The sequence below is a fragment of the Salvelinus sp. IW2-2015 genome, unplaced genomic scaffold, assembly GCF_002910315.2.
Source record: "Salvelinus sp. IW2-2015 unplaced genomic scaffold, ASM291031v2 Un_scaffold3686, whole genome shotgun sequence".
NCBI lineage: Eukaryota > Metazoa > Chordata > Actinopteri > Salmoniformes > Salmonidae > Salvelinus > Salvelinus sp. IW2-2015.
In genome coordinates, this window is record NW_019944963.1 from 1 (window position 1) to 56389 (window position 56389).

Sequence of the window (56389 nt, forward strand, 5' to 3'; positions counted from 1 at the left end):
TGGGTAAAGACATGTAATCGAGTATCTAATACAATTATTGAGAAATTAGTGCTGCGATACATTTCTTGCACTTTCACTGTGAGTGATTGTTTCTAATACTCTCTATATGCTTGTATTTGCGGTGATGTGAGTTTGTGGCATGCGTTTTGAGGAAGACAGAGTGCACCAGCATGATAGTATTGTGACTCTCGCACATGATGTATGTCAGACAGGCGTTTTTGTTCGCTTGCTCTGCACTGCCACCATGTGGTACAGGAGAACTTGCAGCGCGATAGACCGCTGTTGCTGTGAGGTGCCCTCATAATCAGGGAGAATGAATTATCAAAAACAAGTGTGTTCCAAAGAAAGTGGAATCTTCCTCTAATGATAGACCAACAAAAAAACTGAAATGCCGGTGCCAAAACCAGTAGGCATAACTTATCCTCATAATAGCTTAATAGTCTTGACCAGTTTCTCTGATCTTGGAGCTCTCTGAATGCTGTCTCTTGCTGTGAATTCCAGAGAATTACATGGCGTCACAAAGGGATTATTGTTCTCCATTCGTTACTTCACAACAAGAACCCAAGTGAATAATTGGATTGTATTTTAAAATAGCAGGATCACAATGAAAACTCCATGAAGTTGATAGATGTGTTTGGAATGGTAGAAGCACTAACAGTAAATCATTAGTCTGAACGCTGGATGTTATATTTGTTTAATTAATCCTATCACACTTTGTTTATAACCATTTTGCATAACATGTTTTTACTAGAAATCCACAGAGCTGTTCATTATGGAGCAGGATAGAAGGTATCATAGGATTGAACCTTAACATATTACATTCTTAGAGAAAATGGCAGACACAAGAGAACCATTTACGCGTTTGTTTCTTTTCCTGGTCTACGCCATGTGTCAGTCAGGCTTAAAATGTTGTTGGTCCCAGTGATCTTTTGCCATTTACTGGCTAACTTGTTCTGAAAGAAATACTCATATGTATGTTGGCTTTTTTAGGAAATGTTTGCTCTCTTTTGGGCAGACACACGAAAATATGTTATATTATCCATAATAATAAATCTGACTTCCAGGATCTATTTTTTCAGACGACTTCCCTCCATCAATCAAATCCCATATCCATCCCCAACAAAATGACAGTGGATCACATGTTCAATAAAGCAAATGCTCCAAGTTCCTTGTCTATGGAAACACCACCTACACAGGCAGCTGAGGCAACAGAGATGTGTTCATTAAACTGTAACTCTGTTGCTTTGAATGCCCTTGGTCCCACCTGTCTCTGCACTAAACTGTGTTTACCAACACCGCCAACCTATAGTGCTAATTAAAAAAGGAGCACTTACAGTAGATGATTATCACCATAGGCAATAATAACAGACTATTACCCTGATTGGATTTCAGTTGAATTACTGGGGCAGCTCTGTGTCAAAGACATTCATAACTGCACTCCACCTTTTGGTCTGCATATTTGTGAATTCTCTCTTTCCTTAGGAGGCAGAACCAGGGGATGTGATCTCTGTGTCTGCTCATGCTCATTAAACAACCTAGCAAAACTAGGACAGGCCTATTGTATAACATTTGTTCCAACACCATAAAATGATCAAGTAACTTTGTGTCATCTTTCTTAATAGAGATGTTACTCTTCATAAAAAATATATATTATGGAGTTATCAAAATGTTAGTTTATTGGTTTATTCAGATCCGATTATCTTTTGCCAAAGCAGCAGCTATTCTTCCTGGGGTCCACACCTAGTTACTTAGAGCTGTGGTGTATCTGCTTTCAGAGCTAAATTAACTAGTAAAATGGGTTTAACCTGAAAAAGGCCTATTCTGGCTTCTGGCACGGCCTTGTTTGCATTACCTGAAATTAATCCACTGACACCTGGACAATCAAGAAGTGCAACTCCCAACACAGCAGCCATTACCCTCCTAAAATAATGGGTCACATTTGATAAGACACAACATTCACAGGTTAGTGAAATGCAGTTTGTCCTCTTTTTCATTGAATTATCAGTGACCTTTAAGGTTATGAGTCCCAAAAAAGGACCAAATCCGACTTGTTTTGTTCTCTCTGAGCTCTCAGTAGAGTATGTATACAAAAGTGAAGTTTAGCGTCACAAGGACATATCTAAGCTCGTTGTTTTCTTTTCATTTCATGAGGTCGTTAGTTTGTAAACAGCATCTGTTAACACTGCCTACTAAATTACAAGCGTTACAGGTGAGGAAACACTGCGGTCCCAGCAGCCTAAACGATCAGTCATATTCTTTTTTTTTTTTTTTACAGCAATGAGTGCTTTTACCAGTTGGTAGTATGTACATGAAGCCCATATCTTCATGCTGTTTTGACCACGGTATCTTCAAGACAAACCACTTTTTTTGAGACAGCTAATCATTTGAGATTAGTAGTGCTATTTGTGTGAAAACGTGAGTAGCTAGAGGTTCACTCACATCGCTGAACCAACTATTCCTTTGTGTGTTTCACCATAAATAAGTTCAGTAGTGTTAGMCTGAGTGCCAGTCGGTTTGTGCTCTTACCAACTACATTGCAAAGCCAAAGTTTGGCATGACAATTATTGACAAGGAGTTGGCATGATAGCACAAAAAGACTGGCACTCAGGCTATAGTTGTGTAATGTAAACAGTAACAGTTGATAGCAGAATTTGTATGTTTAAGATAATGACTAAAGTACTCCACCCTGAAACCATATAATTTTTTAMAATTTTATTTTACCTTTATTTAACTAGGCAAGTCAGTTAAGAACAAATTCTTATTTTCAATGACGGCCTAGGAACAGTGGGTTAACTGCCTGTTCAGGGGCAGAACGACAGATTTGTACCTTGTCAGCTCAGGGATTTGAACTTGCAACCTTTCGGTTACTAGTCCAACGCTCTAACCACTAGGCTACCCTGCCACCCCACATTGTATGAAATGTGTTAGAATCATAATCCAATAATGTGTGTGACTAGGCCATTGTGTTACTATTTCGCAATATGAGCTGGGTATAGTTGAGACATTCAAGGACAACTGAACTGTCGACTTGTGATAACGGTGAAACGAATAACTGGAAAGAGGCCTCCCCACCCTAAGGAGGACTGTTAGAAATGGCTAGGCTTGCAGAAGATAATGAAACATGTTGCAGAAGGGTGATAAACAATTTGTGAACTTTGGAAAAATACAGCCCACCTAGAGAGGTGGAGTTTCTACTGATGTGAGTTCATTTGTGTGTGTGTGTGTGTGTGTGTGTGTGTGATATAAAAAGATTGTGTTCTCATTTTGAAGACAGCGCTATCTGAAAAAAAGTATTGATCTATTGCAGAATCTGAGACTTTGTCTAATTATTCATTAACCAGAGCCTTACAACCTCTGGGAATTGGTCAAAGCTATGAAATAGTTCAGTTAGAACATTGGGATAGAAATTCTCATGACAACAGTCTTCTAGAATCCCTGTGGTGTTCTATGTGGAATCATCCATATATTCATCTCCATTTGTCTCTGTTTCATCATGCAAATCAGTCTTATGAGGTCAGTAATAAGTACAATTTTGACATAGTACCTGTGCTGGGATGGGGTGTTGCAGGCAGAGGGGTGCACTAGACCAAAATCAGGCACAAACAGAGAACATCTCATCTCAAGTCATGACGAACATCAAGTCATGACGTCCGATCTGTGGGAATGCCACTTACAGTGCATTCAGAAAGTATTCATACCCCTTGACTTTTTCTACATTATGTTACGTTACATCCTTATTTTAAAATTAATTAAATAGTTTTTTCCCTAGTTAATCTACACAAAATACCCATAGTGACAAAGCAAAAACAGGTTTGACATTTTTGCAAATCTATTACCAAAAAAMCCCTGAAATATTACATTTACATAAGTATTCAGACTCTTTACTCAGTACTTTGTTAAAGCACCTTTGGCAGCGATTACAGCCTCGAGTCTTCTTGAGTATGATCCTACAAACTTCGCACACCTGTATTTGGGGAGTTTATCCCATTCTTCTCTACAGATCCTCTCAAGCTTTGTCAGGTTGGATAGGGAGTGTCGCTGCACAGCTATTTTCAGGTCTCTCTAGAGATGTTCGATCGGGTTCAAGTCCAGGCTCTGGCTGGGCCACTCAAGGATATTCAGAGACTTGTCCCGAAGCCACTCCTGTGTTGTCCTGGTGAACCTTCGCCCCCAGTCTGAGGTCCTGAGTGCTCTGGAGCAGTTTTTCATCAAGAATCTCTCTGTACTTCCCTCCTTTCATCTTCCTCTCGATCCTGACTAGTCTCCCAGTCCCTGCCGCTGAAAAACATCCCCACAGCATGATGCTGCCACCACCATGATTCACCGTAGGGATGGTGCCAGGTTTCCTCCAGACGTGATGCTTGGCATTCAGGCCAAAGAGTTCAATCTTGGTTTCATCAGATGAGAGAATCTTGTTTCTCATTGTCTGAGAGTCCTTTAGGTTCTTTTGGCAAAATCCAAGTGGGCTGTCATGTGCCTTTTACTGAGGAGTGGCTTCCGTCTTGCCACTCTACCATAAAGACCTGATTGGTGGAGTGCTGCAGAGATGGTCGTCCTTCTGGAAGGTTCTCCCATCTCCACAGAGGAACTCTGGAGCTCTGTCAGTGACCATCGGGTGACTAAGGCCCTTCTCCCTTGATTGCTAAGTTTTTCTTCCATCTAAGAATGATGGAGGCCACTGTGTTCTTGAACAACTTCAATGCTGCAGTCATTTTTTGCTACCCTTCCCCAGCTCTGTACCTGGACACAATCCTGTCTCGAACCTCTATGGACAATTCCTTCGACCTCTTGGCTTGGTTTTTGCTCTGACATGGACTTTCAACTGTGGGACCTTATATAGACAGGTGTGTGTCTTTCCAATTAATGTCCTATCAATTGAATTTACTGCAGGTGGACTCCAGTCAAGTCGTAGAAACATCAAGGACTATCAACAGAAACAGTATACACCTGAGCTCAAKTTAAATTGTCATWGCAAAGGGTCTGAATACTTATGTAAATAAGGTATTTCTGAARAAAAAAWAATTGYTTTGTCATTATGGGGTATTGTGTGTAGATTGATGAGGGGGAAAAAATTATTTAATCAATTTTAGAATAAGGCTGTAACGTAACAAATGTGGAAAAAGTCAAGGTCTGAAAACATTCCGAATGCACTCACTGTATGTACGTAAATATATTCATCAATTCTCTTATAGATTCACTAAAATGTCTAAAAACAAGAAAAAAAACGAACTATTCCATTTTGAATGGACTCAAAATGTGGACTAAGTCAAGGGGCATGAACACTTTGAAGGCACGGTATCTAGAACCTGCTTGATAACCTACATTTCCAACTTATACTCCTGTTTGAGTTGGCTTTGCTATTAGAATGAAAGACAAGCATCGAGTTTCATTTAGCATGCGTGTCATGACTGCATTAATCGTTGCTTGTGAAGTCATACACATCTGACAGGAGCATTCTAGGGGCATATGGCCGGAAAGAAAGTAAAGCTAAATTGAATCACACCACACACACACACACACACACACACACCTAATACCAAACTGGAATTCTAACAAACCCCGGCTATGACAATGCAACAATGTCATGCCAAATGGAGTATGACAGAATCATACTAATGAGTGAAACATTTCTTAGTCCAGCATGCAAATRTTGCTTGTTTTACATGTTTGGCGCCAGGTCACAGGTGATGATATACACGGAGCGTACATATCATTAGGAACATCTGCTCTTTCCATTACAGACTGACCAGGTGAATCCAGCTGAAAGCTACAATTCCTTAATTGAGGTCACTCGTCTACTTCAAATCAGTGTAGATGAAGGAGGTGACAGGTTAAAGAATATTTTTTAAGCCTCGAGTCAATTGTGACACAGATTGTGTATGTGTGCCATTGAGGGTGAATGGGCAAGACAAAATAATGAGTGCCTTTGAACAGGTTATGGTAGTAAGTGCTAGGTGCACCGGTTTGTCAAGAACTGCAACGCTGCTGGGTTTGTCACGCTCAATTTCCCATGTGTATCAAGAATAGTCCACCACCAAAAGGACCTCCAGTCAACTTGACACAACTGTGGGAAGCATTGGAGTCAACATGTGCCAAATCAAATCGTATTGGTCACATGCACATTTAGCAGATGTTATTGCGGGTGTAGCGAAATGCTTGTGGAACCCCTGTGGAACGCTTGACACCTTGTAGAGTCCATGCCCCGACGAATTGAGTCTGTTCTGAGGGCAAAGTGCTGGGTGGGGGTTCCGCAACTCAGTATTAGGAAGGTGATCTTATGTTTTGTGCACAGTGTGTGATGTGAAGGCAGGTTTGGCTTACCATGCCAATACTGCCCCTCTGTGGTCAATTGGGGCACTGTCAAAATCCTAATTCACACAATGACCAATACAATAAAAGGGGTTTAAAAGAAAGCATGTCTAATTTTGCAGATCTTGAATTTCCCTACGGAAGCTGTCAAAAGGCAACGAAATAACTCTTCAATCACAAGTGAATGTCTTGTGTGCTAAATGGCAAATCCTCAGYAAAAGAGGCTATGGTGTGTCATTCTCTAGTTGTATTGTTAGGGGGGGAAACTCAGAAAGATGAACGGCTAAAAGGAACGGGTGGCCGTGGGCTGTTAGCAATCACCTGCTGGGTGTTGATGAACGGCAGCGATTCAACATGTATAACTGAAGGACGATAATCTGGTCAGAGACAATAGAATGGCCACGCGCTGCTTCTAAGTAAAGTCTGCCATCAGCTGCTCTGGCGTGTTGAAACATCTGTGAATTAAATGCGTACTGAGAGCAGAAGATCTGATCACTGTTGTGGTGAAACCTTTGGACAAGTAAAATAGAGWGTGAAAGGTTTTAAATTAATTTATATAAAATAAAAAAAAGCATTTATCCACTGAAGCGGAACAAATATCCATCACTTGTATCTTCTTAAGTTTGTATATGTTCCAATCTGAAAACAGACTCGTCAGGTTGTCGGATCAGAATAAAATAATCAAGCAAAGGGTCTGTCCACACCGAAGTCACCACAGCCAAGGATAACAAGAGAAAAAAAATTACATTTTACCAAGTGCAGATCTGGTCTGGTTTTAAGCAGCTCTTTTCTTCTGTTAAATGTACAGTTAAAGCTAGAATCCTTAGTTGCTACATCCATTTTCTGACTTWAATGAATGATATATACCCATCGATTCTTGAATAATAACTTAAACGCCTAATGAGCTTAGTTCAACTCTCGTACCCCATCAGAATCGAGAATATAAACTTGTTCTACTCCAATGTTTGTAAACAATGTAAATGTAAAGCACGGTATAGTCTCAAAACATGGTTAAAACCACAATTTTGATATCATGGATAGTCAGTCCTTGCATCCATAGCCCCGTCTGTCAATTTGAGAGTGGTTACATTTCTCCAGGCCCATCCCTYAGCTTTTTACCAAAAACAGAGGCGGAGTGACCACTTTGGTATTGTTTCAACTAAGGATTCAAGCGATAACGGCTCAGGTACTTTTCTGTAGTCTGTTACATGAAAGCTCGATGAGGAGGCATCTGATCAACTACACATGGAATTAATATGTTTATATCTTACTGGTTATCTGTGCAAGTATGAAAATATGTAAGTGTAACAAAGCAAATTGATTTGGATATGACAGAACGTAGATTTGACAGGGGGAAAAAACACTCCATTGATAGAATTGTAAAAAGAAACTACACTGAACAGAAAAAAAATCCACATACAAACTAACAGCGAGAATTTTGAAGTTCAGGTGGAGTGATTGAAATGTCATTGACCCCACTGCTGTATGCTTTCTTTATTTAAATTGTTATTACTTTTTTTACCTATATAAATGAAAATACATCCAAAACAGATCCTATGGTCCACATACGAACAACAAAATACTGCATTTCTACTTRCAGCTGCAATAAGGCTAGGTCAGTATATGAAAGGCTAGCTGCCAAAGGTCCAGGAATTGGCTCCGACTGTTTTGATCCCTTTTTCTGAATGCACTCATTGACATTTCATGTCTGCGTCAAATGCTTGTCATGCTGCTAGTTGGTCACTTCATCCAGTCATCCCATGGGTCCGTTGAGTGGTGCCCTTGGCCGTGGCCCCAATCTGCACTGAGGTAGTTGAGACAGAGGTGCCGCGCGACCGCCGGGCTAACATGGGCCTCAGTCAAACTGCTCGCTGCAGGTGGTCAAAGTTCAGCTCATCATGTTAAAGGTTAATTKTTGTTAAGGCTTCCTGTGGTCTTGGAGTAGTCGTCATCCTCCTCCTCGGCGATGTCTCACAGGGGTACCTTCAAATTAGAGTTCTTCTTTGTCCTAGTTGTCCWTTTTTCAAATCTCAACTAAATGTTCTCTTCAGTCTTTTTTTTTTTTTTAAAGGGGTGGTCATATTTTCCAATCCTCTACAATGGTTAAACCCAACTGAAAATCTTCTCCTTTTGGCACCTTGGGAGTCAATGGAAGAAGGGGGAAATAAATGGTAGGAAAGGAGAAAAAAAMYCAAGAYGGTGGTGTWGTTGCAGAAGACTAGTTGTGGTGGCTGGCTTGGTCATTGGCTGCCGMCGAGTCCGTGTCTGCTGCGCGTGWTGCKGTGGGGGTGGCGCTGTCCCCTTCCTCTGTTTTGATGCGCTTAGCGCCGGRCTGATCGCTGGCCGCCTGGGCTCCGTTCTGTCGTTTGGTCGGGAGGGAGGCTGAAGCGGAGGCGTGAGTGGCCAGCAAGTGGAGAGGACTCGCAACAGCTGTGGCTGAACATAGGGAGGAAGATGAGCGGAAAAAATAGAAATATTTCAGAGGCGGAATTGATGGAATACTCTGCTAAGTAATCTAACGTCTTAGAACATATGCCAATAAAAAGTGTACTTTTCCAAACAGTGTAGGAAACTCCAGCCAGACAGGGATTCATATGGCCCTTCGAGATACAAACACACTGCGAGCAGCACTGACAAGTATGCTGTATGAATTCTAGTTAATTAAACAAACTACTAGGGACTACTCACAACAGTGGTAGACTACAGATGGGGTCAGAGCAGTGGTAGACTACAGATGGGTCAGAGCAGTGGTAGACTACAGATGGGGTCAGAGCAGTGGTAGACTACAGATGGGGTCAGAGCAGTGGTAGACTAAGATGGGGTCAGAGAGTGGTAGACTACAGATGGGGTCAGAGCAGTGGTAGACTACAGATGGGTCAGAGCAGTGGTAGACTACAGATGGGGTCAGAGCAGTGGTAGACTAAGGCGGATAAGCGCTTTGACAGGATCCATTCTAAGTCAGTGTCTCACCTGCAGCGGCCTGCATTGGCATCAGGTGGGTGCCGTTCTGTGTGATGGTCTTTATGGGGAGCTGGTGCTGGCCCAGGGGCGGCTGCTGCTGCACTAAGGTCAGCGTCTGTAAGGGCGTGGTCGACTGGGTTGTCTGGATGATGCGACTGCCACCGCCTATAGAGGCGTGGGAGATGGTTGGAACAGATTCTACTTTTACTAGAGACACAAAGGAAAAAAAAGAAGAGATGTCAATGACCTCAAATTACATAACACCAAACAAGCACTACAATAACTGATCAACATGATACATTTCACATTTACTAACAACGCATATATACACAGACACAGGTGCCTTGGTCAAGGGTAAAACAGACCTATGTAAACCTGGCTGAAACCACTATTACCTTGAGTCAACACAATCTGTCCATCTACACACACTACACCATCCTCCTTCCCTGCCCTCACCTTTGGCCTCTGAATAGTCTCCGTTCTCCTGGGGCTCAGTCTGGAGGGTGACCATGGCGGGGGTGGCCACTGTGTAGGTGTTGGCGGTGCTGAACCCGGCCACGCTGGTGACAGACATGGCAGGGATCTGGTGGACGACGTGCACCGTCTGCATGACGGGCTGCTGGTTCTGGTTGGTGCTGGTAGTCACAGGCGTGGCCACGGCATAGGTCACCGGCTTTATGGTCTGAGGCAACTGCCGCTGAACCGTGATGAGCACTGGCTGGCTGTTGAGAGGGGAGCCTGGACAAACAATAGCTTTCGTTAACGGAGGATCCACATGTGACGACTGCACATTTGTACATAGGATTGGAGAAGACTCCAACAATGTGATTGGACAAAAATGGGCGTCTCTCACCTGGTGTACTCTGTGCAAAGCGGGCCTCCTGGACGACAGCTAGTTTGGGCTGGACTGCTGTGGCAGGGGGCGGGGCCGGAGCGGGCTCTGGTTCCATGGGGACAGGGGAACCCTCTCGGGATAGGCTGTCAGGGGTCTGCACCCCACTCGAGTGGGCCGAGAGCACCCCAGAGTGATTAGGGGAGACTGGGGCACTCCTGTGAAAGGGAAAAGCAGATAGGGCTCTGAGCATTTTTAAAGCCTAGATTTACATATGCATTGAAATTTACCACGATAGGTCACACTCCACCATAGGTCACACTTCCAATGGGAATATATTGTAGTGACCACACATGGCCACAAGGCGATGGCACAAACATATCAATCTAACAGTAAAGCAGGTGTCCAACTTTTTCTAGCATGAGAGCTACTTTAAAATTATGAAACATATTGCAAAATACTACAAATTTTCCTAGCTTCAAATACACAGCATTTTCCCAAATTCAGTTCTGTTTTTCACTCAAAATTACAATTATTCTTAGAGAAACAATGAAATATGATGTTCTGTGTCCACGCCAATGCTTAAAATCACATTTGAAGACCATTTTTTGGGGGCTGGAAAAAAATACATTTCGATTTGCATGCAATACCACGTTAATTTAGAATTTTGCGAGAGAGGACTGTGCTGGTCTAGCAATGTTTTTGCTGCTGCATGTCATGACAGAGTTTGCTAAACAAAGCCCACCCGATTGATCAAATAACCATGATAGAATTCTGAACGACAGATTTTTACTTTGGCAGCTCAGGGATTCGATCTAGCAACCTTTCGGTTACTGGCCCAAATCTAACCACCTACCTGCCGCCCCACATGACTGGCTCAACTGTTCTGGGAACTATGCTTCATAATGTGACAGGTGAAATGAAGAACGCGATATGCTTCATCTCCTAACAAATTACACAAGCTGACTGCAGGTATTTACTTCAAAAGTAACAAAATATTTTAACAAATATTGAAAAACTTAAAATAGTTTCAATGGTATTGACGTTATTGAAAAACCATGCCTTGGCTGTTTCAAAATACTCCGGTATACGGTATGCCGCACAAGGCTACTGTCTACCCAGAAGACAATTATCATTCTGTCTTACTGGCTACACAAAGTGAATGGAAGAGAAATGTGTGCACTACACAGACATACAGGGGAACTATTGCTGGAAATTAATTGGCAGATATTGTGTTACATTTGACATTTTTTGGGCCAACTGGAGCTAACTAGGGATGGGATAATGTCACTGTGGATTTGTGGATAGATGGGCTGCGAGCGACCGGATGGAGACCCCTGCAGTAAAGCATACAGCAAGCTCATCGTGTGACTGAAACCTGAGAGAGTGAGTAGGTCCATACCTGGAGGAGAGGGGTCCGAGGGGTGTCCTGAAGCAGGGCACACCTCGCGGCCTTCGTTTCCTGAAAGCCTGCTCCGTGAGCTTGCCCTCTGAGGACGGGTCTATCCTCCAGAACGAGCCCTTACCCGGTTCCTCCTGCGATCTGGCTACTTTAATAAAGTAGCGGTTCAGTGACAGATTGTGACGGATCGAGTTCTACAACAGAATACGCCGTCGTGTTAGTACGAACACACTGCAGCCAAGGCTGTTATTCACGTCACAGTTCATCAATGGCACATGCTCAAAAACAACATGGAAACAGATGGGATAAGCCATGTACCGCCCTTCAGTTTGAAGCCAAAGTGAATGTGTACTTTTACAAGGTTGTATATTAGTCAAAGCACATCTTAATATACAGTGCCTTCAGAAAGTATTCATACCCCTTGACTTATTCCACATTGTTGTGTTACAGCCTGAATTCAAAATGTATTTAAAAAGTCTCACTCATCTACACAATAAACCTGTTTTTAGAAATCTTTGCTAACCGATTGAAAATTAAATAGTAATCTAATTTACATAATTATTCAGAAGCGAGTCAATACTTTGTAGAAACACCTTTGGCAGCAATTAGGGCTGTGAGTCTTTCTGGGTACGTATCTAAGAGCTTTCCACACCTGGATTGTGCAACACTTGCCCATTATTATTTTCAAAATTCTTCAAGCTCTGTCAAAATTGGTTGTTGATCATTGCTAGACAACCATTTTTCAGGTCTTGCCATAGATTTTCAAGCAGATTTAAGTCAAAACTGTAACTCCGCCACATTCACGGACTACTTGGTAAGCAACTCCAGTGAAGATTTGGCCTTGTGTTTTAGATACTATCCTGCTGAAAGGTTAATTAATCTCCCAGCGTCAGAGAGAAACAGGATTTCCTCTAGGACCCTCGACCTCAAAACCAGTCCCACTGCATTTTTCCCCCCATTGTTCCCCTCTAAATCAGGGACTGATTTAGACCTGGGACACCAGGTGTGTGCAATTAATTATCAGGTAGAACTGTAAACCAGCAGGCTCTGGACCTCATACGGTAAGAGTAGAGTACCCCTGCTCTAGGATTACGCCTGTGTTTAGCTCCATTCCATTTATTCCCCAGTTCTTAACAATTACAAGCATATCCATAACATGATGCAGCCACCACTATGCTTGAAAATATGGAGTGTGGTACTCAGTAATATGTTGTATTGGATTTGCCCCAAACACTTTGTATTCAGGACAAAAAGTGAATTGCTTTGCCAAGTATTACTTTAGTGCCTAGTTGCAAACAGGATGCATGTTTTGGTATATTTKTATTSTGTACAGACTTCYTTTCCCTCTGTMAATYAAGTTAGTATTGTGGAGTAACTACAATGTTGATCCATGTTGAAACAAGAAAATGTGGGAAAAAATCAAGGGKCTATGCTCTGGTTTTTGAGATATTTCAAATATAACCATGTGGTGGTATCCTAATGCTATTCAAAACAGGTTCAGATCTTTTCCCTCACATGCACCATTTTCACTGAAATTATTTGTATTGAAAGACRCCATTTCTCACCTGCCAGCCTTTGTCTGCAGTCCTGTAGTAGGGGTAGTTTTTGGTGATGTGAGTGTATATTCCGTTTAGTGTGAGCTGCTTGTCCTGTGCCATTGTAATGGCTTGGACTATCAGTTGTGCATATGAGTATGGCGGTTTGGAATCATCCTAAAGGGAAGAAGAAGAGGAAGGAAGAAAGGGTGTCATTTACTAGGTAGCAAAATTACATATTGTGAGCAATGGCACTGGAGGTAATAGCAGCCGTTTCACGGGCTCCTGGCCAATTGAACTATTGTGTGTTTTTGGGCGTTGATCTTAACTTTTTTTGTACATAATGTTTACATCAATGTTTACACCATCTTTTCCTATGACCGAAAAGAGCTTCTGGAAACCAGAAAAGCCATCGCCAACCTCGATTTGAATGAGGACTTTCACTGCAATGAGTCAAAGGACATATTGATTATCCCAGACCAGGCCCAAATCCCTGACACTGAGAAGTAGGCGGCGCTAATGGCTAACGTGCAATCACTGGACGAGCTCGGTTTGAGACTATCCCATCAACGTGATCTGAAGAACTGTAATATCCTATGTTTCTCTGAGTCGTGGTGGAACAAGGAAAATATTAATCTAGCTGGTTTTTCTATACATCGGCCTGACAGAACGGCAGCATCTCGGGAAAGCTCAGGGGAGGGGGTGTGCGTCTCGTCGAGGTTCTGCTCACGTTAGAATACCTTATGATAAGCTGTAGACCATACTATTTACCAAGAGAGTTATCATTGTATTTTTCTATCACCATAAACCGATGCTGGCAATAAGACTGGACTCAATGAGCTGTATAAGACCCTAAGCAAACAATAAAATGCTCACCCAGAGGTGGCATTCCTAGTGGCCGTGATTTTAATGCAGGAAACTGAAATACGTTTTACCTCATTTCTACCAGCATGTCACCTGTACAACTAGAGGTGAAAAAAACTCGAGATCACCTTTACTCCACACACAGAAATGCATACACATCTCTCTCTCCATTTAGCAAATCTGACCATAACTCTATCCTCTTGATTCCTGCTTACAAGCAAAAACTCAAAACAGGAAGTACCAGTGACTCACTCAAGTGACCGGAAGTGGTCCGGTGAAGCGGATGCTAAGCTACAGGACTGTTTTGAAGGCACAGACTGGAATATGTAGAGGGATTCATCCGATGGCGTCAGTCACTGGCTTCATTAATAAGTGCATTGACAACCTGCCCAGGGACTGCGGTTGAAAATTAGCCGGCTGGCTAAAACCGGCACCCAAATGCTTGTAAGAAATTTCACTACACCCTCCGACGAACCATCAAACAAGCAAAGCGTCAATACAGAACTAAGATCAAATCGTACTAGACCAGCTCTAACACACATCGGATGTGGCAGGGCTTACAAACTTTCACAGGTTACGAAGGGAAACCCAGCCATGAGCTGCCCAGTGATATGAGCCTACCAGACGAGCTAAATGCCTTCTATGATCACTGAGGCAAGATACACGGAACCATGCGTGAGAGCTCCAGCTGTTCCAAATGACTGTGTGATCACGCTCTCCATAGCCAATGTGAGTAAGACCTTTAAACAGGTAAACATTCACAAGGCCAGACATATTACCAGGACATGTCCTCAGAGCATGAGCTGCCAAGCAGGAAAGGGTCTTCACTGATATTTTCAACCTCTCCCTGTAATACATACATGTTTCAAGCAGACCACAATTCTGCCCTACCAATCAGAAAGGCAGTAACTGCTCATTTGGTCAAAAATGAGTACGTCATTTTTTGCTACATTAAATACATGCTTAATCATGTGGACAAGTATCCTGCCTCTATTGTATTGCGTTTTGGAGAAAATGGGGGTCATGTTAGCAGTAACTGCATAAAGTTACTGTGAACCAACGTAAATAAAAGCCATATTTCTCAGTTCCACGCTATGAGCAGTTACTGCCTTTTTGCTTGGTAGGGCCGCATAGTCCCTGTGCCCAAGAACACCAAGGTAACATGTCTAAATGACGATCGCCCCGTAGCACTCACATCTGTAGCCATCAAATGCTTTGAAAGGCTGGTCATGACTCACATCAACACCATCATCTCAGAAACCCTGGACCCACTCCAATTCACAGGACAACAACCTTTCCCTCAACGTCTAAGACAAGTGAGTTGATCGTGGACTAGAGGAAAGGTAGGGGTGAGCACACCCCCATTCACATCGACAGGGCTGTAGTGGATCGAGAGGTTCAAGTTCCTCGGTGTCCACATCATGAAGGATCTATCATGGTCCAAACACACCAACAGCTGTAAAGAGGGCACGACAACGCCTCCTCCCCCTCAGGAGGCTGAAAAGATTTGGCATGGGCCCTCAGATCCTCTAAAAGTTCTACAGCTGCACCATTGACAGCATCTTGACTCACTTGTGGCCTCTATACCAGGCGGTGTCAGAGGAAGGCCCAAAACATTCTCAGACAGCCACTCACCCAAGCCAGACTTGTTCGCTCTGCTACTGCACGGCAAGCAGTACCAATGCACCAAGTTTGAAATCAACAGGACCCTGAACAGCTTCTATCCCCAAGACATCTAAACAAGACTGCTAAATAGCTAATCAAATGGCTACCAGGACTAGCTGCATTTACCCTTTTTTGAACTTAGTCACTAACTTTTTTTTGCACATCTGCTGCTGCCCATTATCTATCCTGTTGCCTAGTCACTTTACCCCTACCTGTATGTACATTACATAGCTACCTCAATTACCTCGTACCCTTGCACATCGACTCGGTACGGGTACTCCCTATATGTATAGCCATGCTATTTCTATTTGTTATACACTGTGTTTTTATTCTTCGTGTCACTCTCTCAATTTTGTATATTATTTTTCATCTCATCTATAACTCCGCATTGTTGGAAAATAATCCATAAGTAAGCATTTCACTGTTAGTCTACGAAGCATGTGACAAATAAAATTTGATGACAACAAATCATGGGTTTGTTTTGTCACATGCATCCGTTAAAATGCCAAAACAGGCAGACACATGACTACCTTTCCTCTCCAATTAATTAAAGTGTGCACTTATTTAAAAAGGGCAATCTGCAGTTGCAGTACCCATTGATTCTTGAAGAATATAACTTAGAAATGCCCTGAGCTTAGTTCAACTGTCATACCCCATCCAAACAAACTTGTTTTACTCCAATCTTTGTAAACAAAGTAGTGTTGAGCAATTAACCAAAACATCAGATATGTTTTGTTTTTTTACCAATAGAGATAAATCAGATCAAGTCCAAACTGTGTGATATAGTAGAGTTGTAGTTTCCAACAGGCCAATATTCTACATAGATTAGCGMAGTAATTAACCAACATGACCATAAATAATGTCACGCCTACTTGTCCAGTCTGTGTGGGGGCACACAGAGGGAGAGAAGAGACAGAAGACACGGGAGCGAGAGGCATAGGGAGCAGTTGCTTTGAGAGGTATCTCTACCTGAAAATACATGACCTAAGTGATTGATAGTTGATATTCAGCAGTTGTAAAAGTATGCATTATTTACTCAAGAACTATTAAAATACTGATTTTGTCAGACAGCAGCTCTATAGAGAGGAGACGATGACTTGGAATTAAATAATAAAAAGTCATCAAATAAAACTAAATGTAATATACCCAACAACTGAAATATTTTTTATATTTAGAAAGTAAATAGTAATGATGTAAATAAATTACGGTTAATAAGTGCAGTAATGGGCAGTCACTACCATCATGGGACTTTTGTTAAATGTTTTATTCTGTGTTACATCATTCAATCCACATATAACAATTGTCATTAAATGCACTATGCATTATCAAAACCGTGATAATTTTTTAAATAATAGAACCAAAACAAAAAGCACTAATCACTCAGCACTAGAGTTGCAAAGCGGTGGAAACTTTCCATACATTTTCCATTGGTAGTTATGCCCAGGAATTTTACTTTATATAAACATTTTTTTTTTTTTTAAGTTAGCTTAAACAGTGAACCTTTTTTGTGGGATACACATAAGGCAATTCTAGGTCTTGTGGCATATTTTGGTTAAACTATCCCCAATTCAATGGAGTTGCAACCCTCTGCATGCACAGTGCATTCTTCCATCACATGTACAGCTGATTCTCAAGATCTTGCACACTAATGAGATGCTATAGAGCCCACACTACTACACTGTCTGAGCCAAGGACTACATTCTTTCTGGTAAGTTTTGATTATAATACTGGGTGGRGTGAATATATTGTATATGACATGATTTTTTGTTAACTAGTAAATGGTAGCCTACAGCAAAGTGTTTAACTAATTTCTAACAGTTTCTGCTAGTTATTTTTTGCTACCATGTGGGTTTTAGCTTGCTTGAGCCTGCTAACTGAGTGTTAATTCACCTGTTTCCATGTACGTTTCATCAAAAAATATTAATCTTACAAAGGAGTTGTTTAATCTAACTGCTTAACTATTTATCTGTACATGGGGGTTTTTCACTAATTTTTTCCTCATCTTTACAGGAAAATGTCACGGGCACTATCTGATGTATGGAGACATTTCACTGCAGCTAATGTAGAAGGAAAAACTGTGTACATTTGCAAATACTGTGCCAAATCGTATGTGAAGAATGTACCAAAGAAGCAGAATGATCTGGCCAAGTGCATACAATTTCCTCAGCGCTCACAAGCAACCTCTGACAAAAGTCCCTCTACTTCTATTCGAGGTGAAAATGATGAATCAGACACCTTAACACAATTCCTCCTGGAGTCAGAAGTTTTTTTTTACTCAATTGAGGAACGTAGTCAGAGAAATGCTGATTAATGTCTTGCTCGAGCTGTGTATGCAACTTGTGCTCACGGGCAATGTGTATTGGAAGAGATTTCTGAATGTTTTTTGCCCAGCATACACCCCTCCAACCAGACATGCTTTATCTACTAATTTGCTGGATGCAGAGATCAGAGTTCAAGTGAAGGTCAAGCAAATCAGAGAACGCAGACTATCGCAATCATCTCTGATGGGTGGTCGAATGTTCGTGGGCAAGGAATAATTAACTACATCTCCACCCCTCAACCAGTATTCTACAAGAGCACAGACACAAGGGACGACAGACACACCGGTCTCTACATTGCAGATGAGGCAGTCATCAATGACCTTGGACCACAGAAGGTATTTGCACTGGTGACAGACAATGCTGCGAACATGAAGGCTGCTTGGTCTAAAGTGGAGTCCTACCCTCACGTGACACCCATTGGCTGTGCTGCTCATGCATTGAATCTGCTCCTCAAGGACATCATAGCACTGAAAACAATGGATACACATTACAAGAGAGCCAAGGAAATGGTTAGGTATGTGAAGGGTCATCAAGTTATAGCAGCAATCTACCTCACCAAGCAAAGTGAGAAGAATAAGAGCACCACATTGAAGCTTCCCAGCAACACCCGTTGGGGTGGTGTTGTCATCATGTTTGACAGTCTCCTGGAGGGGAAGGAGTCTCTCCAAGAATATATCACAGTCTGCCGACATGGACAACCACATCAAGAGGATCCTCCTGGGTAATGTATTTTGGGAGAGAGTGGTAAGCAGCCTGAAACCTAAAACAGTAGCCATTGCACAGATTGAGGGAGACAATGCCATCCTGTCTGATGTTCAGACTCTGCTTGCAGATGTAAGGGAAGAAATCCGTACTGCCCTGCCCACTTCACTGTTGCTCCAAGCAGGGGAAACTGCAGTTCTGAAATACATCAGAAAGCGTGAAGACTTCTGCCTGAAGCCCATACACACCACAGCATACGTTGGACTCAAAGTATGCTGGCAAAAGCATCCTGTCGGGTGCAGAGATCAACAAGGCCTATGGTGTCATCACTACCGTGTCTCGCCACCATGGCCTTGATGAGGGCAAGGTTATTTGCAGTCTGGCAAAGTAAACTTCCAAGCAAGGGCTTTGGGATGGAGATGCAATATGGCAGTCATGCCAACATATCTCATCAGCCACCTGGTGGAAGGGACTTTGTGGATATGAGGCTCTTTTCCCTGTTGCCTCCATCATCCTTCAAATCCCACCAACATCAGCCATCTCAGATCGCAACTGGTCCTTGTTTGGGAACACACACACACACACACCAAAGCACGCAACAGGCTGACCAATACAAGGGTTGAAAAAATTGGTGACCATTCGGGCAAATTTGAGGCTTTTTGAGCCTGACAAGTCATCCTCAACAAGGTTGGAAAGTGACAGTGAAGATGAGGCCTCAGATTCTGATGTTCAAGAGGTGGACATTGAGGAGGTCCAGGGAGAAGACAGAGAAGCCTGAGAGGAAGACAACCAAAGCTTTAGTTTCTAGACTATAATTTTACAGATGTATGTTGAATTTTTTGGGGGGGAGATGGGATGGATCATTGGAGATCATTCAATATTCCCTTTCTTTTGTTGTTCAGTGAAATCATCCCATGTGAAGAGCCAACTCAATTAAAGTTCAATTCGTAATTTTTTCTCTCTATTGGAAGGACTTAAACATTTGCAATTATGTCTACTTATGATAAGGTAAAAGGTTTATGTTTCTGTCTCCATATGATATGGCAAATATATCCAAAGCAAAAAAACAACATTTAAATGGTATTAATATTAATCTGCATAGATATCCGTTAATTACCATATATTCCCGTTAATTCCCACAGAAAGTTTCCACCTCTGAATATTCCCCAAAATGTGCAACCCTACTCAGCACTAAAACAAAGTAAATGTAAACAAACATTGTACATCCTCATAACATTAAAACTATATTGATATCATGGTTGGTAAATTCTTGCATCCATAGCTCCGTCTATGAATTTGAGAGTGGTTACATTTCTCCAGCCCCATCCCTCAGCTTTTTACCAAAACAGTGGCGGGGATAACATTTTATGGTTTCAACTGCTGATTGCCACTAAATTAAAAATGCCAGTTTCACAGACACAGATGAATGTAAGCCTAGCCTTAGACTAAAAGGATGTTCAATGGAAATTCTCTGTATGTGGTGCTCACCTTGGGGCTGTCCCCTCCTGAGGCCTCCTTGTCGTTCTCTGACTGGGAGTTGTCGTTTATGAGCTGTAGCTCTGCAGAGCTGACGATGCGACCCATCCTGTAGCCGGACAAGCCCGCTCCCCTGGGACTGGAGGGGCACGAGTTGGCAGCACTGTAGGGAAGAAGAGAACCAGACTGTTAGTCACCAAGTCTCTGTCAGCATGATGACAAACACAGTACATATCAAATTATTTGACTAAGAATAATGCAATACTTTTATGCTACAAACAAAACTGCCTAATTGATCCACTGATGACCTCAGTTCCTTTTTTAGAAATCAAGCAATGGTTTACAATTAGCCAAGCTATTCTGAGGAATAGGGGGCCCCAGTAAAATAAATATCTTGGCTCAGCTTATCTGTACCCTTTCCTGCAGTCATTATCTAACCCATATTGAAAGGAGAGCAAAACTGTTTCATGCGGCATTAAGTTGAGAGTTAAAACAGCAGAAAAAGCTTAAGGATTTGTCATTAGTTGAAGCAAGCATGAATAATCTGGAGATAAACACTGATGATTGGCTAAAATTAAATGAAAACATCAATATTGGAGCAGTTCCATCATCGGTGCAATGTGCCGTAGCTGATTGGCAGATGTGCTAGTAGGAATTCATGGGTGGATTAGCACTAGAGGTCGACCGATTAATCGTAATGGCAAATTAATCAGGGCCGATTTCAAGTATTCATAGCAATCAGTAAATCGGCATTTTTGGACGCCGATTATATTGCAATCCACGAGGAGACTGCATGGCAGGCTGACCACCTGTTACGCGAGTGCAGGCAGCAAGGAGCCATGGTAAGTTGCTAGCTAGCATTAAACTTATCTTATAAAAAAAACWATCTTAACATAATCACTAGTTAACTACACACGGTTGATGATTTACTAGTTTATCTAGCTTGTCCCGCGTTGCATATAATCAATGCGGTGCCTGAAATTGTGTCACTTCTCTTGCGTTCAGTGTAAGCAGAGTCAGGGTATATGCAGCAGTTTGGGCTGCCTGGCTCGTTGCGAACTGTGTGAAGACCATTTCTTCCTAACAAAGACCGTAATTAAATTTGCCAGAATTGTACATAATTATGACATTTTATTTTCTCCCTCTTTTAATGTGGTCTGGACGGGGGCTACGTTGCCATTTACTCAATGCGGGACGGAGAGGATGAGGCATTTCTTTGGTGGAGAGGGGGAGACGTTGTGCTAACTGTTCCCGTTTTTTTTTTTKGRASRCATAATTGTGACTGRGSGGGGGGGGGGGGGGGGGTAATAGATCCAACGGGATATGTCGAGTTGTTTGGGAACTCGGCTGGGGTGTTCAGAGATTGGTATTTTATGTAAACCATTTATTTTCCTTTTATGTGAACGCAGCTGTAACTACTATCCACCTTTACCCAGAGATGACTTGTACTAAAGTTCGATGACGATGACTAGTACCTTAAATCTATTGACATGGAACTGCCATGGTCTAGGTCATGCAATAAAACAGAAAAAGATACTATGTGCTCTAAAAAAGGAAAAAGCAGACATCGCGCTATTACAAGAGACACACCTCTGTGATGCTGAACATGCCAAACTCCGCAGAGCTTGGGTGGGACAGGTGTATTTCTCATCTTTCAAATACAACAGTAGAGGTACAGCCATACTTATCCATAAGAATGTTCCATTCATAATTGACAAAAACATATCTGATCCGGAGGGGAGATTTATTTTGATAACTGGGTCACTGTATGGGCAACCAATTACTATCTTAAACATATGCGCCCCTAACACAGATACTCCTGCTTTCATGTCGAAAATGATAACCGTGTTCAATGAGCATTGTGTTTCCTTTGGAGTTCTGGCTGGAAATTTCAATTGTACCCTTAACCCAACCCTAGACAAATCATCTCAAGTCCCCACCACAAATCCTAGATCTGCAAAGATGTTGAAGTCTCTTACTAAAGAGATGGGACTGGTAGATATCTGGAGAGAGACTAATAGCTCATCTATGGACTATACATACTACGCTACCGTCTATACATACCTACTCCCGTATAGATTACATTTTTATCCCAAAGAGTTTCATAAATTCAGCCACGTGTAGAATCGGACCCATAGCACTTTCAGATCATGCCTTTGTCCACCTCCGCAAAAACATCCCGAGGTCAAAGAGCTGGAAATTCAACACCTCCATGCTATCAAACGAAGCATTTCATACATTGGTAACTACATGGATAGACAACTACACACAAGACAACAAAGATTCTCCTGTTTCTCCGGCCACAATGTGGGACGCTGCTAAAGCCACACTAAGAGGTCATCTAATTGCATATGCTTCCTCTAAGAAAAAAGCAATGGAAGCACACAGGCTAGATCTTGAGAGGGAGCTGGAATTCTGTGAAAAAGTACATAAACAATCCCCAGACAGCACCTCCTGGAGTCAACTTTAAGCAGCCAAAGCCAAACTGAATTTGGACTATACTCGGGAGATAAAAAAGTTTTCTTTACTAAACAGAAATACCATGAGTATAGCAATAGGCCTAGTAGATTGCTTGCTTATCAATTAAAAAAAGAGCAGTCAGAGCGTACAATTATGGCTATCCGAACAGCAGAGGACGAGGTCACATATGACCCAAAAAAGATCAATCTAACTGTTCATGATTTTTACTGCAAACTAAATACCTCTGAGAGAAAACACACGGAGGCAGAACTCCACTCCTTCCTAGAGGGAATCTCGCTACCTAAACYATCAGAGACCGACCAAGAAGATCTCAACTCCCCCTTCACTCCTGAGGAGGTCCAGGAGGCAATCACCTCCATGCCACCTAACAAGTCCCCAGGCCCAGATGGATTCCCCAGAGAGTTCTACAAAGCTTTTTGGCCCCAGCTTATATATATATATATATATATATTTATTACTTTTTATTATTATATTTTTATTTTATTTAAGTCTGTCACATCTGTGAATGTGGAATGTGTTTTGTTGGTTGATTGAAAAACAATAAAATAAAACTTTAAATTGAAAAATAAAATAAAGTGTTCATTAAGTATTGTTGTAATTGTCATTATTACACACACACGTGTGAATATATATATACACATACATATAAAATCGGTATCTGCGTTAAAATCATAATTGGTCGACCTCTAATTAGCACTGCTACAACTTTCCTTTCACATACTATATAGGGGTAGTTTACATTTGAACACAGCAGAAGCTATTAAGGATGTGACAAATGGGGGGAAAAGTTCTTAATGTTTAAACAGCAATTTTATCATATGTTTTCCTTTAAAACGATAGGGAAAAAAACATTCCACGTGAATTCACAATTCAGCTGCGCTGCTGCCCACAACGGTTTGGGTCTCACGGTGTGCCTCTTTCAGATGGTTAAGYATTGCAMCTGTACTACCATTACTGTACTTCAATTCCASCKCGCAAAATGTGCATTTCCTTCTCATTAACTTCTCAAAGTATTGCCATACAGGGCTTCAGTGCTGTCGCTTGCCTTTCTCTGCCATTTATCCAAGTGTTAATGATGATGACGTAGTGGTGGACAGTTGACGCCAAAATAACTCACTCAGACTTGCACGTCAACACCCCATTTCTGGAGAGTTAAGATTCAATTCCGCTAGGAATTTTGGAATGGAGGAGCCTGATTACAACTGAGCACAATTAACAATATTTGAGATATTAAAGATAGAATCCTTCAAATGTTCCAGGCGCTCCTAAACAAAATGTCTAGGTCGCACAGAAAAATATTTAGGCGCATATGCGAGTAAAATGGTCACACTGTAGAGCCCTGGATTAGTTACCATACTTTAGGGAACACAAACACTTGCATCTTTCATAGCGAGCTATCGAGGGACGGAGAGAGAGGGGAGGGGCACAGTATAGGCAGGTCGGCCACCAGGCAGAAGGGGAAAAAAACAGCTGAGAAGTTGAGCCTAGCACTTCAACACTCTTAGATGKTGCGGATATTTACCCACTATGCAGTTTACTTTCTGCAGCTAAGTCATATCGCTGAGTCAACCTTTACACAACTTTCCCCAGGCCTATTGTCTAGTTTGGCAATAACACAAAATATGATGTGTGATAACTGCAATGTGAATTTAAAAATGTTTCCTAAAGTTAAGGATCCCAATTACATTTAAACGTTCACACCCCTAGGAGCCAGTGTTAATTTAGTCAACAATAACTAATCAACAACCAATTTTTCCTGTCTAAAACTACTACGATAATGAAATGCACTGGAAAAAACGAACTATTACAAATTCATTTTCATTTTAGTCTACGAAAATGTGAAAGGAGAATCCCACGTCCATTAGTSTCACATTTCATTTGACATGAAGCTCCTTTTCAACTGTTTTGTCCAATCCTAAGCATGCATGCGTGTAGAATATTTAATTCAATCCTCTCATTACATATTTGAGCTGCACGGTCTGATTGAGTTGATCTGCCAGGGTCTCCCACACAGTTCCCAGGTGGTCACTTCAGACACTCGTTCAATCTTTTAAACTGATGCAAAGCCAGGACAGTAGGCTTGTGCGGTATACAGATTTTCATGTCGTCATACAGTCCCTTCTCTCGTTCCAGGATTTACGGTATTACCAGCATAGCACACAAGAGGGCGCTACAAACAAKAAAAGTCAACCGGGCTTCTTACCAGAATGCAAACAAAAATTAGCAAACTAATTGCGAAATGCCAACGAGCAAAACCAACTAATWACAAAGACCAGCAAATACAGCTCATAAAGTTAAACAAAAGTAGCTACCGAATGTAATTTTTGATCTGTATGGACATTTACAAGTGAAAGCGAACGAGAGAAATTGTGCAAATGAACAAAGTTGTGATGCTTCTCTTCCTTCGGAAAAGCATGCATGTGTACATGGGCCAGATGGGAGAAGGGAAAAAAACACTAGTAGAAAGCACAGGGGGGAAATGGCAGCTGTACAGAACTCATCTAGCGCTCTGACTTCAGGCAGAAAGCCATTATAAGATATCTGATGGCTTCATCACCTCACGTGCGCCGCACAACAGAGACTCGCCGAWCGATATAGAATGCTGTGGACTCACCACRTGGCTTTCTCCAATTGTGCTACTTACAAACAAACGTGACTGGCTCAACTGTTCTGGGGAACTACGGTAAGCTTCATCACGTAAAATAATGTGACAGGTGAAATGAAGAATGCAATATGCTTTATCTCGTGATGTATTGCACAAGTTGACTGCAGATATTAACATAAAAAGTTGCTACAAATATTCAAATTTACTATAACTTCAAAGAAATAGTTGACGATTTTGAAARATCCTCCTGTGGCTTCTTCCAAATACCCCGTTATACAGTATACCACCCAAGCCTACAGGATACTTGACTTGTAACTAACCTTTCCTATGGAAAAAACAAATGCTATTTGTTGAATATTAGTAGTACAGTAATACTCCTGGCATTTTTGTAAAGCTCAATTTCCCCCCTTTTCAAGGAATGTGCACATGATGGAAGTTAGAGGTAGCCTAAATATTCATAATTTAAATCGGGAAAAATGCACTTAATATGTGACCTAAATGGCTGTGACTTAAACTAGACAAACTGCCCAGAGTTGTGGTCGACTAATAATAACTAACAAAGGATGAAATGACTAAAATGTGACTGAGAATAAAAGGTATTAAAACAGCTGTCAAAATTAACATTGCTAGAAGCCATGTATTTTCAGTCAACACACACACAGCAGCTAAGTAAAGACKGCCAATGGCTACACACAGACTAGGCTTAACAAGTATACACAAAATAAAGCTGTGTTGGACAGATTGTGTAGGTTAGGGGGTGACCTAACCTGCAAGCTGAGCCTGGTTCACAGCTTCCTCTAGAGTTCAATAAACTAAGCATTAGCCGCCAGGCCAGTATAAGTTATCTCAGGGTTAACTGAGGCCCAGGCCTACTGTTACTGTACCTGATGGTGCCGGTGGGCGAGGGCAGGGGGCTCATGAGGTGTGCGATGTTGTCTGGAATGTTTATGGTGAGTGGAGAGATGTGGACTGGTTTTACTGGAGACTCAGGCGCCTCACGCTTCTCCCTCTTCCCACTGGACAGGGCTGTGAATGTGATCTTGATGTTTGTGCTGGGAAACCTGAAAGTGCACCTGCAGAGAAAGAAAACGAGACAAAAGGTTCAAATTCACCTACCACACAATGTAATGCAACCTTCCAGTCTATGTGGCCTCTGAGCATCCACACACTACATGTTAATGTTTTTAAATGTATGTAAACTGTAAAAAGTATTTTGTATGTAATGCTTTTCGTTATACACTACTTATATGGACACCTGCTCATCGAACATCTTATTCCAAAATCATGGACATTAATATGGAGTTGGTTCCCCTTTTGCTGCTATAACAAGCCTCCACTCTTCGTGGAAAGACTTCCCATAGATGTTGAACATTGCTGCGGGGACTTGCTTCTATTGAGCCACAAAAGCATTACTGAGGTCGGGCACTGATGGTGGGCCGATTAACCTTGCTCGCAGTCGGCGTTCCAATTCATCCCAAAGGTGTGTCGATGGGTTGAGGTCAGGGTTCTGTAAAGGCCAGTCAAGTTCTTCCACATCGATCGACAAATCATTTCTATATGGACCTCGCATTGTCATGCTGAAACAGGAAAGGGCCTTCCTCAAACTGTTGCCACCAAGATGAAGCACAGAAGTCTAGAATGTCATTGTATGCTGTAGCGTTAAGATCTCCCTTCACTGGAACTAAGGGGCCCGAACCTTGAAAAACAAGCCCCAGACCATTATTCCTCCACCATAAGTTAAGCACTATGCATTGGTGCAGGTAGTGTTCTCCTGGCATCAACCAAACCCAGATTTGTCCGTCCCACTGCCAGATGGTAAAGTGTGATTCATCACGCCAGAGAACGAGCTTTCACTGCTCCTGAGTACAATGGCGGCAAGCTTCACACATTTTATGAAGCTCCTGACAAACGGTTCTTGTGCTGACGTTGCTTCTAGAGGCTCAGGCTAAATATAGGCTGTGGTAGCCTAATCAAACACACATTCTCATTGTGGGGTAAACAACAAGCAGTGTGAATGCCTAGAATGGAGAATGTCCATATACACCAAGTTCAATCAGTACAGGATAAGGCTCCATCACCCCACACCCTAAAGAGATGGAGGCCCAGATTGTTATGCCATTCCTGCTTCCTTTTGGTCCGGATGCCAGGTGCTGCAGCACTTGTTGCCAAGCCCCAACAGAGCTGGCATAGAGCACATTCAGAGAGAACATGTCCCTGACACCCAAGTCTCAAATTAGCATTGCTACTCAGGTAGGGGAAAGAAACTGCTGGGAGCCAGCCGGGTGAAGCCAGACACTTCAATTATGCATATGCACTCCAACACCCTTTCAGGACCAATGTAATACCCCTGTCAACAAAGAGCATGGGAAACTAAATGATTTGATGAAATAGGGGGATGTTGATGACCTCATTATGCAGACCACACGTAGCTAGTGTCTAGTGGGAAAACATGTTTTTTCAAAACTAGTTACCAGCATGGTACAGGGATGCAAACTGGTGAGGGCCCAAAAAGGTGACACTTTTGTTTTGCACTGAAACATGCAAAACATGCCTGTTAGGGGGAAATGCAGGTTAACTAATTAAACAAATAATATGATCTACATGATCAGTCTCTGTGTGTAAAATAAAAAGTGGTTAATGTGAACCTAACTCACAGCTAAAAAATGTAAAGAAAGCAATCCAATGTTATTTGTTGCCTAGACTTTACTGAAAATGACACTCAAGTTGAGAAAAAACAATACACTACATTTACATTTAAGTCATTTAGCAGACGCTCTTATCCAGAGCGACTTACAAGTTGGAGTTAGCCATGACAGCCTTTATAATAGAACGCTTGTGACCACACACACACACACACATTGCACATGGGAAAAATACATTTTAAAGTAGAAATAGAATGAAACAAAAGAGGCATTCTATTTTTGCTCTATTATAGTGGTCACTATAGACATTGATCAAAAATAACATTCACTGAGTTAAATTATAATCCCMCTCACACGTGTTACTGTCAAGTTCAACACAACAAAAACAATATATTTGGGCTGCACTGCACATTATTACATTRTACACTTTCTGCCTGTGGACATCTGTTCTACAATGTGCCAGCAAAAGTGAGAAAGAGGGAACGTGTGTGGTGTTCCTTTCACCTCTATCGTGGCATCCAGCTTAAGCCAGGCCCAGCTCCACACCCTGAATGTACTTGTTTAACTCACCTAATTCTCTCATTCTGAAAATTAACCACATACTGTAGAGGGAAAACATTAGTTAACAGATAGTGGTTAGTTCTTTAGCTAGTTAACATTTCACACAGATTGCCAGGATCCAGTAAGCAACTAACGCGTTATAACTTGAGGAACGGCAAGGAGTCTACACCAGTTAATACTATAGAGAATTGGTTAGGTTACTAACGTTAGCTCATTTGATATTGTAATGTTAGCTGTCTACTTTATTAGCAAGCTAATTTTCACACCATAAACTCAATTATTTGATCAGATAAGTTTGCTAATATTTCTCTGTCTAGCTAACTGAGWATTAGATCCAGCTAGCAAGATACTTAACAATGCTAATACCAGTTCCACACTTTCTCCCTCACCACAAACTTTCTAAATGCCATTMGTTTTTCGGTTACAGCTCATGAAGTACGCTTCATCACCTTCTCACCCCCGTCTCCATGGTCAGGCTTCTCATCTAACGTTACCTCTTCGTTATCGTTCAGGGGATGCGCTGCTGTAACTGGCAAGCTGCATTTCCAGAGCGCTCGCTGATGCTGTAACTAGTAAGTTGGTTCTCYCTTTCTTCAGTCGCGTGCTGCGCTGCATTCTGTTGTTATGTAAACGATTGGCTGAGGCTTGGATACAGCCAGTATTGCTCCAAACTTGCATCACTCGTTCCCTTACAGCCAGTAGTGATCCAACCCCCCCTCCCCACAAACTTTTATCATTGGATCTATACGAATCAYGTAGGTCACCTAATTTGGATTCAAAACGGCAAATTTCACCAAAAGGTGACTAGTTTGCATCCCTGATGGTAGAGGCAGGTAGCAATATTCAATAGGCCTAATGATGCCTTTGGATCGCTCAAACTTAAAAAGCACAAGAAAGAGGATTGACACCCACCATCTCAGATTGTTCTGAAATCATTTCTGTTAGAAACAGATAAGATTAGCATTCCTGCAACATTGAGCTAATCCATTGAACCCAACTGGCCATTTTAATTTATAGGATTCATATAATATTCAATAAATATAGCACCTAAGATATGAGTTGGAGCAAACGTTTTTTCTAACAATGAGTTAGACATGAGGAATCCAAAGAAATGGTGTAAAGCCACCAAGGACCCCCCCCCCCCCATACACACCCCATGCAGATCCCACTCAACAACGAGTATACAGTATTCGTTCTCCATGTAGTAAGGGGCTGAGGATCGGCATATTGTTTCTTCATCCTATGTAATGTATCCTCAGTGAATTTGGTGATGTTCAGAGTAGAGGCATGGCCGATTAATTAGGGCCAATTTCAAGTGTTCATAACAATCGGTAATTGGCCTTTTTGGATGCCGATTACATTGCAATCCACAAGGAGGCTGCGTGGCAGGCTAACCACCTGTTACGCGAGTGCAGCATCAAATGGACCTTGTGGCTGCAAGGATCCAAGGTAAGTTGCTAGCTAGCATTAAACTTATCTTAGAAAAAAAACAATGAATCTTCATATAATCACTAGTTAACCTAGTAATATCATCAACCATGTGTAGTTAACTAGCTTGCTCTGCGTTGCATATAATCAATGTGGTGCCTGTTAATTTATCATCGAATCACAGCCTACTTCAACTTCGCCAAACAAGTGATGATTTAACAAAAGTGCATTCGCGGAAAAAAGCACAATCGTTGCAATAACATATCTAACCATCAATGCCTTTCTTAAATTCAATACACAAGTATATTTTTTTTAAACCTGCATATATAGTTAAAATAAATTCATGTTTAGCAGGCAATATTAACTAGGGAAATTGTGTCACTTCTCTTGCGTTCAGTGCAAGCGAGTCAGGCTATATGCAGCAGTTTGGGCCAGGTGGCTCTTTGCGAACTGTTGAAAGTCCATTTATTCCTAACAAAGACAGTAATTACTTTGCCAGAATTGTACATAATTATGACATAACATTGAAGGTTGTGCAATGTAACAGTAATATTTAGACTTAGGGTTGCCACCCGTTCAATAAAATACGGACCTCTAGTTCAGAGAAATTAGTMATTGAAGTTGTTGGGTTTATGTGCCATCTTACATCCTGATATTACTTGGTTCTGACCACTGATGGTGTTGTTCCTGCTATTGAGGGGGGGGGGGGAAATCACCTAATAGCAAGAACAGCACCATCAACATTGTGCTCAGCAGCACACTCACATGGCAACCATCAGGGTGTCTTTGATACAGGAATGCTGAGCTCTGAGACATCACATTCCTCGCAGAGTGCTGTGTGTGACCAAAGGCAACACACATTGCTTTTACAACGTTGGGTTTGTGTGTGTGTTGGGGGCTCACTGATCCTCTGTCAGTCAGGCACAGAGGCATACAAACAACAAACAGAATTCATTTTGCCACCAGACCCCCAATCTCTACTACATGAGGTAAAGAATTCCACTAGACCACAAAACCCACCCCCTACCAGACAATGAATGTTATTATATAGTCTACTATCTGCTTCAATCAATTCATACTTATTGTTTTCAACAATAAAAGAAGCTTGGTTAAGAGGATAAGCTTGTATGGAAATCCCAAGTCATTTTGCAAAGAGCTGAGTTTTCCCACAGCCTCAATGCATTTTTACATTGAGGCTCCTTTGCCAATTTCCATCCTTGCTCAATGAGACCAAACATTTTGTAAAAACAAATGCACAGTTGCTATGTTATGCTAGGATGTAGAACACAACGGACCCTCAAAAGATCAAAAAGTATCCAAGCTCAGGGCAGCAGAGACAAGAAGTCTTCTCTATTTCTTTCACTTTTTTTGCCCAAGATAATCATCATCCCTAAAGATTATCCTAAAAACACATAACATTCCAATGAGACAAAACAATGAGCATCAAACTAATATAACTGCTTTACACAGATTCAGTTAGGATGTAAACAGTAATGGCAAGACTATGCCATGGAGTAATTATGTAGGCGTGGGAGAGCAACAACATGGAGGGCAGGGCAGCAGTGACTGCTTCATTCTGGCAACTTGTCATTCTGTTAGAATCCAGGGGACATAAAGAACCCCAGTCCAGAGCTCTCCAAGCCAAGACTGTCTGTCCACTTCCCTGACCATTCTTTGCCTTAGGTAGGGTGGGCTACTATAGTCATTATACCCATAAAGCCCAATTCCAAAATAAGGATATCACAAGGTTTTCATGAAGCTGTAGATGTGAACGTATAAAAACACACCCCTGATTTAAAGCTCTTTAGTCACGTCAACCTGATCGATAAGGGAATTTGAGCCCACTGTGCTTCTTTGTTAGGAATCAACATCTCTTCAGTCTAAAGTGCTGTGATACAGTGTATGAATGGGTAAGAAGACTGGGTGGTCAGTTAAAGGGGCAATGAGCAGTTGCTACATCAATTTTTGGACGTATAAATTAATTATATGTACCCCACTGATTCTTGAAAAATATAACTTGTCTCATGTCATACCCCATCACAACCCAAAATATAAACATGTTTTACTCCAATGTTTGTCAAAGTAAATGCAAACAAACACTATTATAGGGTGCATTCGTAAATTCACTCTGGCTTTCTACGCCGATTTCAGAGCACGCTCATCTGAGTACCAGAGTGCAGAATAACTGATGAATTTAAAAACAGTGCAACACCAGTTGAATATGACCTGTCAGTAAACAATGGCAAAAAGTTTTTTTAAATTGTTGCCAGCAGCACAGTTAAAGTCACCAACGCTCTAGGTAACATAAACAGCCTAACCAGCTCTGCTAGGGAGATAGAAATGSTCAGAGTGATGTGTTCTCTCATTTGTGTCTGGAAGTAGCTAGCAAGTTAGCCAACTTTAGCCAGTTAGCTTGGGTGATTGACTGATGTGAGTTCCGAATGCTTGGATCAACCCTACTCCTCGGGCAGAGCGTCCAGTGTGCGCTGACAACGCTCTGAATGTGTGCGCACTCTGGCACTCCAGAGTGAATATATACGAACACACCCATAGCCTCAAAACATGTTTAAAACTATCATTTTGGATGGTCAGTCCTTGCATCCATACCTCTATATATGAAGTTGAGTGGTTACATTTCTCCAGCCCCATCCCTTAGCTTTTTACCGAAACAGGGTTGGGGAGGCCACTTTGTTATTGTTTCTACTGCTGACTGCTGCTTTWAGAATGCAGCTTTGTGTTTGTATGTCACTGAGGCAACTGACCAATGAATGAGCCCCAGCAGCCCACTACATTTTGTTGTGAATTATGCATCAAATATCAACATTCAAAAGTTCCTAATTAAATACAGGGTTGTCTTCGGATGTAATGGTTGAGTTGGAGTGTATGTTGCAAGTTTCTTTAGAATAAAATTAGGCAAATCTGACAAAACAAACTATGCATTCCGGGAATTTGGCATAGAAATAGAATCTCATTTTAGTATTATGGAATTCAAATCGGTCTAAGAGAACAGAGTAATGTTACCGTGATGGCAAGAGGAAAATAATGGTCAGTGAATATTTTGAGAAAACTATTTCCTATGTATTGTAACGTTAGCATGGGCCTTTGTGACCTGCCATTATAATTTTGTGAATGGAGCAAACTGAAGCAAAACATCTATCTTCCGAGTTGTGCAAAGCTGACCCGTAATGACCCGTATCAGAAATGTTCAATTGAGTGATGGCCTAATGATGCACATCACACATGTTATAAAGATACAGGCCTACAAGCAACGTAGCCATCCACAAACTTAAATATAAACAAAACATCGATCATACCCACCTGACTAACAAAACACTTGCACAGAACTATATGACATTGTTTACATGTATGACCAAGTAACTTACACAGCTAACTAGTTACAATAATAATCCACTATGTGATAGCAAATCAACTGAAAGCTGGCCGACAGACAGTGTGCTGTAGAATCAAGTTCGAATATCGCTAACTACATTTGGCTGTCTTAATTCAGAAGATATTTTATAACAATGGGAGGGCAGTTCATAACATGTAGCTACTAGTATCTGACAAACACTGTCTAGTTGACGTTAATTAGCTAGCAAAGATGAACCTACATGGCAAACACCACCCCGTAGTCTTGCTGCAACAGCACGTGCTTTGTGGTAATTGAAAACAAAGATAAGATAACTAGCTAGTTATTATAAACACAGATACATGTTGAACTTACATTCGTGGTAGTTGTAGAGGAGGGGCACCCCGTCTGAGGAACACTCCATCCACGAACACCCCATTTTTGCCGAGGCATCGCAAGTAGAAGTCTCCACCACCAGTGCTATCGTCACTAACTGTGAATATTTCGAGATGTCTTCGAGAAATAAAACTGGAATGACCCATGCTCACATCCACGGAGCCCTGAGACGAGTTCCTCCCGATAGTCACCGAGCGCTTTTTCATCAGGTATTCGAATTCACGGCCCTCAAGCCGGGCAACCGGCCCTAGCGACCCGCTTAACACCGCCATTTTACAGGATAAAGGGTATATTTGACAAATACTTATTTAAAAAAAAAACACCGGTATGGAGATGCCCGTGTAGGTATTTTAAATGCCGTCGCAAATTGTCGAATCAAAAAAAAAGGGGGGGCATCAAATTTAACACAAAAATGTGAGGGAACGTGCCAGACCAGGGACAGCGGCTCCAACCCAGCGCCGCGACACAGAGAGAAAGGGTAGGAGAAGGCTCCAACCAAACAACACAACATGTGGATATACCACGATTGACAATCCAATAACCCAATAAAAATTGAACAGGCACTTGACGCTACAAAGAGAAGACCAATCAGACACAAGAAACAGCTGATCATTGACTCAAGGTTGGTTGAACTGTAGCGTACGCGCATTGTGTTGTCAATAATTACCACATACAGAAAGTCAAAATTGGCTATATCTTAAAAATGTGATTTTTGGTCTTAATTTAAGGTTACGGTTAGGCATACAGTTAACAGTGTGGTTAGGTTTWAAATCACATTTTAAAAAGATCATTGCAGAAATAGGCGGGGCTTATGACTTTGTGGCTGTGGTATGTATTATGCGTGGCGAGATGTAAGTCCCGGCACCATCGTTTAAAAAAAAAAATCTAGCGATGCCATTGCCAAGATGACAACGATTTCATGCTGTATGAGTGTTCTTTTTGTTAACATAGAATTGGATTATTCGTAAAACATTTATGTTGATGATGACGTTGTGATTTTCCACTGCATGTTTACATATTCAAAGCAACATGTCCCATATAACCGAAATTATGAACAAGCTTGACATTTTGGATTAACAAATTGCCAATCGGAAGAATGGCTGGTATAGGCCGAGAATAAAGACTGAGACAATTTCCACAATGGTCACCATCCAACGCCTATACATTATAATCCATCACCAGGACTACTACGGACTCCATGCCTGGTATTGGATAGGGCACCGTTTGCAGCAGCTTGCCGGTTTGTGTTATGGTACCCAGAATGCCCTGAGACCCCTCTCGTAAATTATAGAGGTCATAGTAGTCAGAGCTTTAACATCATTTTAGAATCATTCATTACGAAAATACAATATATCATTTCGACCCAACCACCAGGTACGGAGACTGGACCGAATGCTCGTTTATTTAACTGCAATAACCAACGTCTTTTGGGACYCGCTGTGGCCTTGCAGCATGGAAACATGTGCGTTTCACGATGACGTCACAAATTGGAATCAATGCCCCTCCCAGTCCAGGGTTGTTTGTAAACATAGGATGGTGGTGGAGGGGAGGGTGAAAACATCACCACCTCTTTGCAAGAAGACCATGATCACACCTCTAGTGACAAGTACTGATAGTGGCATTCATTTGAACAGGGTATGCCAGTATGGCTTTGGATTACATATCTACCTTGTCCTTCACCAGTCCAAATGAGAGACAAATATATTTTTCATGAAGCATCAGCTTACATCAGAAATAATGTTGGATTTGTCAGACAACCCTACACACAATTTCTTGGCTCTTTGTACAAATGAATGGAGGGGGATAATCATTTGTTTATATATTTGTAAAAAACACTCCTGCGCAATCTTGAACATGTAAAACTAGATAGAAAGCATGTAGGAATTGTAATGGATTTATATMTTTTCAAATAGGCCTAACTGCCTTTTTTTCTGGCCCCCGAATTGCTTTTGACAAACAAATTGGGCCAAAAATAAATATGTGCGGCCCTCCGTTGAATTTTGAACTCCCATTGTGGCCCTGGAGCCAAAATGATTGCCCACCCCTGCTTTATACTGTTTTATACCTTGTGTAACATATATCTTTCTTAAAGGGCATTTTACACAATCACCTTGGAACACCATACCTGGGGTCTATCGGAGTATCCTATAGTGGCTTTCCTTATCTCTCCTCTCCTTAGTTGTTCAAAACAGTGTCGATTTTAGCATGTAAATCTTGGTGGGGCAAACTCCCAAATTTGTTTTTAGATACATGCCAGCAAAGCCACTACACAACACAACACTAAACAATACATTAATTGCATTATAACGGTGACAAACGGTTCCCACAAACTGTTTTCTTTTCAGCACCATGGAGTGAATCCTTACCACTGCTACACCTGGCTATCAGCAGAGACTTGTCTGGCAGCAAAACAGTTCATTCAGCCTGATTTACTGCCTTTTTTAAAGACATAGCTGATATGTCTGACTTCCTTAAGCAAATGTGGTTTCTACTGACAATTGAGATGTACAAACATAAAGGGACGACGAGTTGATAAGAGGCAATCCTTAATTTCGATTAAGACAAATGAGCGAGCTAGGGCGGACGTAGTCAATATAACTATTTGTTCAGTACTTTTGAAATGTACAGCGACAGAATTCAGAACATGGGCTGTTCTTACAGTATTCTCCCTGTACGCCAAGTCAGAACCCCCTCAAGTTATGAGGGGGAAAGGGACCAAATTATTACAGTGAGGCACATGGGCTACTAACATCTTACTACACAACATATTTATGCAGCAGCATACAAGACATTTTTGGACTCACCTTGTTGTGCTGTGCTCACTTGAACAGGAAGGTGGCGCTGCGGTCCTTGTGGGAAAATGTTGTCATCAAACTTTGTCATCAAAGTCTGGCATTGTAGTGGAGGACCTGTTGGACTGTTTATTCTTAGTGTTTTCTTAGCACTATGCCAGGTGCTTGTAAGGGCACAGATGACATCAACTTCCAACTTCCAGTTGAGGTAGTTTAATGACACTGATTCACATAAATCCAGAGAATTCCTGTACGAAAGACTAAATATTAGTAGGGACATAGGAGAACTGTAGCTCCGCCCACCGGTAATTGTGTTAACCAAGCGTGTGTGTGGTTATTTCTGAAAGACACACAATGGCCTTGGCTAAAACAAAGAATGCCAACTAAAGGCAATCAGAGGAGATGGCTGGAACTTATCACTTGGCTTGTGTACTTTCTCTATAATTACTTCCTTCTCCTCTGTTAGAGATTTCCCAGCATACTCTGCTCCACAATACCGGTGGGCGGAGCTACAGTTCTCCTATGTCCCTACTAATATTTAAATCAAATCAAATCAAATTGTATTTGTCACATACACATGGTTAGCAGATGTTAATGCGAGTGTAGCGAAATGCTTGTGCTTCTAGTTCCGACAATGCAGTAATAACTCACAAGTAATCTAACCTAACAATTCCACAACTACTACCTTATACACACAAGTGTAAAGGGATAAAGAATATGTACATAAAGATATATGAATGAGTGATGGTACAGAACGGCATAGGCAAGATGCAGTAGATGGTATAGAGTACAGTATATACATATGAGATGAGTCTTTCGTACAGGAATTCTCTGGATTTATGGTGCTTTCAAGACAACTGAGAACACGGGGAAAAAACAAAGTCGAATCATGACGTCGGTGATCTTCAGGTCAGAGCTCTAGAAAGAGGCCAGAGTTCCCGACTTGGAATTCTGTGTTAGATGGCCGTTCAAAACGTATTTTCCCAGTCGGAGCTTGTTTTTTCCCCCAGAGTTACCAGTTGTCTTGAACTCACTGAAGTCTGAGATTACCCAGTTCCGAGTTTCCAATTTTGAACGCGACAGGATTGACAACATGGCCAATGTATTCAAACTTATCTGGCCCATGGTGTTCAATGTTTATCCTTTTAAGCTTGGAAAAGAGACCCTTAAACCCAGGATTGGACCACTCTCCCACTCCACTGAATAGCAGGCTATTGATTGCTTTGCGGTGCTTGCAGTAAGCCACTGATTCCTTCCAAACCACACATTTTTGTTGTGTAATGTTTATGTCCAATGGCTGATGAGCACCAATACATTTTATATATACTTTCTCTTCATATAACAAGGATTGAAAAGGATTTGCCGGTAGATTGTCAACGTGATTCATGATAACTGTTTGTATAGCTTGCTAGTTAAGATTTTGAAAGTATGATGTTGACATGATATCAGGAATCATGGTAAGACCCAAGTGCAGACCGTGTGAAGTAACAATGTTTATTGTAATACCAGGGGCAGGCAATGACAGGTCAAGGCAGGCAGACTCAGGGTCAGGCAGAGTTTAGTAATCCAGAGCTGGAGCAAAGGTACCGGACGGCAGGCAGGCTCAGGGTAGGCAGAGGTCAATAATCCKGAGGTGGRACAAAGGTACAGGACAGCAGGCAGGCTCAGGGACGGGCAGAGTGGTCAGGCTGGTGAGTACAAGGTCAGGACAAGCAAGGGTCAAAAACCAGGAGGATGAGAGGCAGTGAAAAAGACAGGCGCTGACAGGACAAACACTGGTAAGCTTGACAAACTGGCAACAGACAGACAGAAAACACAGGTATAAATACACAGGGGATAATGGAGAAGACGGGCGACAGCTGGAGGGGGGTGGAGACAATCACAAGGACAGGTGAAACAGATCAGGGTGAGACACATGATCAGTCCAATCAAAGCTACGGTACATATAACGTGATTTGACGTAATTTTATCTGTGGCCAATGACCTTGAGCCTTTTTGGATGGGCACTTATTATGTAACTCTATGGCAGCACAAAAGGGGCTTGAATTTTCAAGCTCTCCCCGTAGATTTTGTGGTTACGTAGTGTCCCCATGAGTGACGGAAGACTGTGCCAATCACGGCGCAACTAGAGAACATTACCAACCCCTACACCATGTATTTTCCGCTGACTGTTCCACCACCACAGAAGCACTGAGCTAGGCTGAAACACCTGCATTTTGGAGCTGCCTTACTCAAGAAAGCAAAAAAGAGACAATGTTTGAATGCGGCTTTATGAACTACATTTAAAAAAAATAAATGTAATATATATTTTTAGCTAAACAGGTGGGGCTCAAAACAGGTGACCTGCCCTGAGTGACGGGTTGTCACTGGTTCAGAATATAGGATAAGTGGCCCACCCAGGGGATTTGCTTTCCCCTGTGGTTCTTCAAGATAAATGCTCTAAATGCAAAGATAATTTGCCTCTTCCTCTCTGCTAAAGGTGAGGAATAAGGCTTAGGTCTGGTCCAAAAACAACCCCTAGCCCCATACCTTAGGCACATAATTTGTTCTTAACTGACTTGCCTAGTTAAATAAAGGTTAAATAAAATAATTATTTCCATTGAGGTCCCTAAAGTGCATGGTGCAAAACCATTACATACAGTAGATAGAGACATAGAAACATTCTTACATTCAATAGATACAGACATACATACATTATTACATAGGTACAGACATACATACATTATTACATAGGTACAGACATGAAGATAGTTCTATTGTTCAATCATCAGCTAGCTTTTGAGGTTATTTTTAAATGAAGTTATGGTCGGTATGGCTTTAAGTTGTTGTGGTAGTTTGTTCCACTCCACAGCTCCATATATAGAAAGGTATTCTTACGTATAGACTCTTACGTTTTAAACAATCAATATCAGAGGCTCTGGGTTAAGAACAATTGTTCCATGCTTGTTTTGGCTGGTCTGTAGCTTATTCTTTAGATGTTTATGGATGCTGGTGAACCATTATGTGCATGCATAATTAAGGGACACTGAACCAGTGTACATGCCAGAGTCACTATAAAGACCTTTTTAGGTCTGAGCTAGGAATGTACTTTTTTGGTTTATCTTTATTAAAGCTTTCAGTGCCATAGTATCACCAGTCAGGTACCTATCCAATTCACACCCATGGTAGAAGACCACGAGTAGCCCCCTTTGACACTTAAACCAGGGAACCTTGCAATCTTTACTCTGGAACCAAAGCCGATGGATTCTGTTTTTCCAAGATGCATAGAAAGTCTGTTATTTTACAAATGCCTAAATTCTTTAAGAGCTACACAAGTGCCTAGGGGTAGGGGTGAGTGGTTGTTTCTGGACAGACCACCACAGAAACTATTCTTTCGAGATGCATGCACCAATAAACTATATGAATAACCAGCTACCACTGGAGGGAGGCATGCACCTTCCTTAACAATATTCACAAGATGGGAGAACCGCAGCAGAATGCTGGTAAAYTGTACCAGAGGTTTACAGGAATAATGCATATCCTGGCATAATAACTGATTTGATAAATCATGTTCAGTCATTTCATAACATTATTTATGAACATGAAATGCYYYRAAGACTTATGTTACTGTTTTTGTAACATGAAAAACACGACAGTATTGCATCAGCTAGTGTTTTGCTAAACCCAGTTTGTTTTAGCAGGCCATAGAATGTGACGTGCACTCTCCATTTTARCTGTTTGTGTTCGAGTCAGAAGCCATATGAACCATATGAACAATGTTGATAATTACAACACATGTTTATTTTTCCTATATGGATCTCTTACATGCTGGCAACATACAGTAGGCAGTAACCCTTTCAATAGATTTGGCAATCATACAATCGAAATGATTTGATATTTCATGGTACAAGAGCAAATATTTGTGAAAGGGTTATTCTGTTTTTTTATGGTACGTATGAAACAGTGTACTTATTTGTATACAAACAGCTTGTATACCAAMGAGTGATACGCAGGTGTATTAAAAGACTGCCTCACCTGTGTGAGAATATGCTAGAGTATGTATTTGTGGTAGGTTGATGGACATGCCCATAATTGTAAACAATGTGTAAAACAGGCAACATAACTCTTGCCTCACCTCTCTATGTCAAGGCCTTATAATATTCTGCCACTGGAGTGTGAAGTGATAATGTGCTACTGATGTTTATGACTCACGCCACCATGACAACCTGAAATGGAGCATTAGCAGGAAACCCAGGGTCCCGCGAGGCTCTGAGCAGCGTGGTTTCCATACCACTGCTCCTGGGGAGAGGCTGCTCTAATGCCTCTCCTCCATTTCCTCTGGCCGGGGCCACAGCCAAATGGACTCATTAATAACACTCTCCATGAGGGCGTCAGAGGGAGCTAATGCTGCCCAGAGTGCTGATTAGGGCAAGGGGAATCCCAGGGGGCGAGAGGCAGAGGATAGGCATAATGAAAACTTCCTCTCCTTAGTCAAACTTCAACTCAGAGTGAATAAAGRGAACACACATTGTATACACACATACAACAACTAACACAAGCACACATKTAATTGTTACTTGTTTGAGTTTGACTGAATCAATATTCTGAATGTTTGTATACCGTCTATTGCGCAATATTCTGTACTTACAATAGATGCTACTATACTGAACAAAAATATAAACGCAACATGTACCTTCCATTTTTCATGAGCTGAAATAAAATATCCCAGAAATGTTCCATACGCACAAAAAGCTTATTTCTCTCAAATTTTGTGCACAAATTTGTTTATATCCCTATTAGTGAGCATTCCTCCTTTGCCAAGATAATCCATCCACCTGACAGGTGTGAAGCTGATTAAACAGCATGATCATTAGGCCARAGATGTATCAAGTTTTGAGGGAGCGTGCAATTGGCATGCTGACTGTGAGAATGTCCACCATAGCTATTCCCAGATAATTTAATGTTCAATTCTCTACCATAAGCCACCTACAAAGTCATTTTTGAGAATTTTGCAGAACGTCCAATCGGCCTCACAACCACATGTAACCACTCCAGCCCAGGACCTCCATATCCGGCTTCTCCACCTGTGGGATTGTCTGAGACCAGCCACCCGGACAGTTGATGAAACTGAGGAGTATTTCTGTCTGTAATAAAACTCATTCTGATTGGCTTGGCATGGCTCCCCAGTGAGTGGACCTGGCTCCCCAGTGGGTGGGCCTATACCCTCCCAGGCCCACCCATGACTGCACCCCTGCCCAGTCATATGAAATTCATAGATTAGGGATGATGAATTTATTTCAATTGACTGATTTCCTTATATGAACTGTGACTCAGTAAAATCGTTGAAATGTTCCATGTTGTGTTTATATTTTTGTTCAGTATAATTTTGAGGTAATAAGTTTGACTATAACACTATTTTGTGTTCTCTGTCATGTCACACAAATATAATTTTATGTCACTAAAAACAGTGCACACTAGGGTTGATATGTCAGTCAAATGATTCTGTAGTCTCCCTGCTTTATTCAGATAGACTTGTCTCTGTCGCCGTCCTTTTAGAAATCCTTAGTCATTGCTGGAGAATGATGTTTACTCTTTTTGTTTGTCTCTTGGTTGGGTGGATCTACTGTCACATCCTAAAGCAGAACCTACATTGCTAGTTAGACTAGTTTCAGGCAGCCTCACTACTAATACACTCCCGTATGTATTTATTTAGACAGTGAAGCTAAAACTATTCATTTGATTCTATACTCCAACATTTTGGATTAGAGATAAAATGTTTTATATGAGGCGACAGAAAATGTCACCTTTTTATCTTAGTGTATCTTCATACATATCTGTTTTACCGATTAGAAATGAAAACACTTTATGTGTCTAGTCCCCCCATTAGGAGTTGTCATTAGTACTTGGACAAATTAATGTACAGCAGGGGTCGGCAACAGGCGGCCCGTGTGCCAAAAACGGCCCACAAGTTATTTATTTTGCCCCCCAAAGTTTTTTGTAAAAAAAAAAACGTGTTTAAAGTAGGAAATCTGTTTCCAATTATTCCCTCAAATAAAAAGAGAGACATATGTGATCGTGTCTCAATATAACCAAGGTATGAAATGATTTTATTTGAAAATGCAATCTMTTTTTGGGCTTCCTTGTAAATAATTTGAATGTTACAAATTATTATATTTATGTTTCGCCCCCCCGACCGACAAAAATTGTCCCGCGGCTGAATCTAGTTGTCTACCCCTGACTTATAGTGTTTTACATTTAGTCAAAACTTTAGTATTTGGTTCCATATTCCTAGCACACAATGACTACATTAAGCTTGTGACTCTGCGAACTTGTTGGATGCAAAGGCAGGTTGTTTTGGATGTGTTTCAGATAATGTTGTGCCCAATAGAAATGAATGGTAAGTAATGTACTGTATTGTGTCATTTTGGAGTCACTTTTATTGTAAATAAGAATATAATATGTTTTTTAAACACTTTTACATTAATGTGGATTTGTCTAAATAGTTATGAAACCTTCAAATGGGGTAACTAGATACATAAAGTGCTTTCATTTACTAAATGGTAAAACAGATATGTATGAAAATATCCTCAAATAAAAGATGACATTCTATACTGTCGCCTCATATAAAACATTTGATCCAAAAAGCTGTAGTATAAAGCCAAACTAAAAGTTTTAACTTCAATGAATAAATATGTAGGAGGGTGTACATTTAGCACTCATCTTCTTCAAATAAATCAAATCAAAATCAAATAAAATGTTATTTGTCACATACACATGGTTAGCAGATGTTAATGCGATTGTAGCAAAATGCTTGTGCTTCTAGTTCCGACAGTGCAGTAATATCTAACAAGTAATCTAACAATTCCCCAACAACTACCTAATACACACAAATCTAAAGGGGTGAATGAGAATATGTACATGTAAGTATATGGATGAGCGATGGCCGAGCGGGATAGGCAAGGGGCAATAGATGGTATAAAATACAGTATATGTGATATATGTGATATGAGTAATGTAAGATATGTAAACATTATTAAAGTGGCATTATTTAGAGTGCATTGTATAAAGGGACTAGTGATCCATTTATTAAAGTGGCCAGTGAGTGAGTCTCAATGTAGGCAGCAGCCTCTCTGAGTTAATGATTGCTGTTTAGCAGTCTGACGGCCTTGAGATAGAAGCTGTTTTTCAGTCTCTCGGTCCCAGCTTTGATGCACTTGTACTGACCTCGCCTTCTGGATGGTAGTGGTGTGAACAGGCAGTGGCTCGGGTGGTGGATGTCCTTGATGATCTTTTTGGCCTTCCTGTGACATTGGGTGCTGTAGGTGTCATGGAGGGCAGGTAGTTTACCCCCGGTGATGCGTTGTGCAGACCACACCATCCTCTGGAGAGCCTTGCGGTTGATGGCGGTGCAGTTGCCGTTCCAGGCTGTGATACAGCCCGACAAGATGCTCTCGATTGTACATCTGTAAAAGTTTGTCAGGTTTTTGGTGACAAGCCAAATTTCTTCAGCCTCCTGAGGTTGAAGAAGCACTGTTGCGCCTTCTTCACCACACTGTCTGTGTGAGTGGACCATTTCAGTTTGTCTGTGATGTGTATGCTGAGGAACTTAAAACGTTCCACCTTCTCCGCTGCTGTCCCTTCGATGTGGATAGGGTGGTGCTCCCTCTGCTGTTTCCTGAAGTCCACGATCATCTCCTTTGTTTTGTTGACGTTGAGTGAGAGGTTGTTTTCCTGACACCACACTCCGAGTGCCCTCACCTCCTCCCTGTAGGCTGTCTCGTCATTGTTGGTAATCAAGCCCACTACTGTTGTGTCGTCTGCAAACTTGATGATTGAGTTGGAGGCGTGCATGGCCACGCAGTCGTGGGTGAACAGGAAGTACAGGAGGGGTCTGAGCACGCACCCTTGTGGGGCCCGAGTGTTGAGGGTCAGCGAAGTGGAGATGTTGTTTCCTACCTTCACCACCTGGGAGCGGCCGTCAGAAAGTCCAGGACCCAATTGCACAGGGCGGGGTTGAGACCCAGGGCCTCCAGCTTGATGATGAGCTTGGAGGGTACTATGGTGTTGAATGCTGAGCTGTAGTCGATGAACAGCATTCTTACATAGGTATTCCTTTTGTCCARATGGGATAGGGCAGTGTGCAGTGTGATGACGATTGCATCGTCTGTGGACATGTTGGGGCGGTATGCAAACTGAAGTGGGTGTAGGGTGGCCAGTAAGGTGGAGGTGATATGATCCTTGACTAGTCTCTCGAAGCACTTCATGAGTCAATGAGTCATTCAAAATGTTGAGTCTGTCACATTTTGAAGCTTCTCTTTCTGATATTATTTTTGAGGATAAAACATTAAAAAAATAAACATTTATTTTAACAAATATTTATTATTTTACACATTCTATAAAAKGAGTTAAATATATGTGCTGATTCAGTCTTTAAGGATGGACCCAAGTGCTTTAGAGTTCATGTCCCACTTCAACCCAGCACAGATGAAATCCTGGCTGTCTGTACATGACATCTTGTCATTCTACATCATAGGGGTAGAATAAGGTGCATATGCCATTCTTCACTTCAAACTGGAGTTGTTCCAGGGTCCAACAGGTTCCTGAACAGAGGAAAGTATATATATTTTTTGAAACAACAGCCATGTCTTCATCATTATTCATTATTCATCATCAGAAACAGACACACACCGCTTGAACTAAAGCTCAAACCTTCTTTAAAGAAAACAAGGGCCTCCGGTTCACAGTCCAATGAGAAACATGRTCAAACACCYAGAATCCAGAATTCTGTCAACTCCTTAAAGTTGTGAGGGTCAAGCTGTCAGTCCAGGGGGACCAGCCATTGGTCAGGTGRGTCACCTTTGACCATGTTWRGGTGTCACTTTGGCAAGATGAGCTCTTCGTAAGGCACTGTGAGACTCCCCAGGTACCAGAATATCCAGAAGACCAGGCTGAGGAAGATGAGCAGGGGCCCCGACAGCACAAAGAAGTCCCAGAAACTCAAAGGAGCAAAGATCCCCAGGAAAAATAGGATCAGACCGACAACGTCAAAGACCAAAGCCAGGATGAGAAATAAAACACAGCGACCCATAGAAGAGGTATCCATAGCAGGGACATGGACGCTGTCTGGGTTCCTGTCGGCTGAGGACTTTACAAGAATGAGGAGAGGCCTTTCCAGCCACAACCTTTTTAAAACACAAGTCGCATTCTTCTAATTTTCAGCACGCCTTCAAATTCTTCCATTGTAGGAAACAGCAACAAAACTGGTATCCAACCACATAAACAGGTTGTACTACTCTGAATGATCCATTAAAACATAAAAGCCAAATGGTCCAACCTCATTCCTAAGCAATCTCTGACTTGCAGCAATGTAATTATGCTTGAATGCTTGAACTGGATCATCTCATTAGATAACTATTTTTATTTTGGATGCTTATCAAGATTATTGGATGTATATTTAAAATAAATAAAAATCTAATGCACCATGCATCTGTGTATAAAATAATAATGCATTTGATATGAAAAATATGACATCAACATATATGTATAACATCTAACATTATGAACAGTGTGGAAAAAGATACTGTATGTTGGGAAGATATATTTCAGTGATTCTATCAGCAGTTTATATTTAGTCTGCTGGATGCATTCCACAATTATTTACTATTTCATGCTTCCTACATCATGACAGAAAGAGGAACTGCAGTGAAAAACCTCACCCTTTAAGTACCTTGTTTGACCAGTCAGACAGTCGTGGGAGTTTGGTTTACCTCTGTGCAATACCTATTCAACCAAGGACCGCAAAGCAGAGTCAACAGGCCAGGATTAGGTAACATTAGCATACAGACAGGCAACGCCCTGAGTACAATGACTTGATATGCACACGCTCATTATCAGTCATGTTAGACAAAAGCTATATGTTGGTAAGGCAACTGAAATCTAAAGAATATTAAGAAATAAAATATGAAATAAATCACAACATWAAAAAAAAATGCTGTCTGGTGGAATATACATTTTAGAAGTTTGTGCACATGAATAAAAACTAAATCAGCCTACTCAGTGAACAGTTAAAAGAGTATAGCCCAAATGTCCATGTAATGTCAACATGCAGGTGAAACCAAGCTCAGTGCCCCAGGCCACACAACGTTTTGTTGAGGGTTTACGGCCTGCTTTGGCAATGCAATTGTTGTGGCACAGGCAAACCTGCCTGACTACTGTTTTTATGTAGTGTCAACAATTGTAAATGCAGATGATTCCATTTCTGGGTCTGGCTTGAAGAGAGCCTGTGTTCAATTACCTGCCGTTCAGACAGGGGCCTCTGGGATTTCCGTCTGAGACTATTCTAGAAAATGGCTATGATGGACCTTAACATGTCAGTATGTTTATATGACAAAATATAGCCTTTCCACATAATATTGATCCTAGAACATAAAATGTTCACATATCACATGGCGATTATATTAATAAATGATATATAAATAAAAAACTAAAACAATATAATATGCATTCAGAGCAATATCTACAGTAGGCCTATACCCCTAGGACTATGTGTCATTTCACCCCATAATGATCTTATGGTCTTTGTTGTCAAGAACTGACGTCCAGAGCAGTACTGATTAATGTCCTGAATTGTCTGTAGTCCCATTCCGTGAAGCGTACAGTGTTGAAGGTAGTCTTGGGATCAGAAAGTGCTACGGAGAACCTTGAAATTCAAATGAGAAAATACCAAATCAATAGACTGAAAACGTTTCTTCCTGAATACAGATTTATACATTTTCATGATTATCATTATACTTTACATTTTACAATTAGGCAATACAGTCCCCTAATTCAGGGTTTCCCAATGAGGAATAGTTGGTTATTTGAATCAGCTGTGTAGTGCTAGGGCAAAAACCAAAACGTGCACCCGGGTGGCCACAGGACCGAGTTTGGGAACCCTTGCCCTAATATGAGTTACCTATGGTGAAGCCAATATTGGTTACCTAGGCCTACCGGTTTTATAATGTTCTTAGAGCAAAATAGCTGAATGAGGTTAGTGTGTTTATCAGAGAGGACTTATTTTTCATTAGTGAAAATCAAATATAGTTTATTTTCCTGAAATAATGCACAATTTATTAGAAGCCTACCCCAAAGCCTATCCCAAAACTTACAATCAGAACAGCCTTTCAACATTACCCCTAGCGAGGGTCTGCACATCCAAGTTCTGTATATCTGGTGTCTGTTTTTCCTTCTCCATCGAAAAGGAGTTCAAGCTTGAGTCATAGCCACCATTCTGATAACCGAAAGATTTCCCCCAGGTTATTCGAGAGGCGACGTGAACAGGTGAAGGCGTCACAGCTTTAACCTTGTTTTCCTCGGCATACTTTGTGGTTACATGTTCAGGTTTGCATTTTTTGGAAAGCCTCTCTGACAACTTTCTGGCCAACTGTACAAAACTCCGTTTCTTTTTCATTAAGCTTGTTCCAAAGCTGTCTTCTGAGACCTGTATATTTCCCACGTACCACATAATCCACCAAGCCAAACTTATGAAAATTATAATTGAACCACTGTAAATCAAGAAATCGCCATAAAACCTGCCATCGATACGCAAATTGGCAAAAATTCCAATGAACAGGATAATGAAACCAATAACATCAAAACCAATGGCCAGAAAAAATAACGGCACACACCCGCCTATGCATCTAAGGTCCATCATTGTGTCGATACACCCTGAAAATAACGGAAGGTGCGTCTATTCTGTTCCTTCTATTCTTCTCGCACCCAGAGAGCACACCTGCTGTGAGAGCCGCCCCATCGTGACGTGTTCAGAGCGAAAGGTAGACAGTACACCATTTATTTTCTTCTTCTTTAAAAAAAAGTCCTTTGTCACGATAACAGACTATAATTTAATTGATCAGCAAACACATAAAATAGACAAACAAAAAGAGCTATACTTTCTTATGGCGCACTTATTTTACAGTAGCCTATTCACCAGAAGTGGTTGTCTCACATATGRTGTTGTTGCTTGATGCAAATGATGCAGCTTGTGTGCAGGCCAACWCAGTTCYTTCGACGTAATGTAATTTGCCAGTCAAATGAGTATTCACCTACAAGTGAAAATACATAAGGGAATGTCGTGGAMATAATAGTCTGCCCACCCTATACATCAACAAAATCGACCACGTTGATATAATTTGCCACATTTAGACAAACCTAGTCAGTCACATACGGCATTCTGAACAGAAACAGAAACATCATTATTCTAATAGTATTTTATATTCACTCTAAAATTGAGGTTGTGTGAAATCAAAGTTTCAGTCCAGTCACGAGAAGGACATTCAAATGCTATGAAAAGTGTGATGTTCTTCACTTCCCCTTGGCACTAAAAACGTTTAATTTGTTGGGCCAGTCAAGTGTCACACTGCCCGTCACAGAGATGACATCTAACACACACACACATCACTGGAAGTCTGTAAAGGCTGTGGATGTGATGAGTATAGCCTGCAGCTGAAAAGAAATGCATCCATCACCAAATGTTATTTATTTTACCTTTTATTTAACTAGGCAAGTCAGTTAAGAACAAATTCTTATTTTCAATGATGGCCTACCACAAAGGCATGCTGTCAATACTCAATCCTGCTCTCATCAATGTACATGCACACATCTTTCTTCTCAATATGCTTGTCACTCATTCTAATAATTATGCATAAAAGCAGTGGACTACATTTATAATTGTGTTTTTTGGCAGCATTGTAATTTTCTAGTACTTTCAAATGCTTAAGAACAAATGCCAAAGAACCTTGGTTATAATGTATACTTTGTCATGCAGATATTAAAATACAGTATACATACGTAGTGGTGGAAGAAAATAGAACGGTTCATGTCCCCCTACAAGTTAATTGTCTTTAGAGCAAACATTCATCATGTGAACATGTAGCCATGCTCAGCAGGGAAGTATCGAATCCTCCATTGTGCTTTTGGGAAACTAAATGGTCTAATAACCAGACTTTGAGCCTGAGGACTCTCCAGGATCACAGCATACAAGATAGGGATACCCCGCCCGGCCCACCTCATAATTTAAAGACTGGTTGCCTGTAGTAACTGAAGGGCTTCTTCATGGTGGGCTGCTTCCTGTTCTCCTTGGTGATGGGGATCAGCACCACGCCCACCACCAGCACCATCAGGCCAATGGATACCAGGGCCGGGCCCAGGATGTTGGTGGCCTTCCTGCAGTAGCCAGCAAAATACAGGCCACTCAGGATGAAGCCGCAGGCAAAGATGCTGCCCCCAGTGGACATGAGGTGGAATGGGAACCAGTAGATCTCACATGTGCTGCGGGCTGACTCGTTGGTCCAGAGGGACTCGCTGCGGGACAGGCTGAACACGGTGCTTTCTGTCTGGGGAGTGAGCTGCTCCTGGGACTGGGAGTGTAGGGTGCACTCCCCAAGGRGGATGTTCTCTGGTAGTCCAGGCATAGCCTTTAGCCTTACTCCTCCTCACCTGGGAGTCAGTGGAAGAAGGTGAAGGTTCAACAATGACCCATACATCCCTATCTCTTTCTGTCTATTTTCACTTGAAGCTGGAATTTAGAGTGGAAATAATTATTACCTAAAGGATAAGGGATCCAGGTTGGAATAGCTTCTACTCTTAACAATAAAATGTATCCAGGTGTTATATTTTCGAAGTCTGCATTTCACATTACATTCCTTGTTGTTTCAAATAAAAGGAATGTAAAAAAAAAATGGAATAAAAATGTGAACAGCACGAGCGCGTTAGAATGCATCCATTAAGAGGAAATTGCCTCGTGCTTCTTGGACGCACCCTATTTTATCTTGGATCTCTCCTCTGTGAGTACAACATGAAGCCRATATCATATCACCTCAGTGATACACATCAGTGTATCATATCACTTTCACTTAATACTTCAATGTCATGATAAAGGGGCGATATAATACTATACAACAGATTGCAAATTCAAGTTTGCGTCTTGCTTTCCAAGCCATAAATCGAGCACAGAGCATATTACCAACTTTTAGAATGTATTTGCTCTTGGCAAGTCTTGAGAAAATACAACTCAAGGCCAAAATCTAAAGAGATCAGATAAAGACCTACCTTTGAGATGCTGAGTAACTTGCTGCTTTGATGTTATCCCTGCGGTGGTAACAGTATCTCAGTGATTTTAGAGACCATTCCAAAAGACAGAGAAAAAAAATGAATAAAAAGCTTTGGGTGTGGATGTTTGTGGACCGCAAGCCTTTTGTGGCCAGCTGAATGCACTGCAGATAACCTCCAGAAAACAGCCCCCCCCCCTTATGGTCTTTCCACCTCCTCAACAGACCCTTCTGACTCCTATTCATGCTAGCCCTCACAGCATCTGCCATGGCTGGTATTAAATTAGTACTGATGATTCTTCCTGCCTGGGCTAGGGGCTTGCCTTGCTGTCCCTAGAGTGATTTCATCCAGTCTCCCAAGTATTGAGTTGAGCCTTCAGAATTCATGTGAAGATGCATGTCRTGGTTAGAGAAATCTCTTCCCCAGATCCACAGGGTAGTGTTTGTTGATCTGAATGTCTGAAAGCCTTTATAACTGACCAGAAGCGAGAGAGAGAAGAAATCAATGTACAGGAAGACTATTAGAGATGAGAGGGGAAAGCAGGGCAGGGCACTGGAAATGGCTCACATCACCCACCACTGTGACTTCTCAATGCTTCTGTATGGAAATCATCTAGTATTTCTTATTTTATTGTATCGTGTATTTAGTGTATCGATTTTATTGAACCAGGAAAATACCCTTGAGGTTAGAAACCTCATTGGCAGGGGGGACCTGGCAAGAGGTCACTAGGAAGTAGTCAGCGTGTACACTCAACACAAGAGCATAATACCAGCGGTACACTGTGGTTATTGGGCCTTCAGTGGGGGAAAAAATCTTCCAAAACATTGTACCAAACAAAACAATTAAGAAAAACTCAGACAGCACCCACACTAACGTTACCAGCCACAACTACCACACTGCTTACACAACCTATGGTAGCCTAACGCCATCACTTTGACACTATCACCAAAAACGACCACAGTGACACATCAAAGGATACGAGTTTGACAGGCTTGTGATGCTGAAAGGACAGTGACTGTAATACCGGCGCACTCCATGTAGAAGAGCGCACTTTTTGTAAAACACATAAGCCAATAGAAAGACAGCAGTCACACACAGCATTATGTTAAAGAATATGCCAGTAAGTCCCAATCATAAGAATACAAAAACACAAACATTAGGCTAAGCAATTCCAAATCTAAGTGTACAACCATTACTTCCCATTGCAAACATCGTTATCATGTTCAGCACACAAAGTTACCAGTGATCTAAAGTTTAAATGCAAAAATGTTTCACACGCATAACACATATTTTCAAAGAGATAGCTAACAACAAGTGAGCTGCCATTTGAAAAAATAACAGTTCCAATCACCAGATGATCATTTGAAATGTTACTTCTTGTTGAAAGTTAATCTTGAAAAGGGCGACGCTAACACATTAGCTTCAACATCCTCTTCGAAAACACCTGCTACTTAAGCCGCCATTGCACACTAGCCTACAACAAAAACGAGTTAGCTTAGACCTTGGGAAAACTACTGCTCTTGAGAAGGTTTCCATAGGTTTCTGTAAAAATAGTCTCACCCATTACAAGTAAAAATGTGATTGATTGATTCCACGGTCACTCCAAAATTCTGCTCTAATACAGTTTAATGGAAGATGCTTTCTATCAAGCTTCTGAGGGCCTAGCCAATAGTGACCTATCTAGCTAGATTTATCTCCCCAGAGCACCAAATAAAAATTATCAGTGCTATCCGGGATCCTTGGGACACCCCTACCCTAAACACTAACACTAACCCTTTGTAATGCTCGTCGTAATGTGGAAGAGAGGAGGACCAAATCGCAGCGTGGTATGTATCCATATTTATTTGAATACTCTTCAATACGAACAAAACAATAAACAGAACGAAACCAACGACGCTACAGTCCTGAACTAGTGAACATAGAGAAAACAATGAACAGGAACAATCACCCACAAACAAACAGTGAAAACAGGCTACCTTAATATGGTTCCCAATCAGAGACAATGACAAACACCTGCCTCTGATTGAGAACCATATTAGACCAAACAACAAACCCAACATAGAAACACAAAACATAGAATGCCCACCCAGCTCACGTCCTGACCAACTAAACAAAGACTAAACAAAGGAAATAAGGTCAGGAACGTGACACCCTAACCCTGATTGGATCTTTTTTCTCCTCMGTTTTAACCCTTTCCTATCCAACACAAATTGAAGAGATTAAATCAGAATGTCATTTAAAATAATAATATAATAATATTATTGATAGTCAAAATAGAAATTAAAACAACATTTAAATTAAAAAAATACAACAATTATTTTATAAATCCTTGGCCTTCTCTGAAGGTGTAGAAGGCATTGACGTATAAAAGAACTGAAGACTGCTTCCAGACTTGACACCCTTGTTTTCAACTTAATCTACTCACGTTCGCATACCCCGTTTCGTGGTTGCTGCCATATGCTTTACAAAGCTTATAACACCTGTGCACTACTAAAGGTGGTACAAAGATGATAACAAAAATGTATATGGCTGATTTTTTTTATTCTACTTCTCTATGGGGCCATCAACRGGAATATCTTTTTGGGCTCAACTTCAGCTAAACTGCAGTACCGAAAGTGCCCTCTAAGCACAGTGGAAAGTGTGCTTCCAGACTGGAACTCTGGCCCCCTGGTAGAAGGCCTTGACGGTTCCCACTGCACAATACAATACTGTAACGACCCTGGGTGCGGCAGAGTCGATTTCCGCGCTTATAAACCCAGGGTCGTTACACTACATTCACAATGGTCAACAACATTTTACTTTATCAGACCTTTAAACTCAGCAAGAAATACCCTCTCCTGCAATTTTATGGTATTTTGTAAACACTAGGTAAAGTGTTTACACATTACAGCATATCAATTAATATTTGGTGTTTTATATAACTTGCACTTCTAGGAGCCTTAAGAAAGGCTTCCAAACTGGTTGCAACTACAGTGCCAAACAGACCAAAATGACATTGCATTTAAGGTTTAAGGCTCCAATCTGTCCCCTAAACATTTTAAGTTGATAGGGCATTATAACCACATACAAGTTATATTGGTACGGCATTCTCAGTCATGGGTGCAACAAATATAGCCTCTTACAAGACCCGCCTCATAATATGTTAAGGAGCCAGAAACAACAATACCGTGCTCCCACTAGTGGTCAGAAGTTTTTTGCCTCTTAAGTACTGTACTCTATTCTGTTGGGTGGAATTACAGTACCTTTCGAAATACAGCAACATTCCCACAATGCACCATAATTTACAGTGTGATGCAGTAAAGTGTTTCAGGTTTGTTTACTGTCGATAATAACAAAAATTACAGTATAAATTACAGTTTTCTGTTACAGTGTAGGTAATGTTATTTTCAATACTTGATCATTGTCTAAACTCCAACTCTTTGTAATGCACCAATCTATAGCTAATAATTGACTTTAGTCAGGTTGTTGAGTCAATATACATTCTTTCCTCATTGGTGTTCCATTGAAGTGCCCTGTTATGATCTCATCGCTTACAGTTAGTTTAGCTTGGCACAATGTATGTTGACTTGGGAAAAAACTTGGTGACAGTTGGTGACGATTGATCTTTGCAACATAATCCCTTTGTTTAATTCAATCAGGATTCAAGGAGAGCTCCTWGGCAGGGAAAATGGCTCATTCGAATTGGCTAGAATTTGCTATAGAAAAACAACATTTGCACAAGTGCAAATTATTCTCATGTTTCTCTGTCATGAGTCGTGACTGCACCATGTGAATGACTCGTGCTCCCTGACTGGGTGTGTTCCTACAATGTTAAGCAAAAATTCCATATTGCGTCGTCAGAAATGTATTTGTGGTGCAGTAGGCAATATTACCCACTAGAGGGCAATGCTGGTCTTTACTAGGCTATACTTTACTTTGCCATATAGGCTCTGCATTAGAGATTTTGCACCAGGATTCATACTTGTGTCCTCTACCTAGCATAATTACTACTCAGAATGTAACAGTTTTGTGCACCGCTATATGTGAGACATGTATTCGCGGTTGCCTCTAATGTGCCAGCTTCTGCTTATGATGTGTTAAATCTATCTTAAATGGTCCATTTACTTTAGTCGTAGACACCTAGAGTAGTCACACACTGACATGAATTTATTATTACCTCATATTCTCTCAATAAACTTAGTTAAATGGATGAAGAGAAAAAAGACATGACTGTTGACTGGTCAATTGTATTGTGTATACTATTTGCAGACATGTGCATCAAAGATACATGGTAAGACTCCCTGTTTTTTTGCGGAGGGAGGATGAAAGAGAAAAATACATTTGGATGAATAAAGTCACACTGACTCTTGATCCTAAACAGCTCATCATTAAATATCGATGAACCCTCCAGAGTCAGCTACATTCACCCAGCCTCAGACATAAATAGCATTCAGAAGAATACAATGATCTGTCTCACTATCACTGCAGACCCAGGTGACCTTGAGACTAATTATTCTCTATGGCAAGTTTGCATCATTTGCTAGAAAGGCCCACAGGAGGAGCCATGCTCCCTGGTTGAGGGCAAACAACAGCCGCAGCATTAATTCAACTTATCCACTCGACTGCTGAGAGAGGCTGCATGGGATGAGACCCTTCAGGTTTTGAAGATTCATTTGTCTCTTATTCACAAAGTACACCTATACTTGTTTGATCCAAACGCTGCGTTTCCCCTCTGTCTCACCTTCTCCTCAAAGGAAATAGATCATATTACATTTATTTGGTAGGCTGGATTTACTTRTACTCTATTGCTCTCCCATATCCTTTGACAAGGCCTCCGTATTTATTCATCGCTACTGAAGAGAAACACGTAGCACACCACTCAACAGTCTCGTATTATTGTGTATGTAAATCTGGGACACTCCATTTAGTATGATAGGTTACGTTTGGTATGGTTACACAAGACAGATGGTTACTTAAGGCAAAAACTTAAGGTGGGTGGTTTGTCGGGGTGGATGGRTAAGTGTATAACACAAACATCTAGCAACCCAAAGGTTGCATGTTGAAATCTCATCATGGACAACTTTAGCATTTGAGCTAATTAGAAACTTTTCAACTACTTACTACTTTTTTGCTACTTTGCAACTACTTAGCATGTTAGTTAACCCTTCCCCTAACCTTAACCCTTTTAGCTAACCCTTCCCCTAACCCTAACCCTAACCCTTCAACCTAACTCCTAAACTTAAGCCTAACCTTAGGCCTAACCCCTAACCCTAGCTAACGTTATCGACCTAGCTAGAATTCATAACATATCATAAGTTTAACAAATTCATAACATATTGTACATTTAGCAAATTCGTAACATATAATACAAATTGTAATTCATAACATATCATACAAAATGGGTGATGGACATCCACAAATTAATACATACCATACGAAATGTAACATATCATACTAAATGGATTATCACGGGTTTACTTAAGGAATAATGCGAAATGCTCTGAGACCAGGTTGCACTCAAAGGAGAGGCATATGTAGTCTCCTGATGCTTCTTGTTCCTGGCTCCCAAGCTACTTTGAAGTCAATGTCTTGCACTGTGCCACCCCTGCTAAAGTGTGTCAGGGAGATAGATAGACAAAGAGAGAGAAAGAAAGAGAGACAGAGGGAGTAACAGAGAGAGAAACAGAGAGGGAGAGAGAGCACTAATGCATGCAGTTGGGAAGGTGTGGATTGTATAAACAGATCAATAGCTCAGGCAGGTCTTATTTCTGACAGATTTGTTTTCCCAGTCTGGTAATTGGCAGGGATGGARCCCGCCACACTCCCTGGTTRATYTCAAGGTGCTCTGTTTGCCTTCTTTGCTGATGTCTGCCTTGGATTGTTCATTGAAGGTTGTTGATGGCTTCCGATTGAACTGAGACTKGMCACATGGTTTGGCTCTATATTAAAGTATGGGGGCTCACTGAGGATTAAGTTTAAGAAAGCTGTCTTTCATTATATCCTCTTTGAATCTTTAAATCTC

General features: G+C 41.3%; 2 protein-coding genes across 3 annotated transcripts; both read right to left on the reverse strand.

Moving 5' to 3' along the window:
* Positions 1–8018: 8018 nt before the first annotated feature.
* LOC112076313 (forkhead box protein K2) lies at positions 8019–33891 on the reverse strand. Of its 2 annotated transcripts, none has more exons than XM_070441260.1 (9): positions 33509–33891; positions 26038–26226; positions 20080–20230; positions 13070–13216; positions 11505–11698; positions 10124–10320; positions 9727–10008; positions 9280–9435; positions 8019–8745 (listed from the first exon to the last, which is right to left on the reverse strand). In XM_070441260.1, the coding sequence occupies exons 1-9, from the start codon at positions 33799–33801 to the stop codon at positions 8528–8530; spliced, it is 1827 nt and encodes a 608-aa protein (XP_070297361.1). In that variant the 5' UTR covers positions 33802–33891; the 3' UTR covers positions 8019–8527. The 2 variants fall into 2 exon arrangements, with proteins under 2 accessions (XP_070297361.1, XP_023998914.1); XM_024143146.2 differs by having other exon boundaries at positions 9280–9477.
* Positions 33892–45405: 11514 nt separating this feature from the next.
* LOC112076314 (phosphoinositide-interacting protein-like) lies at positions 45406–50709 on the reverse strand. Its single transcript, XM_070441261.1, has 3 exons — positions 50389–50709; positions 47448–49776; positions 45406–46999 (listed from the first exon to the last, which is right to left on the reverse strand). Exon 2 carries the CDS (start codon positions 49749–49751, stop codon positions 49347–49349), a length of 405 nt encoding a protein of 134 aa, XP_070297362.1. The 5' UTR covers positions 49752–49776; positions 50389–50709; the 3' UTR covers positions 45406–46999; positions 47448–49346.
* Between the last annotated feature and the right edge of the window lie 5680 nt (positions 50710–56389).